The sequence below is a fragment of the Ambystoma mexicanum genome, chromosome 3p (genome assembly GCF_040938575.1).
Source record: "Ambystoma mexicanum isolate Mex_15411 chromosome 3p, UKY_AmexF1_1, whole genome shotgun sequence".
NCBI classification, from domain to species: domain Eukaryota; kingdom Metazoa; phylum Chordata; class Amphibia; order Caudata; family Ambystomatidae; genus Ambystoma; species Ambystoma mexicanum.
In genome coordinates, this window is record NC_090925.1 from 798955005 (window position 1) to 799027093 (window position 72089).

The 72089-nt window shown below is 45.7% G+C and overlaps 2 protein-coding genes across 2 annotated transcripts; both read left to right on the plus strand.

Moving 5' to 3' along the window:
• The first annotated feature begins 12870 nt into the window (after positions 1–12870).
• LOC138579976 (ribosomal protein S6 kinase alpha-2-like) lies at positions 12871–18105 on the plus strand. The gene is made up of 4 exons (XM_069650202.1): positions 12871–13033; positions 13879–14081; positions 14998–15879; positions 17209–18105. The coding sequence occupies exons 1-4, from the start codon at positions 12871–12873 to the stop codon at positions 18103–18105; spliced, it is 2145 nt and encodes a 714-aa protein (XP_069506303.1).
• Positions 18106–39671: 21566 nt separating this feature from the next.
• On the plus strand, positions 39672–44263 carry LOC138579977 (serine/threonine-protein kinase SBK1-like). The gene is made up of 3 exons (XM_069650203.1): positions 39672–39834; positions 40663–40865; positions 43367–44263. The coding sequence occupies exons 1-3, from the start codon at positions 39672–39674 to the stop codon at positions 44261–44263; spliced, it is 1263 nt and encodes a 420-aa protein (XP_069506304.1).
• Positions 44264–72089: the final 27826 nt, after the last annotated feature.

The following is a 72089-nucleotide window of genomic DNA, read 5'->3' on the forward strand; positions in this document are numbered from 1 at the left end:
ATTCACATTCGCACATGCCCTATCACTTTCATTGCAAAGGATACAGTCTCGAATGACTCTCTCGATTTGTAGGTCGTATCCTGGCCACCAAAAGTCATCATGTATCCTTTGTTTCGTCTTCATTATCCCTTGATGGCCCTCGTGACCCAATTCAACAATTCTTTGTCGTAAACTTGTAGGCGGAATCATCCGATCACCTCTCATGACTCTGTCATTCTCCACGTTGAGTTCATCAGCAACTCTCCAAAAATCCATGAGATTAAGCTTTTCAAATTTTGTTTTCTTCAGAGATTCCTTGCTTTGGACAATTTCTTTCAAAAGCACCATAGAAGCATCCTGTCTTTCTGCTTCTTCCCATTCTGTCTTGGATATGGACATTGTCTTTATATTTAGAACAAATTCTGAACTAATATTTTATCCCTCATCCATCTCAGAAATATTGGTGAGACGTGATAAGCAATCAGCAGCACAATTTCTTATCCCAGGCACGTATCGTACTGTGCAATTGTACCCCTGTAAAAGTATGACCCATCTTTTTATGCGGTTGGAAACATTATTTAATCCTTTATTCATTATGACATGTATTAACAGTTTGTGGTCAGTGCGAATTTCCATCTCCACTCCCCAAATGAAATTTCTAAATTTTTCTGTCGCCCATTTCATGGCTAATATCTTCTTCTCAAACGCAGCATACAATTTCTCTGCATCTTTTAGCAATCTCGACACAAAAGCAATCAGAAGTTCTTTCCCATCAACCTCCTGGGTGACAACAGCTCCCAGACCTAAATTACTAGCATCTGTACTAATGATAGTTTTCTTGATGCTTCTAAAAATTGTTTATGCTGGCGTTCTTCTCAGTTCTAATTTGATCATTTCAAATTCTTCTTCGCATTCTACATTCCACTCAAAGGTTTTCTTCTTTAAAAGATCACAGAGCAGAATAGTATGAAGAGCAAAATCTTTTATGAACTTTGAATAGTATTCCGCCATCCCAATAAAAGTGCACACCTATTCCTTCGACTTGGGTATTGGCATATCTTTTATAGCATTGGTCAACTGTTTCTTCGGTCGTATACCTTCAGCAGATATAGTATGTTCAAGATATTCAATTTCATGTTGGTTGATATTGCATTTTTATCTACTGAGAGTCATGCCTGCCTCATATAATTTCTTGTAAACATGTTGTAGCCTTTCATCATGTACCTCCTGATCAATAGCATGCACCAAAATGTCATCTTGAAAGCAGATAATGCCTTGATCACCTTCGAAAAGTTTGTGCATGATCCTTTGAAAGACTGAAGCTGCCAATATCAGCTCAAAAGGTAATCTCTTGTATTGGTACAACCCATCTGGCGTAATAAACACTGTAATTTTCTTAGAGTCTTTATGTAGTTTCACTTGGTGGTATGCAGATTTTAGGTCAAGAGTGGAAAAATATCTCAACGGGCCAATGGTGGACACAATCTCTTGTATGTTAGGGAGTGGATGCCTATCAGGGACCACGCACTTATTAAGTTCTCTCATGTCCGCACATATTCTCAGCTTTCCAGATTTTTTTCTGAGGAAGACTAATGGCGAAACCCACTCACTGGCATGTATTCTTTCAATGATTCCCTGGTCTTCTAGCATCTTAATCTCCAGCTTAACCTCTTCTCTCATGGAAAGTGGAATGTTTCGCAACTTTTGCGCCACAGGAGTATGATCTGGTTTCATCTTGATTTCATGGGCAAATCCACGAAGACACCCAATTTCATTTCTGAAAACACCTTTTATTACTTCATCATTATTTGTGATCTTTCTGGCCTCTCTGGATTTCACTGTGCCATTTTCAATCGAAAACACAGATTCACTGGATGCAGCATCTAATTTCACTTTGAGTTTGCTCTGATGAGTCCAACTCAACAAAGGCGTTCTTCCTGCTTTGGTAATGTATATTTGTCCATTCACTTTCCTCTCTTTGAACTTTGAGCGAGCCCCAGAACCACCCAATGACATCTATTTTAACTCCCCCATAGGCTCTGGGTCTGAAGTCTGGCTCATGTAAATATTCATGTTTCTGCCTGTTCCACAGATTCTGTGGTATGAGAGAATATTTAGCTCCAGAATCAATCATCATGTGCATGTTTATCCCATCAACACACACTGTGGCCATGGGACTTTCCATCTCCTCTTCATTTTCTTCGCTCGTTATGACAAATACACATTCTTCTCCATCATCATCACTGTAGTTATCGCTCCCTATCCAATTCGTAGATGTATTTTGCATCCTACAACATCGGGCATCGTGACCTTTGCCCTTGCATTTTCCGCAAACGATTTTGAGAGCAGGACACGCCGGGTTATCTGCCCAATGACCTGTGTCATCGCATCTAAAACACCTGCCCGTGTTCATTCTCTTAGATTCATTCCTTCGCCTGCGTGGACTCTTCCTTCTCACACTATTACTTGTCGTCTTGTCTTGTCTACTTGTCTTTTATTTCTCCTGTCTTCACTCCAGTTTGGTCTGCAAAACCTCTCTGGCTTGCTTTTCCTGCTTGCAATTTCTGCCACATGAGCTATGGATTTGCTGTTTTTATTACCATTGGACATTGTGATGTTATCTTTAGGGATGTCATGCTTTATTTCAACTGTGTGTTATCTGTTTTCTAATTCCTTGACAGATTTCTCAGTGTGTTCAACTTCCTTGGCTACACGTAAGACAGTGTCTAAAGTTGGGTTGTCTTCTGCCCATAACCTTTCTCGTACTTTACTGCTCCTACACTCTAACATGAATTGATCCCTTAGTCGTTCATCCAACTGTGTATTAAAATTGCATGTCTTAGCTAACTTCCTAAGACTGGTTATGTATTGCTCCACGCTTTCACCCTCCTCTTGCACTCTCTTCCCGAACTTGTAGCGTTCTAAAATTGTACTTAACTTTTTTTCATAGTGTTTGCTCATTTTCTTTACTGAGCGTTCATATTCATTTAAACTAACATCTTCATCAGGAGGTAGTTCTGGTAAATCTTCAAACTTGTCTTGCCCGGCCGGGCCTACACAGTGTAGTAACAATGATTTCCGGTTGTCCACACTGCAATTTTGACCACACATGACCCTAGTAGTCGAATGATTTGATCCATCTTTTCCACGGTATCACTGGTTCCCCAACCTCTGACAGGAAAAACATGGGTGGATGCACACTATTGAAAAAAATGTTTCCGCGTCTCGACTCTATTATCAGGACAGAATCCCAAGAATAAGAGAGAATTGAAGTCACCGGTATATGTGTCCAAGTTTTCTACACAAAGTAACAAAATCAAGAAAACCATTATGAAACACTGGGAGATCTTCAAGAATGACATCCGAGTACAAGATTTATTTAGTGAAAAACCAGTCTTTGCATACCAACGCAGTAGGAACCTAAGAGACGAACTGGTGCAGACAAAGGAACTTACGACACAGCGAACTGGGACTTTTCCTTGTTTACATTGTGTCAACTGTAACTTTGTTATGAAAGGGAACTCCATTAACCATCCAAGGACAGGGCAGAAGATTATGCTTAAGACTTTTGGCACATGTGACAGCAGTAATATCATCTATGGCATTAAATGCCCTTGTGGGAAATTCTATGTGGGACAGTCAACCCGAACAGCCAAGTTGAGGTGGGGTGAACACCGATCCTGTATTCGCAATGCGAACACCAATTCAGCCGTGGCACGTCATTGGACGGCCAATGGACATAATGTGTCACAAATAAGATTTGTGATTTTGGAAGTTCTAACCAAGAATAGCCCTCATGAGGATTTATGCCAACGTTTGAATCGCAGAGAGACATACTGAATTGACAAACTTGGCAGTTTGGTACCTAATGGACTAAATGAGGAGATCAATTTTCACTGTTTTCTCTAATTGTATGTTGCATCTTTTTGTTTGGATTGACACCATTACACACATGACCTGAATGTTGATGGTCACTTGGAATTGATTTAATTTGATACATTTATATGAATAGAAATTGTTCCCCATGTAGTGACCTGCATGCTGCGCATCCTGGAGCTTCATCCAGGACCCAAGGTGCCGTCTGCCTGGACGACACCACTAGCGGCATTAAGGCACACACTAATAGTGCATGATACAGCCACAAGGTTTGTTCCCTAGGATCTATTTATTATATAATCGCATTAAGGCACACATTAGTTATAACATAGCCTCATGATTGGTGTTCATGAAACAGCCATTGCTGCCATCCATTTGAGTCATTTCGATCGTTTACTTCTAGTATTCGATTATTTACTTTTAGTATTTTTTTCTATGTCCTTGGGCGACGGATTTTCTATCCTTTTTGATTTTTATGCGATGACTTTACCTATAACTAACCCATGAGGTCCTAGAATTAGTTATTTTCATCATACTCAAGCCCATTGGCTTGTTTACAGACACGGACCGTGGCTCGCGCCCTCCTCCTGAAGCCGCGATCATGTGTCCTATAAAACCAGGTTGCTCGGCAACGCGCCGCTGCAACGAGGACAGTCTGCTTTCAGCAGACGCGGAGAAAACTGCTCCGCTCCATTCTATACAAACGGTAAGCTACTATCCACGTTTGCTTTTACTTGAGGCGATTAGCCACACTTTGGATAGGCCCTTTATACATACCTTCTTATTCACAGCAACTGCTCGCCGAGCGCGGTGTAGCAGTCCGGTTTCTGAAACACAGAATTCGCCATTATTCACCAACACCAAGTAATGGACCCAATTCCCTCCTTTTTAGTTATATGACATCCTGATTTGTTTCTTTTATTTCCAACCTGCCTACTGATTCTGCACACTACGTTGCCGTGTTCATATGTGTTTTCTTTCACATTTTACTCAACTGTTTGGATGATGACTGTTCATGTTTATATTGACATACTTATGTCCTTTTGAATATGGGATTGATTATATATGGAAATTAACCATGATATGACTGGCACAATTACATGTAAATATTATGGATCAGACTTGCCCTGATGAAGGAATTGTTGTATTCCGAAATGCATTGGCACAATATAAGTCTACGGATATAGTGACTTGTGGCAAACTCTTCCTCACTAAGAACATTATTAGTGACTACTTGTTACTTTTTTCATTAAAAAAACTTTGGTTTGATGGATAAAAACAACATTGAAAAACCATTACAACTTTGAATTTTTCCTTGAATGGTTCACAGGAATTGCACACAGCAAATTGCAACTATCACAAAACCAGGTTTGGGATTCCAGAGAGCGGCTGTATGATTGGGTATTTTACCTAATCTTTTGCTCTTACTGTTTTTTTGGGTTTGGGTGTCTCCAGACATTTTCAGCCAGCTCCGGTACATAGGATCTAACTTCTAAAAAGAGACTCATCTCATCAGAGACCTTTAAGAGCACCATAAAGTTTAATACCCCTGTGGTGCCCACTCAAATTTGCTTCCTGTCTACCAGACACCTTCACATTCACGGTTGCAAGAAACTCCTTCCCCGTTTCATTGGCCCTTACAGAGTGGCAAAGGTAATGAACCTGCTCGCCTGTCGTCTGACTCCACCTGTCTCTTGGAGGGTTCACCCGGTGTTCCACACCTCCCTTTTGAAGCCATGTCCCTCCACCACCCATGTTATCCTGCCACCTGCTCCTGTGCTTAGGGATGCCCCTGATGAGTACAAGGTCAATGAGATCCTAGGGTCTCATCTCGTCAGAGGTTGCCTTTATTACTTGCTGGATAAGGTGGGTTTTGGGCATCAGGAGAGGTTATGGGAACTGGCTGAGAATGTGCATGCCCCAGCCTTGGTTTCTCGTTTCCATCGGGCTCAGCCACTTTGCCCACACGGTCGTGGACCTTTGAGGGGGGCTCTGTCACGCCCCACATGACTTCTCCTTCCATGTCCCATGTCCTATCCTCCCCTAGGCATACTCCTTCCAGGCACACACAGTATGCTGATGCTCCCTGCACAAGGCTTATTACACACAACGCATACCCGTTACGCCAGAGGATCAGTATGCTGCATTCTCAGGGTAGGAACGCTTGGCAACTAAGGATGCGCTGGCTGTTGCTGTAGCGTTTCCGGAGTCACGTGCTGCAGTCCCGCCTACGTGCTACCTGCCGCAACGATGCAGCCCTGCCTGCGCTACGTGGTTCCCTACCAACCGCATAAAAAGAACGTCCTGCTGGGCGCTCGTCGCTTCTCAGCTGTGTGCTTTACTGGCGAGTGGCGTTCTGGAATCTTCTTTCTTGGATCAACGAACATTTGCTCACGCTTCCTGGACTGCTTCCTCTTTACCCTCTGGCTACGGTGCATCAAGGCTCCCGGATTACACGACCTCGGTCATCTGCTATGGACTGTCTCTGCCTGCTCCATTTGTCTTCAGTGCACTCGCTCATACGGAATGCAGACCCCAGCAACGTTAACTGATTTGAGAATGTTTTTTCCCATTACCACGTGTTATCTCGGATGGTCTACAAAACGTGCAAGCTGTTTTGTGGACCTTCTGGTATCCCTGCCCTCTTCACAGAATGCTCACAGCTACTCCAGCCTTATCTATAGTTTCAATTTCAAGTGGTGACACCCTGAGAGTTTTTAGGGGCTGGTTGACCTCTGGCTCCTTCCTACATCCATACACCCACGCAGGGGGAACTGGGCCACCACCATACAGAGGGAACAACACGATCTACTCCCTCAGGTATACACTTTCACGAGGGCCATTGGTAGGTGTTGTTTTCTTACTCCATCCTATTGTATATCCAGTCCTTGTTGTTGCCTGTCTAACCCAGTACATCACCTGTTTTCTTTGCAGCCACGTGGAGCCCTGGTGCTCCTGTTCCAGTCACCTGTGGCCCCAATAGCCGGTCAGCAAGTTCATTATATCTTTCTGACTGGTACTTAGGGACGGAGGTATTCCTTGTCTGTGCGGATCTCAAGTCCTGACAACGGATTGACTGAAATCATATGAATGAAACTGTTAACCACCAGGAAAGAGACAGAGGTTGGTAGCTTTGCAAGGGGAGCCAAACAGAGAGATGAATTCTGATGGCTATTGTGAGGGGTCAGAAATGACAGCCAGACACAAAGATGTTATGTTTTTAGTTATAGACATATTCAAATAAAAAGGCTTGGGAAATGCCTATGACCCTATTCTAAAGAGGAGTTTCCCCCACCTAAAAACAAAGGCTTTTTGTTAGGATGTCATAAATCAAAAAGCCTTCCTTGTGTCCAAACCATTCTATCCTGACCCTCACACTAAAACAAAACAACTAAGTGACAAGGAAAATGTGTATAACATGGTATTAACTAAAAGTAGATTGGCTAGAACGTAAATGTTCTCCAAAATGGAAGAGACCTTAATTCCAGAGGGTGACTTCCTTCTCTTGGATTCTTCACAGGTATCACAAATGTCTCTGAGATGAACATTTCTTTATCCCATCCTTGGCCCACAAGAATCTTGTTAGTTTAACAGAATTCACTTTTGTACGTTCTCCTGCAACGAAAGTTCTTTCTTGTAACACAAGTTCCTCCTTTTAACACAAACGCTGTTTCTGCTTGAAACACCTTGCTGGTTTGCACTTTGCCTGGTATACTCCCCTGCCAGGAAACTTTATGCACTCTCAAATGCCTGGTGTACTCTCCTGCAAGGACTTCTCTTTGCACTCTCAGGTGCCTCGTGAACTCACCTGTGAGGACTTCTCTTTGCACCTTGAAATGCCTTCGAGTTCATTTTCACTATTCAAGTATCATATACCCTTCTTCTTGGCTTGGTGTATCTACTTGATAAACAATCCTCATTTTTACTTTGGTTTCCGCAATTTCACAATGTTAAAACAATTTCTACACCTTTTATTTATATAAACAATCTTCCTGCTGTTTCACTTTTGTCACTACCCAATGTTCTAATTGTCTACAGCGCAGTTTCCAAAACACCCTGTGGTTCCCACTGTGTTCTGGAAGACTCGCTGGCTTGCTGTAGCATTTCCATGCTCCTTTGCACTTACGTGGCGTACATTCACTGCCAGTTTCACACTTTGTGTGGCCCCAGCCTCTCTGCATTCTCTCTCAAGGCTCTGCTCCTGCATGCTGGCTTCTCTCCGGCTCCCGGTAAGGATGATATTGTATCTCTTGGCTGCAGGATGCTCCATGGCCCGCCTTGCATACACCATTCTTCTTACCTTCTTGTCATGAACCAGATCTCAGAACACATGGACAAGTCCAGTACACAGACACCACACCAAGATGGCCGCTGGATTTGCTGCAGGAAGACTATCAAGATGGAACCAGAGCCTGCCACTCAAGGAAACAATAAGGGCTGTGGAGCATTCCTGTGCCTGTAAAAGCCCCACCCAACTAGCAGCCCGTGCTTAGCGTTATTTGCAAGTTTTCCAGCTGGCCACACGCTTACCGTGCTCCAGCTAACCTTTTGTCTCATTCGAGTACATCTGTGAAAGAAAGACACTAGAAAAGAACGATGAGCCAAGAAGTGCATTGTGTTGTGGATGAAAGACATGAGAAACCACACTATGCCAAGAAACACTTAATATTTCGCTGTATTTGTCCTCTGGTATTACGTGCGTGCAGTGCAAGCTCATTGACATTAAGATGGTTTCGTAAAGGAACGGACAGCCTCCTATTGCGCAGCAGTGGCTCCATGAAGGAACGACCAGCCTCCTATTACGCAGCAACCCCTAACACCCCAACTAGATCCGTGAGTTTGACAGGTCTGTAAAACGCTGCGCAGCCTCTCGGCTGGTATCCATGTGATCCCGTTCACTGTTTAGCAGCATCAGAGCCATAAACCTGCGAGCAAAGCTTTACAGACATCACGGACATAAGCAGAATAGTCAAACTCCATATCCAAAGAACACAATAGTAAAACACACATCAAAATACATGAAAGAGTGGGAAAAAAGGCTCACACTCTTTCCATGTAAAAATTACAATCCTAGAAATCCAGCAAAGTTGCTGGGGGTCTCAAAAGGTAAGGGAAATTAGCACATTCTTGAGAATTGTCTATAATATATTGAGCTGTGTGGGTAGGGGTTGGTGCAGGGCAACGATTGCACGGAAGCTGGCGGGCATTGGTTTTTATGGAAAGTGGTTCTGGGGCTTTCAGCCTGGGTGGGGGGGGAAATAGCAGGTAAGATGGTGGAAGGATGAGCAAGGGAAAAGGGGAGGGGGGATGACGGTGAAGAGACCAGTATCAGTGGGCCTGTTAAGGATGCTGTGCTAGGTTCTTGAGGGCATATGCTGGTCGCCGTGGGAAAGAGACATGTTTACAATATGTTTTATGTGGGTGTTTTTTGGGGGGATTTCGGTTGTCAGAGTTGGTACAGAGGGGGCGAGGGGGTGGAGGTCTGAGGTGGAGGGATGTCTGTCAGAGAACAGCGTGGTTATCAAAATTTAGTGTTGGGCAATGCTTATGTTAACTGGTTCACGTTGTTGCTGATGTGGCATGACCGCCTGGCTGTGTGACCATAGAGTAGGTTGGAGGGAGAATGGTGTTGAGAGGAGCATGACGGGGGAGGTTGGCAAGGGGCAAGTGGTTGCCAGTGATATGGCCCTTTGGAAGATGGGTGGGGAGGCAAAAAGGGGTAGTAGCACGGTAAAGGAGGCGGGGGCGCTGTTTGCACAAGCTGGCTAGCCTGGGGGGTACAAAGAGGGGGACAAGATATTGAAGGAGGGGCGTGGCCTTGGAAAATAGGATGAGAAAGGGGAATTAATTTTGAGAGGAATTAAGGGGAAGGCGATGGAATAAGGGGCAGGAAGTGATGAATTGTGTAATTATTTAATTAATTGTTTTGGTGATTGTTATTTGATCTGTAGTCTGTCAGGCCAGGGGCCAGTGAGCCAGGCTAGCGTGTATTTGTAAGTTATGGCCTCTCACATGAAAGCAACCTTTTGCGCTTCAAGTGAATCTGGGATTTATGTGCAGTTAGCCCAAAATAAACGTTCTCACACATTACACATTTAAGGAAAAATAAATGTATCATTTTGATGATATTGTTGCAGTGCCGTCAAAGATGCCTTTAGTAAGTTGTGGATTTCGAGAGAAACTGCAGGGAAGGGCGTGACCCGCATTACTGTTGATGTGCAGAAAAGACGCAGGTGTTATTTTGCCGAGGGTGGGGAACAGGGTCCTCGTTGGCTGTGTGTGCGCCCCCACGCCGGATCCTCTGTATTCCTGACGCAATCCTGGGTGGGACTGGGCTAGGCCCGGGCACCAATGAGAAAGTGGCCCACAGCCGCCTCTTGTGACAGACTGTTCTGTTAGTAGGGCGTGGGGGCGCTTTTGGTAAATGGTGTTGTAAATTGTGTATCTAACACTGGTCAAAACTACTCGCTGACGAGTGCAGTAACTCATCAGGTTGGCCAACTTTGCCCCAAAACCGGGCCCACCCTAAGAGGCTTGCCCTCCACTTCCGGCATTGACCTATAGGCCAGTCCTAGCCTGTAAGAGGGTCCTGGGTGCGAATGCCTCTTCGCCAGGAGAAAGGACGCCTCGGAAGCTGCGGGCAGCATGCCTGCGTGTTTCCTCATAATCCTTGGCACCCCTCATGCCCACGGCCGTGGCACTGTGGTTGTTCCCTCGCTGCCTTTTGCAGAGCGGGAAAGCGCGATATATGGCCATTATGGGGGTTCGGCCACTGTGACGCTACTGAGTCGGATGGAGTCTGTGGAATTTAACGATTGCCCATGTGTTAAAATTAGGTTTCGTTCCAAAGTGGCGTATATATAATATACATATCACATGACATCCTATTATCTATAGAGACGGGTGACTGAGTGTTCATGAGATGAAATAATAAGAATGATTATTGATTTCAATTTGCAGCGTTATAGAGGATTAGTTAGACTCATGTATGTGACTGGATAAGAATCTCAGTACAGAACACAAACTTTACGTTTCTTTTACTTTGGGGTACTTTTCCCGCCGCAGCACCCGGGTACAGGTGGCGCCTCAGATCTGCCGGGGCCACCGCCCCATTGTTATGGCAGCACCTCCAGCAGGTGTGACCCAGAATGCACCGGGGCCCGCCCCATCCTCACATAAAGCCCCGCTCTCTGGACAGGGAACCCCACACTGTGTCGGATGCTGTCTCGGTTGGACCCTTCCTCTCTGCAGCTGGAAGCTGGGGGTGCAGGACTGCTGGGCAGTGGGCACAGGAGACCACCGCGGATTCACATCGGAGACCCCGAGAGCTGGGCGAGGGGACACCCCATAACTTGCGCCCCACAGAGAGAGCTCGGAGTTTTGGCACGAGCTGACTGAAGGTCTCGGGGCTCGCCAGAGCAGTCCAGGTAATTAGATTAGATTATTAATTAGATTATTTATTGGACCGAATGATTCACTATCAGCGTTCGTTATACACTTTAACGCACACTGACTGGACTAATATCTGCGAAAGGGTTGAGCGCACAAAAAACACGGGTCGTCCAAAATATGGTATCGCCGCGCCGTGTGTAAGGGATACACTGTCATTTTAGCGCACACTTGTTTAGTATGCTGTGACACTGCTAGCGTTACCACACGCCTAAACATCCAAGTAGTGTTAATGTGTGTCGCTAGATTTAACGGCTGCCCCTGGCATTGAAAAGGTGGCGCAGTTTAAACGCAACAGGCCGAGAAGCCCCGGATGAACGGGGGCTGCAAGAGGCGCCTCTATAATATTTGCTCGCAATGTAAACCTTTTCGTTCATGTGATATGATTTAAAAGAGCGCCCAGTGTTGGCCTTCACATATGACAGGCCAGGCACCGTGTGGGGGCGGGGGGTGCTCATGCTCGCACCCCATTTTCCCATGCCACGCGATGCCGTGCAGCCGTTGGCTGAGGGCCGAAGGTTGTCCCAGGCCTGGTTTCTTTTCTTTTTGGTCCTGCGCAGCGGCTATCGCTTACTTTTGCCTTTTCATCTGAAAGTTACGACCCAACGATTGAGATCAGTTTGTTGTTATGAACCACCTCGTTAAAAGACCAAAATTACATAAACATTTCTTTTGCAGAAATATTTTGTTCACCAATGTGTCTCATTTTCTGGGGTGCATTTTCTTGCACTGTTTTTTTTCTCCCGTTACGGCTATTTTTGATGGTGTTGTGTGCACGTGGTGCAATTGGACAAACAGCACAATATGTTAACAAAGTAGGTTCTATTTTCATTGTCAGAAATACCCATGTGCGATTTGTTGGTGTCGGAATAAAGTCAACAAGCTCGGTTTATCAGGCAGTGGGACATACAACGCTTAACAGAAACGGAAGTGACGTCACAAACCCGGATCCGCTACATGCAAAACGGCGGCTATTCTAAACACCTAGCAGGCATGTTGTAGCAGCATGCCCTTCAAAAGACGGTATCGAACGATTTTGCCACCTCTCTTCCGTCTGTGCGCCGCCTTTTGCTCTCCCTTTTTGCACTCTGCCATGCAAATGATGGCCATTTCGCGGTGGAGGCCTGGTCACGCTTGAGTGCACATGTTCCCCAGTCACTGCCGTTAAATTACAAGGATCTATAAAATGGACTCCATAGACACCCACGTGGAGGAGGCAGGGCTGTTTTGTGTATGGGTTCTTGCGTTTGTGTGCTGTGCGCTCAAGTTATGCTGAGGGTCAGTGGGATTGTGTAGTTACACTGCATCCAGTGAAATTCTGCAGTGATCCTATTAGCCTCTCGTTACTGTATGGCCACTGGAGCCCCTTTCAAGCGGAGAATGTTATATTGTTGCCAAGCACTGTCTGCGGGGCATGGCATCAGAATGAGCCAAGTGCAGTGAAAGAGTCTTGCCAAGGTTTTCTATGGGCCATTTGCATGTCTGCGGCTTTTCTAAGTTACTGCACGTTTGCTGACCAATAGCTCCTTTTTTCCAGCATTTCAGTGTGAGGAGAAAAACTGCACCATGAATTCCAGCGCAACAGAGACTGAACTTATCCTGCAGGATCAGGTTTCCCAAATGTCAAGGGACCTGGTGGAGGTGGTCCTGGAGGATGACTTTGAGGTTCTGGAGGCGCTTGGCGCTGGGGCCTATGGCTCTGTGCTGAGGGCACAAAACAGGGGAACTGGTAAGGAACCAACCAAAGCATCTAAGTGCAAAGGCATGCAGTGGCCGATACACACGTTACTCTTAAGGGTAATGGGTATTCAGTAAAACACATAACACACACCTTTCAGTCGTGCTCTCTAAAGTATTCTTTATCTACTTAACCCTGGATTGACTTTGCTCCATTATTCTGTGAATCGATGCATTTTCGGGCTTCCCACCCCTCTAGCGTGGGAATTAGACAGCCTGTGCTTGACCCCCTATTGCATTAGCTCTCTACTGACCCAAAGTCTGATTGAAACGGTGCCTCTTTGGCCCTTATGGCAATGATCCAGAGTATACGATACAATATGATATGGCATTTATAACGCGCCTGTACACAAGAGTTTCAAGGCGCGACAAGACAAGGGAGGGAAGACAGAGGAAGGTGAAGACAAGTGCTCTTACTAGGCCTTGTGTCATTCAGATCGTGCAAGTGCGACAACACAAAGTGCAGGGGGATTTATTTCAAACTACCCTCACCCCCCACGCAGACACACTCAGTCAATCGGTCATTTTGAGTTCTAGGGTTAATATTTATGCATATAAGTATTCCTGTGCCTTTAAAAAAAAACATGGCCGTAGATCAAACCACCCAAGAGACGTCAAACCTCGACCCGGTGGTCCAGTGGGCAACAAGCACCACTTTCTTGCCTTCAGCTGGAAATAGTAGGCCACGCCACAGTGATTCACAGGCCCAATAGCTACTTCCTGTTCTCTAGGCGTGACTGCTGGATCTTAGAACAGATGCAGGCGTCAAATACACACATTGCATATAATGCAGACTTTGCTTAATTAACCATTAACTCCTGCACGCTTTCTTTGCAGACCAGACCATGGCCCTGAAGCTCCTCAAGAAAACCCGTACATCCTTGAGTGGCTTTTTGGTGGAGTACTGCACAGCCTTCCTCCTCTCCTCGCACCCATCTATCATCGGCTGCTATGAACTTGCTTTTCAGACACCAGAGCACTATGTTTTCGCCCAGGAGCTGTCACCTGTTGGTGATCTCTTCTCCCTGATTGAGGATCAGGTATGTACACACTTACCTGCCCAATAGGCATTCCATCACTGCCTCCATAACACTGTCCACCTTCTCTCTTTGTAACTAATCGCAATCATGAGCTAGTGATGCTTTCCTCTAGATAATGGCTAAGCAGTACGCATTCTTTCACATATGCAAATATGCAGGCATTTTTGGGATTGGTTATGTATGGGGTGCAGACTATGAGAAATTCTCCCATGGGTACTATTCAAACAATTGGCACAAAAGGAATGAATTGCCATTTGCAACCGTAGACCACATTTTCATTGGTTTCCAAGACAATGTTATGCCCCATTCCAACCCTGTCTATCCATCAGGGTTAGTTTGGGAGGTACACTTGTGAAGATAGTGGGAGGATCGGTAACTCGATGTGCCACGGTGTAACCAGGAAACTCTGACGCCCATTTTAGCAATTTCAGTTATATTGAGAGTGTTGCGCAGTGGCAGCTGGTGAATTTTTTCACTGGAGAGGCATACATACTTCCCATGAATGTACTCAAGGAACCAAACATAGGGAACAAGCCCCGAAGTAACCATGCCTCAGTACCCCCAGACAATGTGTTCATTAATGGGCTAACATTGCCACTCAATTTCAGTGAAAAATGTGGTTAAACGATACCGTTTTTTCGGGTAATGCATAAAACAATGCATTCGTTTCCAATTTACCAACTGTACACAGGAGAATTCCATCAAATCCAGTTCCCTTGGCAGAGAAGTTGAAAGGGCACTTAGCCCTGTTGCCAGACCACATGTTCTAGGGGGCCCACCATGCTCAGTTTCTGAGTGAATTGTTTAGTTTACCAGTGGTACAAGTGTTTAGCATTCCAGGAGGAGAGCAGGAGATTAGCTGGATGTGGCATTTGCTTGTTGGATTCCTAAAAAGTCCTGTTATTTGGCTTTTCAGGTTGGAATTCCGGAGGAGAAAGTGAAGCGCTGCGCTGTTCAGATATCCAGTGCCTTGGATTTCATGCACAAGAAAGGATATGTGCATCGTGACATTAAACCAGAGAATGTGCTCCTGATGGATAGGGAATGTCACAGCATCAAAGTGACTGACTTTGGGTTCACTCGCCTGAAGGGGACTGCCATCTCTGCAAGGTCTGGAACCATCTCGTACATGTCTCCTGAGCTTTACCAACCCGACACAGGCTGTCTGGAAGCAGAAGCTAGTCTAGATGTGTGGGCCTTTGGTGTGCTTCTGTTCTGTGTGTTGACTGGCACCTTTCCTTGGGAGATGGCGGCACTTTCAGATATCAACTATAATGCATTTGTTGAGTGGATAACTGGAGGTGTTGACGTGATTCCTTTCCGCTGGAATCGCTTCACTGTTGAGGCCCTCAAAATGTTTAGCAAGTTCTTGGCTCACAATCCCACGACGAGGTGCCGTGCTGTTGAAGTCCTGCATTTAATAGATCGTCCTTGGACAGTGGATCTGTACTTGACTGATGGCACTGAGGAGATCAACAGCACAGAGGAAGAATACAGCACCGAGCCATCCGCTAGTGACTCCATGTCATCTTGCATTGATGGGAGCCAGGCTGAGAGCTCCAGCCCCAACAGCACATCTTCCACAAGCTGCTCTCACTCTGAAAGTCACGAAGAAGCAGGAAACAACAAGAGCATCAGCGCAAGCTTCCTGATGTCATCCAGTGGGGGGTCTTATTCTTCCGCAGAAGGAGCATGTGTGGATGGTTTTGAGATGTTGATGCCAGGTCTATGGGGAGGGCACACAGCTGGCCACATGAACCTCCTCACAGATGGGTCATCTCTCTTCCTGGGAGCAGAAGTAGAGGTCTCCTGACTTGGTGTCCCAACGGACCCTAAATAAGCCTGACAGTACACAGTACACACACTGTATGAACAGTGGAAAGAGCTGGCCGAGCCAATGGGCATAGGAGGAATACGCCGAGGTGGCTGCTGTACTTGTCCAGCGTTATCTATGTGGGAGGCACCACAGGTAAAGCTGATGGGAGCCAGAAGTAAGGTAATGTACTGACCTAATGGTTGATTCCACATGTTATTTTATTCTTTAAAGCAACTATAACCAGTTATAGTACCACATCACGCCGCCAAATGCCTCAATTTTCACCATGTTCATTCTTGTCCGAATTCCAGACTTGTTTATCATTTCTGCACTTAACTTTAGGTGACCCATCCTTTCAAACGATAGCGTAAATTTTCCATGGCTTATCACTAGAGTACCACTGGGTACTGATCCCCAGTTGCACCCAGTACTTCTCACCATGTGGTATCACTAATCTAATGTGCATGTAACTAATCGCAATCATGAGCTAGTGATGCTTTCCTCTAGATAATGGCTAAGCAGTACGCATTCTTTCACATATGCAAATATGCAGGCATTTTTGGGATTGGTTATGTATGGGGTGCAGACTATGAGAAATTCTCCCATGGGTACTATTCAAACAATTGGCACAAAAGGAATGAATTGCCATTTGCAACCGTAGACCACATTTTCATTGGTTTCCAAGACAATGTTATGCCCCATTCCAACCCTGTCTATCCATCAGGGTTAGTTTGGGAGGTACACTTGTGAAGATAGTGGGAGGATCGGTAACTCGATGTGCCACGGTGTAATCAGGAAACTCTGACGCCCATTTTAGCAATTTCAGTTATATTGAGAGTGTTGCGCAGTGGCAGCTGGTGAATTTTTTCACTGGAGAGGCATACATACTTCCCATGAATGTACTCAAGGAACCAAACATAGGGAACAAGCCCCGAAGTAACCATGCCTCAGTACCCCCAGACAATGTGTTAATTAATGGGCTAACATTGCCACTCAATTTCAGTGAAAAATGTGGTTAAACGATACCGTTTTTTCGGGTAATGCATAAAACAATGCATTCGTTTCCAATTTACCAACTGTACACAGGAGAATTCCATCAAATCCAGTTCCCTTGGCAGAGAAGTTGAAAGGGCACTTAGCCCTGTTGCCAGACCACATGTTCTAGGGGGCCCACCATGCTCAGTTTCTGAGTGAATTGTTTAGTTTACCAGTGGTACAAGTGTTTAGCATTCCAGGAGGAGAGCAGGAGATTAGCTGGATGTGGCATTTGCTTGTTGGATTCCTAAAAAGTCCTGTTATTTGGCTTTTCAGGTTGGAATTCCGGAGGAGAAAGTGAAGCGCTGCGCTGTTCAGATATCCAGTGCCTTGGATTTCATGCATAAGAAAGGATATGTGCATCGTGACATTAAACCAGAGAATGTGCTCCTGATGGATAGGGAATGTCACTGCATCAAAGTGACTGACTTTGGGTTCACTCGCCTGAAGGGGACTGCCATCTCTGCAAGGTCTGGAACCATCTCGTACATGTCTCCTGAGCTTTACCAACCCGACACAGGCTGTCTGGAAGCAGAAGCTAGTCTAGATGTGTGGGCCTTTGGTGTGCTTCTGTTCTGTGTGTTGACTGGCACCTTTCCTTGGGAGATGGCGGCACTTTCAGATATCAACTATAATGCATTTGTTGAGTGGATAACTGGAGGTGTTGACGTGATTCCTTTCCGCTGGAATCGCTTCACTGTTGAGGCCCTCAAAATGTTTAGCAAGTTCTTGGCTCACAATCCCACGCAGAGGTGCCGTGCTGTTGAAGTCCTGCATTTAATAGATCGTCCTTGGACAGTGGATCTGTACTTGACTGATGGCACTGAGGAGATCAACAGCACAGAGGAAGAATACAGCACCGAGCCATCCGCTAGTGACTCCATGTCATCTTGCATTGATGGGAGCCAGGCTGAGAGCTCCAGCCCCAACAGCACATCTTCCACAAGCTGCTCTCACTCTGAAAGTCACGAAGAAGCAGGAAACAACAAGAGCATCAGCGCAAGCTTCCTGATGTCATCCAGTGGGGGGTCTTATTCTTCCGCAGAAGGAGCATGTGTGGATGGTTTTGAGATGTTGATGCCAGGTCTATGGGGAGGGCACACAGCTGGCCACATGAACCTCCTCACAGATGGGTCATCTCTCTTCCTGGGAGCAGAAGTAGAGGTCTCCTGACTTGGTGTCCCAACGGACCCTAAATAAGCCTGACAGTACACAGTACACACACTGTATGAACAGTGGAAAGAGCTGGCCGAGCCAATGGGCATAGGAGGAATACGCCGAGGTGGCTGCTGTACTTGTCCAGCGTTATCTATGTGGGAGGCACCACAGGTAAAGCTGATGGGAGCCAGAAGTAAGGTAATGTACTGACCTAATGGTTGATTCCACATGTTATTTTATTCTTTAAAGCAACTATAACCAGTTATAGTACCACATCACGCCGCCAAATGCCTCAATTTTCACCATGTTCATTCTTGTCCGAATTCCAGACTTGTTTATCATTTCTGCACTTAACTTTAGGTGACCCATCCTTTCAAACGATAGCGTAAATTTTCCATGGCTTATCACTAGAGTACCACTGGGTACTGATCCCCAGTTGCACCCAGTACTTCTCACCATGTGGTATCACTAATCTAATGTGCATGTAACTAATCGCAATCATGAGCTAGTGATGCTTTCCTCTAGATAATGGCTAAGCAGTACGCATTCTTTCACATATGCAAATATGCAGGCATTTTTGGGATTGGTTATGTATGGGGTGCAGACTATGAGAAATTCTCCCATGGGTACTATTCAAACAATTGGCACAAAAGGAATGAATTGCCATTTGCAACCGTAGACCACATTTTCATTGGTTTCCAAGACAATGTTATGCCCCATTCCAACCCTGTCTATCCATCAGGGTTAGTTTGGGAGGTACACTTGTGAAGATAGTGGGAGGATCGGTAACTCGATGTGCCACGGTGTAACCAGGAAACTCTGACGCCCATTTTAGCAATTTCAGTTATATTGAGAGTGTTGCGCAGTGGCAGCTGGTGAATTTTTTCACTGGAGAGGCATACATACTTCCCATGAATGTACTCAAGGAACCAAACATAGGGAACAAGCCCCGAAGTAACCATGCCTCAGTACCCCCAGACAATGTGTTAATTAATGGGCTAACATTGCCACTCAATTTCAGTGAAAAATGTGGTTAAACGATACCGTTTTTTCGGGTAATGCATAAAACAATGCATTCGTTTCCAATTTACCAACTGTACACAGGAGAATTCCATCAAATCCAGTTCCCTTGGCAGAGAAGTTGAAAGGGCACTTAGCCCTGTTGCCAGACCACATGTTCTAGGGGGCCCACCATGCTCAGTTTCTGAGTGAATTGTTTAGTTTACCAGTGGTACAAGTGTTTAGCATTCCAGGAGGAGAGCAGGAGATTAGCTGGATGTGGCATTTGCTTGTTGGATTCCTAAAAAGTCCTGTTATTTGGCTTTTCAGGTTGGAATTCCGGAGGAGAAAGTGAAGCGCTGCGCTGTTCAGATATCCAGTGCCTTGGATTTCATGCACAAGAAAGGATATGTGCATCGTGACATTAAACCAGAGAATGCTCCTGATGGATAGGGAATGTCACAGCATCAAAGTGACTGACTTTGGGTTCACTCGCCTGAAGGGGACTGCCATCTCTGCAAGGTCTGGAACCATCTCGTACATGTCTCCTGAGCTTTACCAACCCGACACAGGCTGTCTGGAAGCAGAAGCTAGTCTAGATGTGTGGGCCTTTGGTGTGCTTCTGTTCTGTGTGTTGACTGGCACCTTTCCTTGGGAGATGGCGGCACTTTCAGATATCAACTATAATGCATTTGTTGAGTGGATAACTGGAGGTGTTGACGTGATTCCTTTCCGCTGGAATCGCTTCACTGTTGAGGCCCTCAAAATGTTTAGCAAGTTCTTGGCTCACAATCCCACGCAGAGGTGCCGTGCTGTTGAAGTCCTGCATTTAATAGATCGTCCTTGGACAGTGGATCTGTACTTGACTGATGGCACTGAGGAGATCAACAGCACAGAGGAAGAATACAGCACCGAGCCATCCGCTAGTGACTCCATGTCATCTTGCATTGATGGGAGCCAGGCTGAGAGCTCCAGCCCCAACAGCACATCTTCCACAAGCTGCTCTCACTCTGAAAGTCACGAAGAAGCAGGAAACAACAAGAGCATCAGCGCAAGCTTCCTGATGTCATCCAGTGGGGGGTCTTATTCTTCCGCAGAAGGAGCATGTGTGGATGGTTTTGAGATGTTGATGCCAGGTCTATGGGGAGGGCACACAGCTGGCCACATGAACCTCCTCACAGATGGGTCATCTCTCTTCCTAGGGGCAGAAGTAGAGGTCTCCTGACTTGGTGTCCAAACGGACCCTAAATAAGCTTGACAGTACACAGTACACACACTGTATGAACAGTGGAAAGAGCTGACCGAGCCAATGGGCATAGGAGGAATACGCCGAGGTGGCTGCTGTACCTCTCTAGCGTTATCTGTGTGGGAGGCACCAAAGGTAAAGCTGATGGGAGCCAGAAGTAAGGTAATGTACTGACCTAATGGTTGATTCCACATGTTATTTTATTCTTTAAAGCAACTATAACCAGTTATAGTACCACATCACGCCGCCAAATGCCTCAATTTTCACCATGTTCATTCTTGTCCGAATTCCAGACTTGTTTATCATTTCTGCACTTAACTGTAGGTGACCCATCTTTTCAAACGATAGCGTAAATTCTCCATGGCTTATCACTAGAGTACGACTGGGTACTGATCCCCAATTGCACCCAGTACTTCTCACCATGTGGTATCACTAATCTAATGTGCATGTGCAGTTCTAACAAAGTGCCCTGAAGAGACCACAAGGCGATATACTTGGTACTTTACTAAACACATAAAACAATTCATCTCACAGCCTTACAGCACGCAACTATTTATTCTTCCAATCCCCGCAATGTCTCTACATTCTATTTAAAATCAATCTTTATTCACGTTACATGGTGGGGACTACTTACAGTGTTACTAGAAGAAACAGTTGAGTGTTAACACAAAGGCAATGGTGAAGTCCTCCCATTTCCTGGGACATCTCCTTCTATGTCCATCCCTCCCAGTGTACATCTCCTAACACTTTAAATCCCACAAATGGTTTATGTTGCTTCGTTGGTGGAAGGAGGGAACAGTCTTCTTATTTGTGCATTCCATGGGTATTTCATTAGATTAGATTAGGGATTAAAGAGCATCCTTGACACCTGCTGTTTAGGGACGTGAGTACCATGTGTCGGCTTGATGGGGCAAATGATGTATGCAATTTTTTCAAGTTTAAATGATATTGCATTTTAATAATTACTTTGTTTTTATTGAAGCTGCTGGGAACTAGTGATGCCTTCTTGAACCCCACATCTTCACAGTAGGAAAGCAGGAGGAGCAAAGTCCCGGAAGGTACCTGGCACCAAGTGCATGAGAACGTAGTCATGACAGACACCTGCAGCGACAGCCGATTGTCGGGTTAGGGCTGACATCAAAGGACAATACAGGAAATTAAGTGACACTGATATGGCAAAAACATCAATAGAGACTGAACTACAGGGAGCAGCCCCATGATTGGCCAATCAGAGTCACATGAATGAATCATGAAAGTATTCCAAGAATAACAAAGTAATGACAATACACAAAGGATGGAAAGGAGTCTCACTGAACTTTGCTAAGGTGGCGAGGTGGGTCATTGAACTCTGTGGTGGTCCTTCTTAGAAGAAGGAAAATAATCTTGTGGACATATTCACTGCTGAGTAGAAGAGCCCTGAGTGCCTCTTGCAGGAATCTCTCACAGGTAGACCACCTTGCTGCTTCTGAAGTATTTCTCTGAAAGGAAGGGAAAACAGGGGTACATTAAACTATTCTCAAATCAGAGAAACCCCAAGTCTCAGGTTCTGACAAGGATATGGGGAAACCATTTGTCCCCCATAGGGTGCCTGGGAACGATCAAGCGCAATCACAGGTCTTCGGTTGAGAAACTAAGGTGTACATTTTCTGTGCAGAACATGAGATGGGAAAACCAGGGGGCGCTCCACATAGACACTCTGGTCCTCAATGGGTTAAATTAATGCCAAGCTTTTTGTAAGGTAAACGTGAAATGGTGTAATAAAAAATGCAACCATATGAGAAAAAGGCAAGCCTTGAGGCTGAGATCCAGACTTTTGGAACATATCAGATTTGGAAGAAGCCTGGCCCAGACTCAGATCCCTTCATGCACTTCAGGGCTCTAATTACTGGACAGCGAAGGCTCTGAATAAATAGAAAAAAGACATAGCAAAGCTGTGCACTAAGTAACTGAAGGCCTGGCTGTAAAACCAGCAGTCACTAATCATTTAATAAATATAGCCTTAAATCCTCTGACATGTGTTTCTTTGGTATTTTTGCATTTTCTCTACAGTTGACACGTACAATGTTTATTTTCTCATTTGTGGGGTATTTTCTGCCCAAGACAAAGGAAACTGCATATGGCTGACAAAGGCCTGAAAAGCGTACAGCCGGTAAGACATACTGCGAGTCGACACACTGAAAGGCAGTATTCATTTCCAACTGTCACATCAAAATACTGTTCCATAGAAATACAATTAAATGGCCTAAAAATGCGGAAATCCACTCATTTGAAAGCGCACTGGCAAATATATCAACAGGTTTGTAGAAACAGGAAGATAAAAAAATTACATGTGCCTTGAATGTAAAATTCAAAGACATGACAGTACCTTTCATTACAAGTAACTGAGGCCCAAAGGGTAACTTTGCAAAAATAAAAACAGTTACCATGGAAGGGTGTGAATTTGCAGCCCAAAATAATGAATACATGGAGTAAAACTGTCCCTTGCCAGAGTAATGTGAACATAGCATGATGGAAAAATCGACATTAATGGCAAGACACAATTATATTCAAAATGAACGCAGGACCCCACCTGTAATGTAATTGTGACATTCAAACACCAGTTTTGGTTTCCTGAGAAATGGCTTCAGTTTCTATTCAGAACAGACAGGCAGTGACCAAGAAGAAATTTTATGGAGGCCTGCTCTCAAAGATAAGCCACAAGATTACCGCTGAGCACTGGGAGAAGAAAGACTGATGGGTTATTTGCAGGCCAAAGTCCTCAAAGGCAGCAGATGCGCAGATCTTATGTTCAGAAGGAAAATTAAACTTAAATGTGAAACTTGAGGACTTGTAAGCCTTTAATTATTTTGGCATAGATTTATATTAGATTTATATTAGGAATCACCTTTTTCCCATTAACATTGTAACCATGATAATTACAGAAATAGGACACGTATCATTGGAAAATGTATCACAAGGCCGACCTGGTGATGTCATTCACATTCAAATTCAACCCTGGGAACCTAGAGCTGCAACCTGAAATGTGAGTATGGCTCCCTAGAAAATGTTACAGAGCAGAAATTCAGGGAGATAGTACCTTAGCGAAACATGTAACTTTCTGTAAAATTTGGTTGACCTTACTTTTATAATTTTTGAGTAAAACCATGTGCCAAAAGGGGAGTCACGTTATTAACCTCACCATGATTAGATGAATGTAAATATATGTACCATCTTGCGCTTCTTTGTAAAATAACACTTTTTGTTGTGTAGGACTTTTTGAGAAAAACAGACATGTGTAAAAATGTAAATCCCAGTTGGTGGATGCAGACCTTCCATAATTTAAACTTAATCATGACAGGAGCCTATACAAAGGGAGGGAGCTAGGTTGAATGAGGGGATGGAAGTTAGTTGTACAATCAAAACCTACGACCATGAGCTGGCATATCATAATTTAGACATTTTTGAGGGTGTGTTAATAGATTCATAAGGAGACGCACAAGGGAAGCCAGGAGAACGGCTGGGAAATGAAGGAGACCGATGTGATGCCCCATGTCGTTTTTCCTTCCATGTCCCATGTCCTATCCTCCCCTAGGCATACTCCTCCCAGGCACACACAGTATGCTGATCCTCCCCGTACTACAAGGCTTATTCCACACAACTCATACCCGTTACGCCGAAGGACCAGTATGCTGCATTCTCAGGGTAGGAACCCTTGGCAACTATGGATGTGCTGGCAGTTGCTGTGGTGTTTCCGGGGTCACGTGATGCGGTCCCGCCCACACGCTGCCTGCTGCAATGACATGGCCTTGCCTGTGCTACGTGGTTCCCTACCACCCGCATAAAACAAACGTCCTGCTGGGCGCTCGTCGATTCTCATCTGTGTGCTTTACTGGCAAGTGGCGTTACGGAATCTTGTTTCTTGGATCAACTAACTTTTGCTCATGCTTCCTGGACTGCTTCCTCTTTACCCTCTGGCTATGGCGCATCAAGTCTCCTGGATTACCCAACTTCGGTCTGCTGTTATGGACTGTCTCTGCCTGCTCCTTTTGTCTTCCATGCACTCGCTCATACGGAATCCGGACCCCGGCAACGTTAACAGATCTGAGAACATTTTTTCCCATTGCCACGTATTATCTCGGATGGTCTACGACACGTGCAAGTTGTTTTGTGGACCTTTTGGTATCCCCGGCTACTCCCTTCCCGTTGGCAGCTCCCGAAGCTTCAAGGAGATCCCCGCAAATTCCGTACCTTCCTGAACCAGCGTAAGCTCCATTTCCTCTGTCGTCCTCAAGCCTTTCCCGATTCAACCACCAAAGCAGCGTTTACACTCTCTCATTAAGGCAGTATTGCTGCAGCTCCGACTAATCCGCTCTTCGAAGACAATAGCCCTGTGTTATATGACTTCAACCTCTTGGTAGCAGAAATTACTAGAGTGTTTGACACCCGGCACAAGGCCCAGGCTAGGGATCTAGAACTACTTGATCTAACTCAAGGCAAGTTCTCTCTGGTGGATTACATAACTCGGTTCAATCAATTGGCTATCGAAACCGCATGGCCTGACAACAAAAAGGCGGTTTTATTCTACCGAGGTTTGAGTGCTTGTATGAAGGAGGCTCTTGCTGTGGTACCTTCCCTTCCTGCCCAGTACCCCGATCTGATAGACCTAGCTCTCCAAGTAGACGACCGACGGGCGGAATGCAAATACGAATTAGGAAAGGGTTCTGGGTAGATGATATCTCCTAGCCCACAACAAACTGAAACCTCGGGGGAACCCATGCAGATAACGGGGGTTCGCAGTCCGATCACGTCCAAACAAAGAGAATGACGACGGGCAGGCAACGCCTGTTTCTACTGTTGGCTGAATGGTCATTTTGTAAAGGAATGCCCTGGAAATCCCCAAACCCAAACCAGTGGGTTTTCAGGTACCCACTACCAGCCTCACAAAGCCTATGGCGGTACAGGCTTTCCTTTGCATCCCTGTAGGAATAAGGCACAATGTTCAACTGGTAATCGATTCAGGGGCCACAGGGAACTATATAAACATCTCCCTGGCTGCTACGCTTAACCTACCTCTACAGAACAAGAAGTTCCCTGAGCCTGTGCAGTCTGTAGATGGTTCGTCTCTCTCGTCTGGGCCCATTCGGCAGCAAATCGCGCCTCTCACCCTGACCATGTTTGATACACATACTGAGGTAATTTCCTTTGATCTCATTACCACGCCACAATTTGGTCTTATCCTAGGCATTGCTTGGCTCCGGATAAATAACCCTGTCATAGATCGGGCTCTGGGGCATGTCTTTTTTGAATTTGCTCATTGCCAGAATCAGGGTTTGACTTCCTCAGCGGCGGTCCTCTCACCCTAACAAGTGTTAGGCGGTTGTAGTGGTTGAGGTAAGGAGGAAGAGTCTCTAACTTGCTTCACAAGTACCTTTATTGGTCATATATATAAATGAAGGTACATTAAGGACATAAGTGTAATGCTACATATGAGGCCCCACCAACCGCAGCTCCAACGTTTCTGCTCATGCTCAAAACCCCTTAGTGTTCTCATACATAGACACAGCGTGAGTGTTCTGGACACAGAACACTCATGCTGATGTGCTCACGAGTTACGCTCGTGACAGAGCTTAGCGGCGGTTAGAAGGGTAATGCAATACTACACATCTCCCTTCCTTAGCCTCCTGTCCTCCAAAAGTCCACCACCGGAATCTCCCCGTCCTCTCTGCTCTAACACAAAATCCTTCATGCGTTCTGGTCTGCGAATGATCCTTCCTGTTCTTGACACATGCGAGGAATCTGGTTTTGGCTTTGGCAAGGACATTTTTTTGTAATACATTCCTTTCCATCACTCCTCTGACACACCTTCCATCCTTCTCTGTGATCTTACTACTGCTCATGCTTTCTTGGTACCTACGCACAGACTCCTTAGGTACATTCACTCCACATGGTTTTATTACTCCTACTCTTTCCATGTTCCAAACTCTTCCATCCTCAACTTTTACTGCGTGTTTAAAAACCTCAATTACACCCACCGGTTTGGACCATTTGCAAGGTCCATCTCTCAGTACAGGGGGAAGTTTAATCCTCACATATCCTCCAGCAGTCGGTGCTTCTCTCTCTTTTCTCCCATGCAAAAGGCTGTCATGAGCTAGTTTGTTTTTTAGCTGAGTATTTCTATTGTTCTCCCACGCTTCACCAAAATCCTTCCTTACAACAGTCACTCTCTCCATCCAAGACGGGGTTAACTTAGTGTTTGCTCTGCGTCCTCTACTTAACGGAAATGGAGACAGGCCTGTCGTACAATGCGTGGTGAAACAGTGAGCAATTTTTTTCCTCTTGACTGCATCTTCCTAATTTAGTCCGTTAGCCCAAGCCCACCAAATGGCATCCTTGAGCGTTTTGTTGAAACGCTCAACAACTCCAAACGTCTGTGGGTGGTATATGGCACTTCTTCTGTGCATGATAGAGTTTTCAGCACAAAACATTTTCATCTCCTTAGACCGAAATTGCACACCACTGTCTGTCAATATACTTTTCAGAAAACCCTCCCCTGCACAAATTTCAGATAAGAATTCAATAATCACCTTTGCAGACATGCACGGTTCAATCAAAACTTCCACCCACCTGGTCAGAAGGTCAATGACTACCAGACAGTATTTTTGCTTGCCATCACTATATTTTGGACCTAATATGTCCATTCTTACATCATCCCACACTTTACCTGGGATATTCGTCACCACCATAGGATATTTCACATTCACATTCGCACATGCCCTATCACTTTCATTGCAAAGGATACAGTCTCGAATGACTCTCTCGATTTGTAGGTCGTATCCTGGCCACCAAAAGTCATCATGTATCCTTTGTTTCGTCTTCATTATCCCTTGATGGCCCTCGTGACCCAATTCAACAATTCTTTGTCGTAAACTTGTAGGCGGAATCATCCGATCACCTCTCATGACTCTGTCATTCTCCACGTTGAGTTCATCAGCAACTCTCCAAAAATCCATGAGATTAAGCTTTTCAAATTTTGTTTTCTTCAGAGATTCCTTGCTTTGGACAATTTCTTTCAAAAGCACCATAGAAGCATCCTGTCTTTCTGCTTCTTCCCATTCTGTCTTGGATATGGACATTGTCTTTATATTTAGAACAAATTCTGAACTAATATTTTATCCCTCATCCATCTCAGAAATATTGGTGAGACGTGATAAGCAATCAGCAGCACAATTTCTTATCCCAGGCACGTATCGTACTGTGCAATTGTACCCCTGTAAAAGTATGACCCATCTTTTTATGCGGTTGGAAACATTATTTAATCCTTTATTCATTATGACATGTATTAAAGGTTTGTGGTCAGTGCGAATTTCCATCTCCACTCCCCAAATGAAATTTCTAAATTTTTCTGTCGCCCATTTCATGGCTAATATCTTCTTCTCAAAAGCAGCATACAATTTCTCTGCATCTTTTAGCAATCTCGACACAAAAGCAATCAGAAGTTCTTTCCCATCAACCTCCTGGGTGACAACAGCTCCCAGACCTAAATTACTAGCATCTGTACTAATGATAGTTTTCTTGATGCTTCTAAAAATTGTTTATGCTGGCGCTCTTCTCAGTTCTAATTTGATCATTTCAAATTCTTCTTCGCATTCTACATTCCACTCAAAGGTTTTCTTCTTTAAAAGATCACAGAGCAGAATAGTATGAAGAGCAAAATCTTTTATGAACTTTGAATAGTATTCCGCCATCCCAATAAAAGTGCACACCTATTCCTTCGACTTGGGTATTGGCATATCTTTTATAGCATTGGTCAACTGTTTCTTCGGTCGTATACCTTCAGCAGATATAGTATGTTCAAGATATTCAATTTCATGTTGGTTGATATTGCATTTTTATCTACTGAGAGTCATGCCTGCCTCATATAATTTCTTGTAAACATGTTGTAGCCTTTCATCATGTACCTCCTGATCAATAGCATGCACCAAAATGTCATCTTGAAAGCAGATAATGCCTTGATCACCTTCGAAAAGTTTGTGCATGATCCTTTGAAAGACTGAAGCTGCCAATATCAGCTCAAAAGGTAATCTCTTGTATTGGTACAACCCATCTGGCGTAATAAACACTGTAATTTTCTTAGAGTCTTTATGTAGTTTCACTTGGTGGTATGCAGATTTTAGGTCAAGAGTGGAAAAATATCTCAACGGGCCAATGGTGGACACAATCTCTTGTATGTTAGGGAGTGGATGCCTATCAGGGACCACGCACTTATTAAGTTCTCTCATGTCCGCACATATTCTCAGCTTTCCAGATTTTTTTCTGAGGAAGACTAATGGCGAAACCCACTCACTGGCATGTATTCTTTCAATGATTCCCTGGTCTTCTAGCATCTTAATCTCCAGCTTAACCTCTTCTCTCATGGAAAGTGGAATGTTTCGCAACTTTTGCGCCACAGGAGTATGATCTGGTTTCATCTTGATTTCATGGGCAAATCCACGAAGACACCCAATTTCATTTCTGAAAACACCTTTTATTACTTCATCATTATTTGTGATCTTTCTGGCCTCTCTGGATTTCACTGTGCCATTTTCAATCGAAAACACAGATTCACTGGATGCAGCATCTAATTTCACTTTGAGTTTGCTCTGATGAGTCCAACTCAACAAAGGCGTTCTTCCTGCTTTGGTAATGTATATTTGTCCATTCACTTTCCTCTCTTTGAACTTTGAGCAAGCCCCAGAACCACCCAATGACATCTATTTTAACTCCCCCATAGGCTCTGGGTCTGAAGTCTGGCTCATGTAAATATTCATGTTTCTGCCTGTTCCACAGATTCTGTGGTATGAGAGAATATTTAGCTCCAGAATCAATCATCATGTGCATGTTTATCCCATCAACACACACTGTGGCCATGGGACTTTCCATCTCCTCTTCATTTTCTTCACTCGTTATGACAAATACACATTCTTCTCCATCATCATCACTGTAGTTATCGCTCCCTATCCAATTCGTAGACGTATTTTGCATCCTACAACATCGGGCATCGTGACCTTTGCCCTTGCATTTTCCGCAAATGATTTTGAGAGCAGAACACGCCGGGTTATCTGCCCAATGACCTGTGCCATCGCATCTAAAACACCTGCCCGTGTTCATTCTCTTAGATTCATTCCTTCGCCTGCGTGGACTCTTCCTTCTCACACTATTACTTGTCGTCTTGTCTTGTCTACTTGTCTTTTATTTCTCCTGTCTTCACTCCAGTTTGGTCTGCAAAACCTCTCTGGCTTGCTTTTCCTGCTTGCAATTTCTGCCACATGAGCTATGGATTTGCTGTTTTTATTACCATTGGACATTGTGATGTTATCTTTAGGGATGTCATGCTTTATTTCAACTGTGTGTTATCTGTTTTCTAATTCCTTGACAGATTTCTCAGTGTGTTCAACTTCCTTGGCTACACGTAAGACAGTGTCTAAAGTTGGGTTGTCTTCTGCCCATAACCTTTCTCGTACTTTACTGCTCCTACACTCTAACATGAATTGATCCCTTAGTCTTTCATCCAACTGTGTATTAAAATTGCATGTCTTAGCTAACTTCCTAAGACTGGTTATGTATTGCTCCACGCTTTCACCCTCCTCTTGCACTCTCTTCCCGAACTTGTAGCGTTCTAAAATTGTACTTAACTTTTTTTCATAGTGTTTGCTCATTTTCTTTACTGAGCGTTCATATTCATTTAAACTAACATCTTCATCAGGAGGTAGTTCTGGTAAATATTCAAACTTGTCTTGCCCGGCCGGGCCTACACAGTGTAGTAACAATGATTTCCGGTTCTCCACACTGCAATTTTGACCACACATGACCCTAGTAGTCGAATGATTTGATCCATCTTTTCCACGGTATCACTGGTTCCCCAACCTCTGACAGGAAAAACATGGGTGGATGCACACTATTGAAAAACATGTTTCCGCGTCTCGACTCTATTATCAGGACAGAATCCCAAGAATAAGAGAGAATTGAAGTCACCGGTATATGTGTCCAAGTTTTCTACACAAAGTAACAAAATCAAGAAAACCATTATGAAACACTGGGAGATCTTCAAGAATGACATCCGAGTACAAGATTTATTTAGTGAAAAACCAGTCTTTGCATACCAACGCAGTAGGAACCTAAGAGACGAACTGGTGCAGACAAAGGAACTTACGACACAGCGAACTGGGACTTTTCCTTGTTTACATTGTGTCAACTGTAACTTTGTTATGAAAGGGAACTCCATTAACCATCCAAGGACAGGGCAGAAGATTATGCTTAAGACTTTTGGCACATGTGACAGCAGTAATATCATCTATGGCATTAAATGCCCTTGTGGGAAATTCTATGTGGGACAGTCAACCCGAACAGCCAAGTTGAGGTGGGGTGAACACCGATCCTGTATTCGCAATGCGAACACCAATTTAGCCGTGGCACGTCATTGGACGGCCAATGGACATAATGTGTCACAAATAAGATTTGTGATTTTGGAAGTTCTAACCAAGAATAGCCCTCATGAGGATTTATGCCAACGTTTGAATCGCAGAGAGACATACTGAATTGACAAACTTGGCAGTTTGGTACCCAATGGACTAAATGAGGAGATCAATTTTCACTGTTTTCTCTAATTGTATGTTGCATCTTTTTGTTTGGATTGACACCATTACACACATGACCTGAATGTTGATGGTCACTTGGAATTGATTTAATTTGATACATTTATATGAATAGAAATTGTTCCCCATGTAGTGACCTGCATGCTGCGCATCCTGGAGCTTCATCCAGGACCCAAGGTGCCGTCTGCCTGGACGACACCACTAGCGGCATTAAGGCACACACTAATAGTGCATGATACAGCCACAAGGTTTGTTCCCTAGGATCTATTTATTATATAATCGCATTAAGGCACACATTAGTTATAACATAGCCTCATGATTGGTGTTCATGAAACAGCCATTGCTGCCATCCATTTGAGTCATTTCGATCATTTACTTCTAGTATTCGATTATTTACTTTTAGTATTTTTTTCTATGTCCATGGGCGACGGATTTTCTATCCTTTTTGATTTTTATGCGATGACTTTACCTATAACTAACCCATGAGGTCCTAGAATTAGTTATTTTCATCATACTCAAGCCCATTGGCTTGTTTACAGACACGGACCGTGGCTCGCGCCCTCCTCCTGAAACCGCGATCATGTGTCCTATAAAACCAGGTTGCTCGGCAACGCGCCGCTGCAACGAGGACAGTCTGCTTTCGGCAGACGCGGAGAAAACTGCTCCGCTCCATTCTATACAAACGGTAAGCTACTATCCACGTTTGCTTTTACTTGAGGCGATTAGCCACACTTTGGATAGGCCCTTTATACATACCTTCTTATTCACAGCAACTGCTCGCCGAGCGCGGTGTAGCAGTCCCGTTTCTGAAACACAGAATTCGCCATTATTCACCAACACCAAGTAATGGACCCAATTCCCTCCTTTTTAGTTATATGACATCCTGATTTGTTTCTTTTATTTCCAACCTGCCTACTGATTCTGCACACTACGTTGCCGTGTTCATATGTGTTTTCTTTCACATTTTACTCAACTGTTTGGATGATGACTGTTCATGTTTATATTGACATACTTATGTCCTTTTGAATATGGGATTGATTATATATGGATGTTAACCATGATATGACTGGCACAATTACATTGTAAATATTATGGATCAGACTTGCCCTGATGAAGGAATTGTTGTATTCCGAAATGCATTGGCACAATATAAGTCTACGGATATAGTGACTTGTGGCAAACTCTTCCTCACTAAGAACATTATTAGTGACTACTTGTTACTTTTTTCATTAAAAAAACTTTGGTTTGATGGATAAAAACAACATTGAAAAACCATTACAACTTTGAATTTTTCCTTGAATGGTTCACAGGAATTGCACACAGCAAATTGCAACTATCACAAAACCAGGTTTGGGATTCCAGAGAGCGGCTGTATGATTGGGTATTTTACCTAATCTTTTGCTCTTACTGTTTTTTTGGGTTTGGGTGTCTCCAGACCTTTTTCAGCCAGCTCCGGTACATAGGATCTAACTTCTAAAAAGAGACTCATCTCATCAGAGACCTTTAAGAGCACCATAAAGTTTAATACCCCTGTGGTGCCCACTCAAATTTGCTTCCTGTCTACCAGACACCTTCACATTCACGGTTGCAAGAAACTCCTTCCCCGTTTCATTGGCCCTTACAGAGTGGCAAAGGTAATGAACCTGCTCGCCCCCGGTGTTCCACACCTCCCTTTTGAAGCCATGTCCCTCCACCACCCATGTTATCCTGCCACCTGCTCCTGTGCTTAGGGATGCCCCTGATGAGTACAAGGTCAATGAGATCCTAGGGTCTCATCTCGTCAGAGGTTGCCTTTATTACTTGCTGGATAAGGTGGGTTTTGGGCATCAGGAGAGGTTATGGGAACTGGCTGAGAATGTGCATGCCCCAGCCTTGGTTTCTCGTTTCCATCGGGCTCAGCCACTTTGCCCACATGGTCGTGGACCTTTGAGGGGGGCTCTGTCACGCCCCACATGACTTCTCCTTCCATGTCCCATGTCCTATCCTCCCCTAGGCATACTCCTTCCAGGCACACACAGTATGCTGATGCTCCCTGCACAAGGCTTATTACACACAACGCATACCCGTTACGCCAGAGGATCAGTATGCTGCATTCTCAGGGTAGGAACGCTTGGCAACTAAGGATGCGCTGGCTGTTGCTGTAGCGTTTCCGGAGTCACGTGCTGCAGTCCCGCCTACGTGCTACCTGCCGCAACGATGCAGCCCTGCCTGCGCTACGTGGTTCCCTACCAACCGCATAAAAAGAACGTCCTGCTGGGCGCTCGTCGCTTCTCAGCTGTGTGCTTTACTGGCGAGTGGCGTTCTGGAATCTTCTTTCTTGGATCAACGAACATTTGCTCACGCTTCCTGGACTGCTTCCTCTTTACCCTCTGGCTACGGTGCATCAAGGCTCCCGGATTACCCGACCTCGGTCATCTGCTATGGACTGTCTCTGCATGCTCCATTTGTCTTCAGTGCACTCGCTCATACGGAATGCAGACCCCAGCAACGTTAACTGATTTGAGAATGTTTTTTCCCATTACCACGTGTTATCTCGGATGGTCTACAAAACGTGCAAGCTGTTTTGTGGACCTTCTGGTATCCCTGCCCTCTTCACAGAATACTCACAGCTACTCCAGCCTTATCTATAGTTTCAAGTTCAAGTGGTGACACCCTGAGAGTTTTTAGGGGCTGGTTGACCTCTGGCTCCTTCCTACATCCATACACCCACGCAGGGGGAACTGGGCCACCACCATACAGAGGGAACAACACGATCTACTCCCTCAGGTATACACTTTCACGAGGGCCATTGGTAGGTGTTGTTTTCTTACTCCATCCTATTGTATATCCAGTCCTTGTTGTTGCCTGTCTAACCCAGTACATCACCTGTTTTCTTTGCAGCCACGTGGGGCCCTGGTGCTCCTGTTCCAGTCACCTGTGGCCCCAATAGCCGGTCAGCAAGTTCATTATATCTTTCTGACTGGTACTTAGGGACGGAGGTATTCCTTGTCTGTGCGGATCTCAAGTCCTGACAACGGATTGACTGAAATCATATGAATGAAACTGTTAACCACCAGGAAAGAGACAGAGGTTGGTAGCTTTGCAAGGGGAGCCAAACAGAGAGATGAATTCTGATGGCTATTGTGAGGGGTCAGAAATGACAGCCAGACACAAAGATGTTATGTTTTTAGTTATAGACATATTCAAATAAAAAGGCTTGGGAAATGCCTATGACCCTATTCTAAAGAGGAGTTTCCCCCACCTAAAAACAAAGGCTTTTTGTTAGGATGTAATAAATCAAAAAGCCTTCCTTGTGTCCAAACCATTCTATCCTGACCCTCACACTAAAACAAAACAACTAAGTGACAAGGAAAATGTGTATAACATGGTATTAACTAAAAGTAGATTGGCTAGAACGTAAATGTTCTCCAAAATGGAAGAGACCTTAATTCCAGAGGGTGACTTCCTTCTCTTGGATTCTTCACAGGTATCACAAATGTCTCTGAGATGAACATTTCTTTATCCCATCCTTGGCCCACAAGAATCTTGTTAGTTTAACAGAATTCACTTTTGTACGTTCTCCTGCAACGAAAGTTCTTTCTTGTAACACAAGTTCCTCCTTTTAACACAAACGCTGTTTCTGCTTGAAACACCTTGCTGGTTTGCACTTTGCCTGGTATACTCCCCTGCCAGGAAACTTTATGCACTCTCAAATGCCTGGTGTACTCTCCTGCAAGGACTTCTCTTTGCACTCTCAGGTGCCTCGTGAACTCACCTGTGAGGACTTCTCTTTGCACCTTGAAATGCCTTCGAGTTCATTTTCACTATTCAAGTATCATATACCCTTCTTCTTGGCTTGGTGTATCTACTTGATAAACAATCCTCATTTTTACTTTGGTTTCCGCAATCTCACAATGTTAAAACAATTTCTGCACCTTTTATTTATATAAACAATCTTCCTGCTGTTTCACTTTTGTCACTACCCAATGTTCTAATTGTCTACAGCGCAGTTTCCAAAACACCCTGTGGTTCCCACTGTGTTCTGGAAGACTCGCTGGCTTGCTGTAGCATTTCCATGCTCCTTTGCACTTACGTGGCGTACATTCACTGCCAGTTTCACACTTTGTGTGGCCCCAGCCTCTCTGCATTCTCTCTCAAGGCTCTGCTCCTGCATGCTGGCTTCTCTCCGGCTCCCGGTAAGGATGATATTGTATCTCTTGGCTGCAGGATGCTCCATGGCCCGCCTTGCATACACCATTCTTCTTACCTTCTTGTCATGAACCAGATCTCAGAACACATGGACAAGTCCAGTACACAGACACCACACCAAGATGGCCGCTGGATTTGCTGCAGGAAGACTATCAAGATGGAACCAGAGCCTGCCACTCAAGGAAACAATAAGGGCTGTGGAGCATTCCTGTGCCTGTAAAAGCCCCACCCAACTAGCAGCCCGTGCTTAGCGTTATTTGCAAGTTTTCCAGCTGGCCACACGCTTACCGTGCTCCAGCTAACCTTTTGTCTCATTCGAGTACATCTGTGAAAGAAAGACACTAGAAAAGAACGATGAGCCAAGAAGTGCATTGTGTTGTGGATGAAAGACATGAGAAACCACACTATGCCAAGAAACAGTTAATATTTCGCTGTATTTGTCCTCTGGTATTACGTGCGTGCAGTGCAAGCTCATTGACATTAAGATGGTTTCGTAAAAGAACGGACAGCCTCCTATTGCGCAGCAGTGGCTCCATGAAGGAACGACCAGCCTCCTATTACGCAGCAACCCCTAACACCCCAACTAGATCCGTGAGTTTAACAGGTCTGTAAAACGCTGTGCAGCCTCTCGGCTGGTATCCATGTGATCCCGTTCACTGTTTAGCAGCATCAGAGCCATAAACCTGCGAGCAAAGCTTTACAGACATCACGGACATAAGCAGAATAGTCAAACTCCATATCCAAAGAACACAAAAGTAAAACACACATCAAAATACATGAAAGAGTGGGAAAAAAGGCTCACACTCTTTCCATGTAAAAATTACAATCCTAGAAATCCAGCAAAGTTGCTGGGGGTCTCAAAAGGTAAGGGAAATTAGCACATTCTTGAGAATTGTCTATAATATATTGAGCTGTGTGGGTAGGGGTTGGTGCAGGGCAACGATTGCACGGAAGCTGGCGGGCATTGGTTTTTATGGAAAGTGGTTCTGGGGCTTTCAGCCTGGGTGGGGGGGGAAATAGCAGGTAAGATGGTGGAAGGATGAGCAAGGGAAAAGGGGAGGGGGGATGACGGTGAAGAGACCAGTATCAGTGGGCCTGTTAAGGATGCTGTGCTAGGTTCTTGAGGGCATATGCTGGTCGCCGTGGGAAAGAGACATGTTTACAATATGTTTTATGTGGGTGTTTTTTGGGGGGATTTCTGTTGTCAGAGTTGGTACAGAGGGGGCGAGGGGGTGGAGGTCTGAGGTGGAGGGATGTCTGTCAGAGAACAGCGTGGTTATCAAAATTTAGTGTTGGGCAATGCTTATGTTAACTGGTTCACGTTGTTGCTGATGTGGCATGACCGCCTGGCTGTGTGACCATAGAGTAGGTTGGAGGGAGAATGGTGTTGAGAGGAGCATGACGGGGGAGGTTGGCAAGGGGCAAGTGGTTGCCAGTGATATGGCCCTTTGGAAGATGGGTGGGGAGGCAAAAAGGGGTAGTAGCACGGTAAAGGAGGCGGGGGCGCTGTTTGCACAAGCTGGCTAGCCTGGGGGGTACAAAGAGGGGGACAAGATATTGAAGGAGGGGCGTGGCCTTGGAAAATAGGATGAGAAAGGGGAATTATTTTTGAGAGGAATTAAGGGGAAGGCGATGGAATAAGGGGCAGGAAGTGATGAATTGTGTAATTATTTAATTAATTGTTTTGGTGATTGTTATTTGATCTGTAGTCTGTCAGGCCAGGGGCCAGTGAGCCAGGCTAGCGTGTATTTGTAAGTTATGGCCTCTCACATGAAAGCAACCTTTTGCGCTTCAAGTGAATCTGGGATTTCTGTGCAGTTAGCCCAAAATAAACGTTCTCACACATTACACATTTAAGGAAAAATAAATGTATCATTTTGATGATATTGTTGCAGTGCCGTCAAAGATGCCTTTAGTAAGTTGTGGATTTCGAGAGAAACTGCAGGGAAGGGCGTGACCCGCATTACTGTTGATGTGCAGAAAAGACGCAGGTGTTATTTTGCCGAGGGTGGGGAACAGGGTCCTCTCTAGCTGTGTGTGCGCCCCCACGCCGGATCCTCTGTATTCCTGACGCAATCCTGGGTGGGACTGGGCTAGGCCCGGGCACCAATGAGAAAGTGGCCCACAGCCGCCTCTTGTGACAGACTGTTCTGTTAGTAGGGGGTGGGGGCGCTTTTGGTAAATGGTGTTGTAAATTGTGTATTTAACACTGGTCAAAACTACTCGCTGACGAGTGCAGTAACTCATCAGGTTGGCCAACTTTGCCCCAAAACCCGGCCCACCCTAAGAGGCTTGCCCTCCACTTCCGGCATTGACCTATAGGCCAGTCCTAGCCTGTAAGAGGGTCCTGGGTGCGAATGCCTCTTCGCCAGGAGAAAGGACGCCTCGGAAGCTGCGGGCAGCATGCCTGCGTGTTTCCTCATAATCCTTGGCACCCCTCATGCCCACGGCGGTGGCACTGTGGTTGTTCCCTCCCTGCCTTTTGCAGAGCGGGAAAGCGCGATATATGGCCATTATGGGGGTTCGGCCACTGTGACGCTACTGAGTCGGATGGAGTCTGTGGAATTTAACGATTGCCCATGTGTTAAAATTAGGTTTCGTTCCAAAGTGGCGTATATATAATATACATATCACATGACATCCTATTATCTATAGAGACGGGTGACTGAGTGTTCATGAGATGAAATAATAAGAATGATTATTGATTTCAATTTGCAGCGTTATAGAGGGTTAGTTGGACTCACGTATGACTCATGTATGTGACTGGATAAGAATCTCAGTACAGAACACAAACTTTACGTTTCTTTTACTTTGGGGTACTTTTCCCGCCGCAGCACCCGGGTACAGGTGGCGCCTCAGATCTGCCGGGGCCACCGCCCCATTGTTATGGCAGCACCTCCAGCAGGTGTGACCCAGAATGCACCGGGGCCCGCCCCCATCCTCACATAAAGCCCCGCTCTCTGGACAGGGAACCCCACACTGCGTGGATGCTGTCTCGGTTGGACCCTTCCTCTCTGCAGCTGGAAGCTGGGGGTGCAGGACTGCTGGGCAGTGGGCACAGGAGACCACCGCGGATTCACATCGGAGACCCCGAGAGCTGGGCGAGGGGACACCCCGTAACTTGCGCCCCATAGAGAGAGCTCGGAGTTTTGGCACGAGCTGACTGAAGGTCTCGGGGCTCGCCAGAGCAGTCCAGGTAATTAGATTAGATTATTAATTAGATTATTTATTGGACCGAATGATTCACTATCAGCGTTCGTTATACACTTTAACGCACACTGACTGGACTAATATCTGCGAACGGGTTGAGCGCATAAAAAAACACGGGTCGTCCAAAATATGGTATCGCCGCGCCGTGTGTAAGGGATACACTGTCATTTTAGCGCACACTTGTTTAGTATGCTGTGACACTGCTAGCGTTACCATACGCCTAACATCCAAGTAGTGTTAATGTGTGTCGCTAGATTTAACGGCTGCCCCTGGCATAGAAAAGGTGGCGCAGTTGAAAGCAACAGGCCGACAAGCCCCGGATGAAACGGGGGCTGCAAGAGGCGCCTCTATAATATTTGCTCGCAATGTAAACCTTTTCGTTCATGTGATATGATTTAAAAGAGCGCCCAGTGTTGGCCTTCACATATGACAGGCCAGGCACCGTCTGGGGGCGGGGGGACGGGGGTGCTCATGCCCTTTATAGTCTCACTGAGAGTCACACTTATTGTCACGTGGTGCCTACTAGTAGGAAAAGGGCAAGAAGAGCAGACTATTCTCAGTGAGATGCATTGCACACAGGGGTTTGGGTGGGAAGCCTGTTCTGATTATCGGCCTTCCTTCTGCAGGGGAGATATAGTAATGCTTACCTGCTGAGCAGCGCCATTACTCCATCTATTTACTGGAGGATGGGGCTGTATCATGAAGTAAACACGCTCCGTTTATCAGGCAGCGGGAAAGACACTGTTTAACAGAAGTGATGTCACTGACCCGGAAACACTACCTGTAAAATGGCGACTGTTCTCCAAGCCTCACATGCAGGTTGTGCAAACTACCATGCCCTTCAAAAGATTGTATCGCAGAGGAAATGATGGTCATTTCGCGGTGGAGGCCTGGCTACGCTTGAGCGCATGTTCCCGTCTCTGCCGTCAAATTACAAGGATCTATAAAATGGACTCCATAGTCACCCACGTGGAGGAGGCAGGGCTGTTTTGTGAGTGGGTTCTTGGCTTTGTGTGACGTGCTCTCAAGTTATGCTGAGGGTCAGTGGGATTGTGTAGTTACACTGCATCCAGTGAAATTCTGCAGTGATCTTATTAGCCTCTCGTTAGATGTATGGCCACCGAAGTTCCTCTCAAGCGGAGAATGTTATATTGTCGCCAAGCACTGTCTGCGGGGTATGGCATCAGAATGAGCCAAGTGTAGTGAAAGAGTCTTGGAAAGGTTTTCTATGGGCCATTTGCATGTCTGCGGCTTGTCTAAGTTACTGCATGTTTGCTGACCAATATCTCCTTTTTCCAGCATTTCATTGTGAGGAGAAAAACTGCACCATGAATTCCAGCGCAACAGAGACTGAACTTATCCTGCAGGATCAGGTTTCCCAAATGTCAAGGGACCTGGTGGAGGTGGTCCTGGAGGATTACTTTGAGGTTCTGGAGGCGCTTGGCGCTGGGGCCTATGGCTCTGTGCTGAGGGCACAAAACAGGGGAACTGGTAAGGAACCAACCAAAGCATCTAAGTGTAAAGTCATGCAGTGGCCGATACACACGTTACTCTTAAGGATAATGGGTATTCAGTAAAACACATAACACACACCTTTCAGTCCTGCTCTCTAAAGTACTCTTTATCTACTTAAACCTGGATTGACTTTGCTCCATTATTCTGTGAATCGATGCATTTTCGGGCTTCCCACCCCTCTAGCGTGGGAATTAGACGGCCTGTGCTTGACCCCCCATTGCATTAGCTCTCTACTGACCCAAAGTCTGATTGAAACGTGCCCCTTTGGCCCTTATGGCAATAATGCAGAGTATTTGATATAATATGACATTTATAACGCGTCTGTATACAAGAGTTTCAAGGCGCGACAAGACAAGGGAGGGAAGGCAAGACAAACGCTCTTACTAGGCCTTGCGTAATTTAGATCATGCAAGTGCGACAACGCAAAGTGCAGGGGGGTTCATTTCATACTACCCTCACCCCCACGTAGACACACTCAGTCAATCGGTCATTTTGAGTTCTAGAGTTAATATTTATTCATATAAGTATTCTTGTGTCTTTAAAAAAAACATGGGCATAGATCAAACCACCCAAGAGACGTCAAACCTCGACCCGGTGGTCCAGTGGGCAACAAGCTCCACTTTCTTGCCTTCAACTGGAAATAGTTTGCCACGCCATAGTGACTCACATGCCCAATAGCTACTTCCTGTTCTCTAGGTGTGACTGCTGGATCTTAGAACAGATGCAGGCGTCAAATACACATGTTACATATAATGCAGACTTTGCTTAATTAACCATTAACTCCTGCACGCTCTTTCTTTGCAGACCAGTCCATGGCCCTGAAGCTCCTCAAGAAAAGCCGTACATCGTTGAGTGGCTTTTTGGTGGAGTACTGCACAGCCTTCCGCCTCTCCTCGCACCCGTCTATCATCGGCTGCTATGAAATTGCTTTTCAGACACCAGAGCACTATGTTTTCGCCCAGGAGCTGTCACCTGTTGGTGATCTCTTCTCCCTGATTGAGGATCAGGTATGTACACACTTACCTGCCCAATAGGCATTCCGAACACTGCCTCCATAACACTGTCCACCTTCTCTCTTTGTAACTAATCGCAATCATGAGCTAGTGATGCTTTCCTCTAGATAATGGCTAAGCAGTGCGCATTCTTTCACATATGCAAAATATGCAATCATTTTTGGGATTGCTTATGTATGGGGTGCAGACTATGATACATTATACCCTGAAAACTCCTTTACCAGATTCTTAGGTGAGGGTGACAATATCTGGCCTATACGGCAATGCCCGAACCAAAAACACAAAAAGCTAGTGTGGGCCAGTTTTTGGGATCAAAGTGGGCAATTTCTTTGGCCAATGTGGGCCAGTTTGATGAGTTACTTCACTCTGCGGCTGGTAGTTTTGACCATTGCTGCTGAATAAATGTTCCCTAAATTGCACAATTTGCATTGCATTTTATCCCAAAAAAAACCCCATTGGTACTATTCAAACAGTCTGCCACAAAAGGAACGAATTGCCATTTGCAACTGTGGAACACATTTTCATTGGTGTCCATGACAATTCTAAGCGCCAGTCCGACCCTGTCTATCCTTCAGGCTCAGTTTGGAAAGTAAACTTGTGAAGATAGTGGGAGGATCAGTAACTCGATGTGCCTCGGTGTAACCAGGAAACTATGATGGCTATATAAGCCATTACTTATTTTTATATCGAGAGTGTCACGCGGTGCCGGCTGGTGAATTTTTGCACTGGAGAGGCATACATGTTTCCCATGAATGTACTCAAGGAACCAAACATAGGGAGCAAGCGCCGAACTATCCAAGCCCCTTACCACCAGACAATGTGTTAATTAATGGGCTAAAATTACCTCTCAATTTCAGTGAAAAATGTGGTTAAATGCTACAGTTTTCTCGGGTAAAGCATAAAACAATGCATCAGGTCCCAAGTCACCAACTGTGCACAGGATAATTGTTAATAAACATTTTCATTCTGACAGTGCAACTTCATGTCCATGATAGCTGCACCAACATATGCTAGTATTTCCACATACATCCACACTCATGTTTTCTTTGTACATAACGGCAGTAATTATATTATAAGAAAACGGGTCCATGCTGCGTCTGCAAGTATATGACAATGACCCCACTTAAGAGCATAAACCTGTTGCCTTCAGTCAGAAAACGTGTCCTTGCTGGGAGTATAAATGCCCTTTCCCTTGTAAGAACACTGATCATGTTGGTTTTGTCCTTAGCACCAATAAAAAGGCTAGTATTTCCACATACATCCACACTCATGTTTTCTTTGTACATAACGGCAGTAATTATATTGTAAGAAAACGGGTCCATGCTGACTCTGCAAATATGTGACAGTGACCACACTTAAGAGCATAAACCTGTTGCCTTCAGTCAGAAAACGTGTCCTTGCTGGGAGTACACATGCCGTTTCCCCTGTAAGAAAACTGATCACGTGTAAAAATGCCATGCCCCAGCAAAACATGCCATGCCACGTTAAGAATGCACCAATGCACCCCCCTCATGCATACACATATATTCATATCCATTTATAAATGCAGTCACAAACCCATACATCTTTTCTGTCATTCAATAATTCACTTGCACACCCCGACCATTCACACTATTTTTATTCACATATGCACACCCATTCATATACACCATTCACACTGCATTCTCATTCCTAGGCACGCTTGCACAAACACCCCCTCATATACAAGCATACATAGATGCACACCCTCACAAGCCCATATACAAAAATGCTTTTTTGCCTTACCGCCTCCTCAGATGCTCTCTAGACCTCTGGCACCAGCAATGCACGCATACAGGAACCAGGAATTACAGCGAGCATCCTGGTTCCTGAAATGTATGGTGCAGGCATAGTGCCTCCATCTCATCTCGCTGCCCAAAGAGACATAACAGTACAGGGAGGTGCAACAGCAACCCCAACCCACATTCAGGCATGCAGTTCGCTGTATCCCCAATGGGCCATGCAAGGCTGGGGATGCAAGACACAGCAGCTTTGCTTGGCCTATTTGGCATTCATGCTGTGGAACTGAAAAAGTGAAGTGAAACCACGTTTCCCAGCTTTTGCTTCTTCCTCCAGATGGGTGGCGGGTCAGTGCCCTGTCATCCATTATGGAAAATATTGCCCCCCCCCCAACGTAGCACTGTTTGATTTTCTTTTTGGTGTATATTAAGACATAGCAGACATTTTAAAAGGATTACATTATGAAGACTTTTGTGGGTTAGTGCAGTTTGACAGATAAATTTAAATATTTTGTGAGGTAAAATTCCCTAAAAAATCCAGTTCAGAAGTTGAAAGGGCACTTTGCACTGTTGCCAGACAACATGTTTTAGGGGGCCCACCATGCTCAGTTTCTGAGTGAATTGTTTAGTTTACCAATGATACAAGTGTTTAGCATTCCAGGAAGAGATCGGGAGATTACAGCTGGATGTGGCATTTGCTTGTTGCATTCCTAAAACGTCCTGTTTTATGCTTTTCAGGTTGGAATTCCAGAGGAGAAAGTGAAGCGCTGTGCTGTTCAGATATCCAGTGCCTTGGATTTCATGCATAAGAAAGGATATGTGCATTGTGACATTAAACCAGAGAATGTGCTCCTGATGGATAGGGAATGTCACTGCATCAAAGTGACTGACTTTGGGTTCACTCGCCTGAAGGGGACTGCCATCTCTGCAAGGTCTGGAACCATCTCGTACATGTCTCCTGAGCTTTACCAACCCGACACAGGCTGTCTGGAAGCAGAAGCTAGTCTAGATGTGTGGGCCTTTGGTGTGCTTCTGTTCTGTGTGTTGACTGGCACCTTTCCTTGGGAGATGGCGGCACTTTCAGATATCAACTATAGTGCATTTGTTGATTGGATAACTGGAGGTATTGACGCAATTCCTTCCCGCTGGAATCGCTTCACTGTTGAGGCCCTCAAAATGTTTAGCAAGCTCTTGGCTCACAATCCCACGCAGAGGAGCCATGCTGTTGAAGTCCTGCATTTAATAGATCTTCCTTGGACAGTGGATCTGTTCTTGACTGATGGCATTGAGGAGATAAACAGCAGAGAGGAAGAATACAGCACTGAGCCATCCGCTAGTGACTCCATGTCATCTTGCAGTGATGGGAGCCAGGCTGAGAGCTCCAGCCCCAGCAGCACATCTTCCACAAGCTGCTCTCACTCTGAAAGTCACGAAGAAGCAGGAAACAACAAGAGCATCATTGCAAGCTTCCTAATGTCATCCAGTGGGGGGTCTTATTCTTCCGCAGAAGGAGCATGTGTGGATGGTTTTGAGATGTTGATGCCAGGTCTATGGGGAGGGCACACAGCTGGCCACATGAACCTCCTCACAGATGGGTCATCTCTCTTCCTGGGGGCAGAAGTAGAGGTCTCCTGACGTGGTGTCCAAACTCACCCTGAAAAAGCCTGAGAGCACACACGCTGTATGAACAGTGGAGAGAGCCGGCGGATCCAATGGCCAGAGGTGGAATACGCTGAGGTGGCTGCTGTACCCGTCCAGCGTTATCTGTGTGGGAGGCACCGCAGGTAAAGCTGATGGGAGCCAGAAGTGAGGTAATGTAGTGACCTAATGGTTGATTCCACGTGTTATTCTTTTCTTCAAATCAACTAAAACCAGTTATAGTACCACAGCACGCCGTCAAATGCCCCAATTTTCACCATATTCGTTCTTTTATTTTTATTTTTTATTTATTTTTTGTCTGAATTCCAGACTTGCTTATCATTTCTGCACTAAACTGTAGGGGACCCATCTTTTCAAGCGATAGCATAAAGTCTCCATGGATTATCACTAGAGTACCAATGGGTACTGATCCCGAATTGCACCCAGTACTTCTCACCATGTGGTATCACTAATCGCATGTGCAGTTCTAACAAAGTGTCCTGAAGAGACCACAAACTTGGTACTTTAATAAACACATAAAACACGTCACCTCACAGCCTTACAGCACACAACTATATATTCTTCCAATCCCTGCAATGACTGTACATTCTATTTAAAACCAATCTTCAGTTGAGTGTTAACACAAAGGCAATGCTGAAGTCCTCCCATTTCCTGGGACATCTCCTTCTATGTCCATCCCTCCCAGTGTACATCTCCTAACACCTTAAATCCCACAAATGGTTTATGTTGCTTGGTTGGTGGAAGGAGTGAACAGTCTTCTTATTTGTGCATTGCATGGGTATTTCATTAAATTGGATTAGGGATTAAAGAGCATCATTGACACCTGCTGTTTAGGGACGTGTGTACAATGTGTCGGCTTGATTGGGCAAATTATCTATTTTATGCAGCTCTTTCAAGTTTAAATTATATTGCATTTTAATCATTATTTTGTTTTTATTGAAGCTGCTGGGAACTAGTGATGCGTTCTTGAACCGCTGCATCTTCACAGATAAAAAGCAGGAGGAGCAAAGTCCTGGAAGGTACCTTGCACCAAGTGTATGAGAACATGGTCATGACAGACACCTGCAGCGACAGCCGATTGCCGGGTTAGGGCTGACATAAAAGGACAATACAGAAAATAAAGTGACCCTAATATGGCAAAAACATCAATAGAGACTGGACTACAGGAAGCAGCACCATGATTGGCCAATCAGAGTCATATGATTGAATCATGAAAGTATTCCAAAAATAACTGAGTAATGACAATACACAATGGACATGAACGAGTCTCACTAAACAATGTTAAAGTCACAGGTCTTCTGTTGTGAAACAAATCCATACATTTTCCATCCAGAACATGAGATGGGAAAACCAGGGTCTTCAATAGGTTATATGAATTCCAAGTTTTATGTGGTGGAAGTAAAATAGCATAACAGAAAATACAGAAATATGAGAAAAAGAGCAGCCTTGAGGCAGCGATCCAGACAATTGGAACATATAAGATCCGGAAGAGGCCTGGTCCAGATCCCTTCTCTCGCTTGATGGCTCTATTTACTTGCCAGCGAAGGATCAAGAGGAAAAAAGTCATACCGTAGCTATGCACAAGTACCTGAAGGCCTGGCAATGAAACCAGTGACCACTAATCACTTAAATATGGCCTTAAATCCTCTGACATGTGTTTCTTTGTTATTTTCTACTTTTTTCTACACTTTATAACTACAATGTCTATTTTCTTAATGCTCAAATGTTATTAATGACACAGAGACGAGTATTGCCACCTCTATGTTGAGCTGTTCTGATCACTGAGCACCCACCTCGTCACCTGTCTCGAGTATGCATTCATGAATATCTGATATATAAACGTGACAAATACACTCACCTGCTCTCCGTCCCAGCCTTCAACAGAGCCAAAGCTGGCGGCACCAGTTTCGAAGTTTTAGCGCCAAAAACCTGGAATGCGCTCCCACTCAACCTTCAGGAAAGTGTTAAAAACTAATCTATTCAACTAGACTACTTGACAAAATCTACTGCTTCTAATACCGTTCCTCTGTAACCTCTGAACACCTTTCAACACTGTCTTGTTTTTACCTGTGCCACTGCCTATGAATTATCTGTACTATGTGACTAAGTGAAAATCCTGTAACAGTGCCACGATGCCTCCGGGCCGCTGGGCGCGTTATAAATCCAAATAAATAAATAAAATAAATATTTTGGTTGGAGAAATTATCCCAATCTCCAGGCAAGGCCCACTCTACCTATCAACACGTGCAGAGTCTAGTTTGCCTGTATGCACTGGGTTGGTCTAGCAGTGCTGTCTGGGTCCCGCTGGTCCTGGCAATCAGCTTAGTTTCAGTTTCCACAGACTCTTCAGAGCCTGAGGAAGGTGGCATGCTTTCAGTTACTCTGGTGGTGGGAGGGGGAAGTCCTCCATGCATGAGCTTTTGCCATCATGTAAAACATTTTGCCCAGAGAAAGAAGGCCATGGTCGCAAGTGCAGCAACACAATATGTTACTGCTGCAGAGGTTATTCCAGGTCAGAGGCGGAACGGAGTCCTGCACTGTAGAAGCTTTGAGACCGCTGATGGTGGGGTGAATGTGTTTGTGTGTGGGTCTGTTTCTATGTGTTTGTCCGCCCAGATCCTGTAGACCTGGCCTAAGAAAATATCTGCATTGCACATAAAGCAAGTAAAGAGCATCACACCAGCAGCCTAGTAAAATGACCCTGATATATTATTGATTGTATTTTGAGCACGTGTTGCAGTCATGTGGTCTTTGAAGCGTGCCACCAACATTGTTCCCCATGAATGTCTCCCATGATCTGCCACTTCTGGCCAGGGATAATCTCCAACTCATACAGCCATTGAAGCCCCCAATGTGGGTTATTTCTACCAATGGGAAGGGGTGCAAGAAAAAGAGGGGGAATAGAAGAGGCACATGAAATAATATATATGCACTGTTTTCTTGTGCTCTCTGCTCAAAACGTGAAATGGTGGTGGTGAGGCGTGGTCAGGGCTGGTCTTTGTGTCAGGCAGCTCAGGCGGCAGCCTGAAGTCAGTCAGCCTCTAGGGGCTCCGCACCAGCAACCTGCAACATTCATTTTTTATAATGTTATGATATGAATTGCGAAACGAAACAGACGTGTATTCTAGCAGTACTAGTGCTAGGATACACATTAGTACACTGCTGCAGGCTGCAGCCTCGGCCCGCAGGCAGGACAGGGCAATGGCAATTAGCAACATTTGTTGCTCTATTACTTTCCCCCCTGACCCCGGCCCCAAGTAGCGCTGGCGCACTGAGTAGGATTGATTGGGGGCTGGCGTTGTCGTGTCGCCCCGACATTAAGGAAAGCGAGTGGATGTGCAGCAGCAGGTAATTGTGTCGCCTCCTGTCCTGGGTGCAGGATGCTCCCTCACGTCTCCTGCCCTCGGTGCAGGGTGCTGTTCCCTCATGTCTTCTGCCCCCTGTGCCCTGCTCTGCCCCTTCCCAGTCTCAGCAGGGCTCCCGTGCACTTATATTTGAGAGGCAGAGTACATCATTACATTAAAATCGTGGGCTGAAACAACGAAGTATTGCACATGCTTTTCTGCTACAGCCAACAAAAAAGCCTCCCTTTATTTGGTTGTGACAGCCAGGCCTGGAATCGGATCTCCCATGCTCGCTTGGGTGGTGCAGGGCAGTCCATCAGCATTGGCATAATGGGAGGCCCTGCAGCCCCCACAGGCACTGCTAGCGGCCCCCAAGTCCTGTGTGCTCTCAGAGGTGGAGCACGCCTTTAGCTGCAGCAGGGGGCCCTCCACTGTGCTGGACTTTGACGGCTCCATGCTACGCTTGGTTGGCAGCCTGGGGCTCATTCGGATGGCAGCCTGGGGCTCATTTGGTATATCTCTGACAACACCTGTGACATACCTCTGACAGCCTCTGCGTCCCTTGCACAATATTCAAACCCCTTCCACAACACACACGCCTCATGCATAACAACTGAATTAGTTCCAAATGTCCTGCACTTCTTGTTCTTTCCCTGAAAACCTGTGCAGCACCCACACAACCCCTCCCCTTCAGCCGTACCCTCAGCAACCACTGGAATTATCTAATTCCGATGCTAAAACGCTCATTGGGTTACAGTCCACTCTATTCCCCCCTCCCTCATCTTTGCCAAGACACTGCCTCTCCCACACTGTCCAGGCAGCTGTAGAGGAGTGGGCGCATGAGCCCACCGAGTTTGCTTTCACCACACTCTGCATCTGCCTTATGGAGAGGTTTGCGCATAAACCTCCCACTGACAGTAAACCCCAGAGTTAAGACCTAATGAGATGGTTAACTGTCACTCATAGATAACAAGCCCGAGTTATGCCACCAGCTCAACGTTTCCAGATATTGCTTAAGTACAGGCCGTTAATTGCAAGTGGTGTTCACTCGAGCTTTGATCCTGGCCTTCAGGGCAGACCTTCACCCAGAAAATGCAGGGGATCGGGCTGGTTGTGTAGCCATGTGGAAATGTCCAGTGGTGTTTCCTGGGAATCCGGTGCGGTGTACTAAACATCAACAAATTGCAGATTCAGTTTCGGAACCAATAGCATATGTATTATAAACAATATCTGAGTTTATTATTCAAGTTCTTTTAATACAGATCTTAAATCACTGAAAGTACAGTGGGTTAACTAGATTTTTCAGGTTGGCATTAACTTGCATTCTGGGACTTATAGTTTACCAATTAGGAAGTGAAAATTAAAGCCACAATCTTCCCAGGTATGCAACTTCATATCAGTATTTTAAAGGTTTGGTAATTGAAAGGGTATATTATTATTTGTCTAGCAATGCCTTGACAAGTACGAAATTCACATGATAAATGAACCTGACAATATATACACATTATGGAAACGGGTCAAGCAAAAGAATGTGAATAAACATTTATTTTCCCCATCCTGGACGCCAGGTTTGTCTGTGCAAACCAAGATAATTTTGTGGTATGTAATATATGAATGGACACTATTATTAATATCTAATAATTGTAGTCTCAGGAGGAGAGCTAAGGGGCAACCTGCTCGGCTTGGAAGCAAGACGACGCGGAGCAACACAGGTTCGATCCCGGGTCTGCGCTTAGAAACCTCTCGGTATTAAGCGCATTATAAATAACCAATTATAACACCTCAATAGTTTGGGCATACTCCTTTAATTGCATCTGTGATGTTTAACGATATTTCAAGTGTGTGGGTTAACTACACTGGCGACATGCACAAAATGGATCTGCATGCTATAGGAATTATCCCATGATACTACCACCTTCTGTAATGTCGACTCCCATTGCCCATTGCCTTGAACCCTATCATTTCCAAATTTAGCTTCAGGTCTGATCATTCAATATTACTACCATTGACAGCAAAACCTGGCGAGGATGCCCAACTGTCTCTAGCTAGAGTCAGACCCACAAACACAGAAAATTGTTAAAAAAAAACAACTTTAAAAAAATGAATCAATCATCTATCCCCAAAGTTAAACATTGTGCAACTCTGCCCGCTAGGCTCTGCCTCCATGCCCTACCCACTTGGGGGCCCTCTGTCATTGTTGCCCATATGGCCCTTTGCCTTAAATCTGCTACTGGTGCAGGGTGCTGTTCCCTCACGTCTCAGTCTGCCCCAGCCCTGTCGAATTTGCAGAGGCACTGATTGATACCTGACCAGAAGAATCATGGCATATGTGGTAGGATCGATAGCTCAGCTCAGTAAATCACTTGCAACCTGCAGTCACAGGCACCCGCCTGACGTGCACCTGGCTTCACACTAGCATTTCAGGTTCCAGAGGTGTGACTGACTCTGCACCAGCTCAGCTGGCCTTTGAGGTCCCAGCCTGAGTCCTGCCTTGGGTGCAGGGTGCTCCCTCTCGTCTCCTGTCTTGGGTTCAGGGTGCCCCCTCGTGTCTCCTTTCTTGGGTGCAGGGTGTTCTGTGACTCCTGTCTTGGGTGCAGGGTGCTCTCTCACTCGCCCTGTCCCCAAGGGCAGAGTTCTTGCACACTGTACCCTAAAAGGGGCGGACTGGCCTACAGGTATGTCTGGCGATTTCCCGCGGACAGTGGGTAGGGGTGGTCTGTGAACCATGGGCCGCTTTTCTGAGGGCATGCAGAATGTGTTGCATTGCTGTGTGCAGCACAATCAAGGAGCAATTTCGCTTTCAAAAAAAGGAATGCAGTACTCTTTTGGTTCTTAGTCCACTCCTGTGTACCCAGCACAGAGAGCCCAGTGCATGATTCCAACCCTGCCTCCATACCGAGTTTTCCCTCAATTCCTGGCGAAAATCTCTGCCTATCAGTCTCACTTTAGCAGAAGGTAGAGGGCGATCGTGGGCTGTAACCATGGAAAGGTGGTGCGGGGTGAAAGTAAAACGAGCTGTAATAGGCAAAAGATGAGGGCAGTCAGGGAGGTTGGGGGACAGCAGGTATTGGATCAAGGGGGCTTTCTCAAACATAAGTCTACCTAAAAAAATATTCAATGAGCAGCTGCACCCCTTGTAGGGAGTAAAAGGGAAAAGTCCAAATTGTTTATAAAATAAAGGAGATTGGGTGTGGGGATTGGTTGTCATGTGGCAGGTGTGCGTGTGCTGGCCAAGCCCCCGAGCCCCAGCGTTTTTGTAAGGAATCAGTGACCCGGTGTAAGTGAGGACATCACTGCCATGGGCTCCCATCGGAGTCAATGATGACGCTATTGGGCCACACATAAGCCAAAGATGTTTAAAGCTCAAGTGGTGCAAATTCTAGGCATGTAGACTGGATGCCATCTTTTAAGTCTTTGCCAGATTTACCATGGCCCAAAATTAGAAATCCAAAGACGGTCCACTATCACCCACCTGGTGAGGGAAATGATGGGGCACTAGCCAGTCCATTTACTAAGCGGTCAGGAGTGGGGTGCGGGGGGCAACAATGCTTCCTGCTTGGGGTGCAATCTGGTGTAAGACCGGCCCTGGGCGTGGTAGTTATTTTCCCCAAGATGGCGGTGTCCTGATAATCCGCTCCAGTTTTCAGTGGAAAGTTCCTTTGTAAAATGGATTACGGTGGGCTCCCTTGACTAAAGTTATTATTGTTTGGCCAACTATCACACTGGGATGTCTTGAAACCAATATTATTATAGAAATAGGGTATTGGTTCACCTTACCACCAGTGTGAAAGACAGTAGTCACTGAGACAACCCTACCCCACAGGGATTGCAGATGAGCTACATCTGCAGGCTATGGAGGAGATGAACATGCTGTAACAAAAGTGAACAAAGCAAATGACATCGCTGCCAGGCACTGACACTCACAAGAATACACACAAAGCAGAACAAGACTAAAATGAGTGGTTATGCAAAACAAGATGGACGGCACAGCCACATATGAGTGAATAGGAGACAGGAGAGGAACTTCGAGGCTGCAGCGGGACCTGGCTTGCTGAGTTAGCAGAAAATAACAACATGTGTTTTGCCAAGGCTACCAGTGACATAAAGGTTTGAATCAGCACTCAAAGGTACATACGGTTCCAGTTCCCAGACATGAGATACAATTCTCTTAGATTAGCAAATAAACAAGTTATGCTGGATGCTTAGATTCCCATTAACTTAGATTTAGGGCCCGATTTATGAGCTGCGTGCCGAGAAAAACACTGTGCGAGCCTGCGCACAGAAAGAAAGAAGCACCCCACGTATTCATGGAATTGACAGCGCAAAGTAACTGTATCCGCAAGTCGTGCCCAGAAAGCCCCCCGACACGCCCACATACAAAGCTTAAACAGTCAGAACAGCTACCAATGCGCACTCCCCCCGGACGATAATACATACACCCTTCAAACAGTGCATGGAGTCCCCCATAAACGGGCCTCTGCGCAGGGTCTCCCGTAACTGTATCCGGCACCCGACAACATGCGCATAAAAAAATCATAACTCAGCAATAACACGGGAAATCGTACGTACCCCCGTAAAATGTTCCTGCACCCTGCTGCACTGCTTACACACCCCAAAGTTACATTGGAACCCTGATTGAGTACACGCACCCCAAAATCTGACATGCAACCCCACCTGCATGCTGCAAATCCTACGCGCAAGTGTACTTACACCTGCCTTCGGGTGGTGGATCGTATGAAGGTCTTGCGGTGCCATTTCCCAGCCGAGACGTTGCATGATCAAATCCATGAATACGTGTTGTACTGTGCAATAGTAGGTGTGCAAAGGACTGCCATTCCTCGGAACGCTCACTTTTTCGCAAGTTGTTCCCCATTCTTGCCGTTCCGCCCCCTTCCCAGCCCTCTGCGCAATCCATGCTTGCGCTGCACTAGGAGTCTCACACAAGGCCCTCAACAGCTCACACAGACGTGCCAAGCCAGCGCGAACTCCACGCAAGTCCAGGAAAAGTACTGTGCATTCGGTTACATGAATCGGCGAAGGCAGATGTGGCGGAATTTTGCGCGCAAGTGTCCTATTTTTTGTGCGGAAAATTCCATGAATCAGGCCCTTAATATTAAGAGGAAAGTTGCTTGAACAAATCTCGAGGCCAAAGAAGGTAATAACACTTAAATTGATAGGGGCTAAAATCCTCATAAAAGCTGAGCAGAATAATCTAAAATGTGGTCTCCACACCTGTGACCCACAGATGGAGGATAATGTCTATTAATTAGAGTCAGGCACAGACAAACAGAGACCTTCGTTCCCATCCAAATCTCAGGGCAAAAGATACAACGTAGTGCAACGTTGAAAACTAACTGTCCTGGCTCGTGGCCTAGGAATTCAGAAACGGTAACCATATTGGGACAAGAAGCACCTTGCTGCCGTTCGCACCACCCCCTATTGTGCTCATGTGCTTGTAACCTTCCAAAGCCCCACGGCTGAGAAGGCCACTACTGGCCAATTCCTACTCACCCGTAACGCTCATCTATCATTGTTGCAGCAACCAATCAAATTGCATTGTGATGACATGTTTTAATTTGTAGCATTTTAGCAGGTGCTCCCAGGCTGAGCAACCAGACAAGGTGTAGCCAATAATCACACTAACACATATGCAATGTGTATATAGTTTATTTCCCTAACCAATCCCTTCCCACTTTTGGTTTTTTGAAATGAAACATCAAGTCTATGACAAGACCGGAGGCGAGCATTATGCTTCAACTTCTTTAATTACTGCTAACCACAGCTTTTTAAATCTTTCTTTTGTTTTCATATATATATTTATATATTTTTTTTTTATAATTCGTATAAACAGAGAAAAGAAAAAAAAATGGAACATCATAGCTTCAACATGGCTAAACTACTTTCCCCATGAGGCTCTTCTGTATGGTAGTCCAATAGCCTCTCTTTCACTGTCCAATCTGGTAATCCCTTCTACTATAAGTCCTTGTCTCCCTGGGTCCCTTCCTCTTCTTTTCTGCTGCACCACAGATAGGTGACGTCTATTATTGACAGTGCCTTGTTATGCTGTTTGTCTAATTTAAAAACGTCATAAGAGTATATTTCTAACGTGCGCGCGTATCATATTGTTGCAATAGCGTTCGCGCGAGAATCATATGCGTAAATTTCACGAGTAACACGTTGACTTCCAGAGCGGCTGACTGCCGAACCCACGAGTGATCTAACACTCGCTTTAGGGCTCGGTCAGTCAGCCGCAGTCAGAACGGCAATGTAAACAGAGTTTAATAAAAGCTTGCCTAATACGCGAAGAAAGCCCAACTCGCCTTAGAAACAAGGGAATGCGCGCATGCGCATCAACGAGATTCTCCTCAGTAAACGTTTCTCACACGGAGAAAACTAACAATTTTCACTCCCAGGCGCGCAAACCCGGCTATTTTCTTAGCGGTTCGCCTTAGCACAGCAGAGGCACCACATATACAAAAGACTTAAAAAAAAAATAAAAAGAAATAATATTTTCAGTTGCCATTCAGGAGGAGCTACGACAATCGACCTACTAGCAATCCTCTGTGAGGCACATAAAATTACCATGGCATACAGCATTGAAAATGAGACTTGGACTGAAGGGAGTGAGGGAGAACCAGACCAGGAAGTGGAATACATGGAAGAGGATATAGACCTCTCCCAAAGCTTCAAGAGAGTGCTAGACGACTCGTTAGTTCAAGCCGTAGCACTAGGAGTTAAGCCTCTACAAGACAGGCTATTAGTCTTGGAAGAAATGCTGGGCAAGAAAACTGGCACGCTCGACGACCCCGGAGAGGTAACCTCCACACAAAAGCCTCTGCAGCAAGGTGAGAAGGGGAAGAAAGTGGGCCGGAAGAGGAAACACTCTTCTACTCCCCCGGGCTCAGATACAGGGAAAGATAAATCCCTAGGGGTAGCTGATGCTTTCCATAGGCTTAAAAGCGCCTTCCTTACAAAGACAGCCATGCCCAACCTAATACCCCCTACCCCAGGGGCGAAAAATATAGGGGATGCGTCATCATCCTCAGGACACTCAGACCAGGTACAGGAAGGGGATGATGACCAGAGCATAAGCAAAGTGAGCGTAGTCTCGCAAAAAGGCGAGCCTAAATCCAGAGGTGTGGAGCCCCCTCTAGACGAAGAGGACATGTCAGACATGTTCGAACCGGGCACCATAAGGCACCCTAGATCGACGGACTGGACCCCATCTCCAAGGGTAGCCCTTTATATGTCCCAGAAAATGAGAAAGCCTATGGAGAAAGATATTAGTTTCAGGCTCAGAGCGGAGTGTCCGAGACCAGAGCTGACAGGGAAAGTAGCAGATGTACCCGAGCTCGATGCTAAAATGTTAACTTTCATAACGAAGACGGGGAAAGACACCAGAAAGGGCATGGATAGAGCATGGAAGACATGCCAGGATAAACTGCTTGACCTGGCCGGCTCCATAGCAAAAATAATGGATTTATCCGAGAGAGCTAAAGACACGGGGGAACCAGTCGACCCACTCATATTAGCAGGATGGGCACAAAGGGCAGTCTGCATGTAAGGCAATGCAAACTGCGCAATATCCTCAGAGCGGCGCAGATCAACTTTACTAAAGATTGACAACAAACTAGGAGACCTGGTGTCTTACGAGGCCGGAGAGAGTGCCCAAGGACTCCTGTTCGGGGATACTTGTGTCAAAGAAATGAACAGATTCGTGGGCACATACACAGCGCTGGAAAAAGCACAGGCCTCCATTAGGAATGTATTCCCGGGGAGAGTTTTTTCAGGGGCCGGTCGATATAGAGGCTGCTCGACCGGCCGATTCAATACCAGAAGATCTCAAGGCCCCAGAGCCCAGTATTGGGAATCCAGACAACAAGACATGTTTTTCCCCAACAGAGGACGAGGGTCTCGGGGACGTCGGGAACACAGATATTATCGACACCAGAACAACAACACAGGTGAGAGAACGCGCAGCGATTTATCCCCCAGTAGGAGGCAGGACAATGCTTTATTTGCACAGCTGGCGCGATTTATCATCAGATGCATGGGTCCTTCAAACCGTGCAAGGTTTCATCCTAGAGTTCCTAGATCATCCAGTGCAGCTTCGTCCCCCACACAGAATTCAAATGACGCAAGCAGAAGAAGCTTTATTAGATTCAGAAATCCAAGATCTTGCGTGAAAGAATGCGATAGAGAGAGTTACGAGGGGTGGCCAATCCTTCCTGAGCAATATGTTCCTAGTCCATCGCAAGGACAAGGTTCGGCCAGTGATCAATCTGAAAGAGCTCAACAGCTGATTAGTATACAAAAACTTCAAGATGGAAGGTATCCATCTGCTAGGGGACTTACTCAGAAAAGGAGATTGGCTCGCAAGCCTAGATCTGAAAGATGCTTATCTCACAGTACCGATAGCAGACCACTGCCGACCCTTCCTAAGATTCAGATGGAGAGACGAACTCTGGCAATTCAGATGCCTACAGTTCGGGTTAGCGTCAGCACCATGGGCCTTCACCAAACTTATGAGGCCCATTGCGACAGCACTTCGGGAACAAGGGTGTCGGATGATTGTCTACCTAGACGACATCCTATTTATGGCCGAAGACAAGGATCGCTTACAGAAGCAGATTTAATGGGCAATAGAACTGATTTCCAGTCTAGGATTTCTAGTGAACAAAGAGAAATCAGAACTGACGCCGACCAGGCGACTAGAGTTCTTGGGCTTCACTATAGATACAAAGAAAGCTACCTTGGAATTACCGACGTCGAAGATGAGAGCTATCAAGAAAGATCTGAGGACAGCACTCAAGAAACCGCTGATCTCTCTTCGTTATCTAGCCAGAATAGTAGGCCTTTTAGCAGCGTCCATACAAGCAATATTTCCTGGCCCATTACACTATCGAGCTCTTCAGAGGCTGAAGATCAAATACCTAAAGAAAGGCTGGAGATACCATCGACTAGTTCCCCTAGACAAAGAAAGCAAATCAGAGCTCACCTGGTGGCTCCACAATATGGAAGCCTGGAACGGCCGCGCCATTCCAGGCTTTTCGGAGACGTACCAGAGTTAGTTATAGAGTCAGACGCCAGCAGGTCCGGCTGGGGAGCGCGATGCGGCGTGATAGAAACAGGCGGAAAATGGTCAAAAGAGGAGTTGGAACTACATATCAATTGTCTAGAACTGCTTGCAGGGTCCTTCGCAGTAAAGGCGTTTACCAGAGACAAAGCGCACTGCAGCATCCTTCTCAAGATGGACAATATATCTGCAGTAAGGTATATAAACAAACTGGGAGGAACCAGGTCCAAAATGCTAGTGGAACTAGTGAAGGATTTCTGGCACGACTGCCTGCAGAAGAAAATTACAGTCAAAGCGGAGTATCTCCCAGGGGCCCTGAATTCAGTGGCGGACTGGAACTCCCGATACCTAGTAGATTACAGCGACTGGAAACTCCACAGAGACATATTCAAGAAATTGGAGGAGAAATGGGGTCCCCTACACATAGACCTGTTCACCTCGCGGCTCAACACGCAGCTGACGAAGTACTTCAGCTGGAAGCTGGACACGGAAGCCCTAGGAACAGATGCATTTTTGCATCATTGGGGGTTGCAGAGACACTATGCGTTTCCCCCCTTCGTGATGCTGGCGAGGGTACTAGCAAAAGTGCGCAGAGACAAGGCTTAAATAGTGATAGTGACGCCAGAGTGGAAGTCGCAAGCCTGGTTTCCAGTTCTGATGGAACTTTCTATGGATTTTCCACAGAAGATTGCATACAGACAAGGCATGCTGCTCAACCCAGCACGAGCCCCTCACCCTCTGATAGAGGATCAGTCCTTAACACTGATAGCGTGCATGCAAAGTTTCAGGCATAGATGGCGCTTGCCAGGCCTTTCAGAAGACGCTACAAGGCTTATCAATTTATCATGGGCCCCATCTAAGATCAGGAGCTATAATTCCGTGTGGCAAGCCTGGGACTTATGGTGCAGGGGGAGGGGTATATCTCCCATTTCAGCATCTGTAGTGCAAGTAGTGAATTTTCTAGCCAGCCTCCCTTCTACAGGGAGAGCTTTCAGGACCATAGAAGTATATAGATCAGCGATATCCGCTGGACATGAGCTAGTGGACGGTGTGCCAGTGGGAGAACACCCCGCTGTGTCAAGATTGCTGAAGGGTATAAAGATGAGCAAACCTCCTACGCCTAAGTACTCATCACTGTGGGACGTCCAGAAAGTCCTACATCTATTCGAACAATGGCCGACTAACAGCCTGCTGTCAGATAAACAACTCTCAGGCAAATTAGCTAGACTCCTCTGTCTAGTGTCTTGTAGAAGAGTTTCAGATGTAAAAGCCCTGGAGATAGACAGGAAAATATACGACCCGGAAGGGATAGCCTTTACCATAGCGCAGCGTACAAAAACCAATTCTAAAGTAATCTCATACCCATATTGGCCGAGTAACGAGAAATTATGTGTGGCGAAATGTATAAAGTGTTATGAAGCAGTGACAACGGTTAGACCGAATGGGGTTAGCCAGTTGTTCATAGCGCGTATAAAACCTTACAAAGCAGTTGCGTCAGCTACCATTGCTAGATGGGTGAAAGAAGTGATGGAATTGGCAGGCATAGACACAGCTAAATTTGGAGCGCACTCTACCAGAGGTGCAATGGCTTCATGAGCCTTTGCAGTCGGAGTTCCGCTTCAGGAGATCATGAAGGCAGCAGACTGGTCGAGCGACTCAATCTTTAAAACTTTTTACTTCAAACCAGTATCCAATATAGCAGCTGCAGTTGTAGAAAGCTTTGAACAAGCATAATGCTCACCTCCGGTCTTGTTATAGAATAAAGATTGCCCACACGACTAGCGCAGGAAGTCTTGATTCTATTAAAGACACGGAGGCGAGCCTTATCCCACCCTATGAGAATACGGCAATAAGAGTCATGTTATGAACTGTAATATTCTCAGAGCAATTCATGTAAATGCTTGGTTATGATATGTGATGAACCGTATTCCCCTACCCTAACATGCGCATTTCTCTTTTTGCATAGGAGAGGAGCAAAAGAATCACAGAGATTAGAGTATACGAAGGCAGCAGACCTGCGGAATTAGAGTACGGAGAAGCTATCAAGGATAGAAAAGACAGATTCAGTTGGATTTTACGAGAGTGCAGTTGGATTTTAGACTTTGTTCAGTTGATGTGTGAGCTGCAAAAGAAGAGGAAGGGACCCAGGGAGACAGGGACTTATAGTAGAAGGGATTACCGTATTGGACAGTGAAAGAGAGGCTATTGGACTCCCATACAGAAGAGCCTCATGGGGAAAGTAGTTTAGCCATGTTAAGGCTATGATGTTTCATTTTTTTCTTTTCTCTGTTTATACGAGTTATATATATATATATGAAAACAAAAGAAAGATTTAAAAAGCTGTGGTTAGCAGTAATTCAAGAAGTTGAAGCATAATGCTCGCCTCCGTGTCTTTAATAGAATCAAGACTTCCTGCGCTAGTCGCATGGGCAATCTTTATTGTGATATCACATCTGTTATTAAGACATTGTGAAGCCAGGAATTATCTGATAGACAGTGGAAAATGAAGTTCATTTCCATAGCTGCCTCCGTTTTATATGTATTTTGTTAAATGAAACAGTTCTTTGTAAGATTTTTGTACTCTTCTGTTTTTTGGGTGTGGGTTTTCCCCTGGCCTGTCCTCTTGCTTATCCATAGGGGTCTTCTTCCCTATTTTGATATGTGGTAGCAGAGGATGATTGGCCAATGCCCTCAGTGCTTTACTGCTTTTTCCTGCCATGAGCCCGAAGGGCTGCTCCATGATCCATGAAGACCGGTTACTTGATCACACGTGAACTGAGAGGGTCATCAGGAGCCCCCATGGTGAAATTCCTGCCTGCGGGACACCTGACATGCCGGAAAGTGGAGTGGCAGATTGTGGGAGGAGCCGTTCCGAAGGCTTCGACTGACCAACGGATGTAAGTATGAGTGCATTGATCTGGCAAACCGAAGTGGGAGGGGGCTGCTTGTGTATTTTGAAGATTTGTTTGTGTAAACTGCAGGAAAAGAGATAAAGAGTTTATTTATGAGAGGTTACCTGTAGTCAGGGTTACAAAAGGGACTCTTTAAACTCTGAGGAGTATTGAATTTTGGAAGAAAGAAAAAATTAAAGGAATACAAAATAACAGAGAAATAAATGAGTTATCCTGTGTACAAGGGCATAGAAGAAGGCGTTTTGCCTGGAGGGGCAGTCTATTAAGAGATGACAGATCCCTTGTCGAAAGTAAGACAGGAAGACGGCCGTGGAGTTTTGGTTTTTGTGTTGTCTTGAGAGTGCACACAAATGTCCTATATGTATAGAGGTTACTGGTGCCAGTGAGAAGGTGGAAAGGGGTGGAAATGGTGTCTGTCAGTAGGAGTTTGTGACTAGCATTTGGAGGAGTGGCGGGAGAAGTTTTGTTTGCCACGATAGGGGGCATGAAGACTATGGTGAAGTCAGCTTGAGGAGGTATTTAGGGAGAGAGAGTTGGAAGTAGCATAGTCCCAGGCCCCAGAAAGCCTTGTGGATGATGTAGAGGGTCTTGAATTTGATTCTCGCAGCAGCCAAGAGCCAGTGGAGAGATGTATGGACTGGAGAGATGCAGTACCTATGATTGAGGCCAGTCCTATTCTGGATTAGTTGGAGGGGGCAAAGGGAAGGGTTAGGCAGATTGAGGAAGAAGCTGTTGCATTAGGCCAGCCTAGAGAGAACCAGAGCACTGGAGACATTGAGTTTCTGGGGGAAGGGGAGAATGCCTGTGAGGAGGTGTAGATGAAAGTGGGCCTTCTTGGCCAGGTCTATGATGTGATGAGAGAAGGAGAGGGAAGAATTGAAAATGATTCCAAGGTTTTCTTCTTCAGATGAGGGTGAGGGGAGGGGGCCCAAGGAGGGTGGCCAGAGTTCAGAAGGGAAGGAGGGAGCAGGGGTCTGAATGAGAAGGATCTCTGTCTTACTGGGCTTAAGGCAGAGATCATTAGTATTGCACCATACCCGAATAGCAGACAGGCAGTCAGGAATGAAAAAGGAATAAGAGGAGGTAGAGGAAGGTAGCTTGAAAAAGAGCTGCATGTCATCAGCATAACACGGAAAATGAGGAGGGACGGTGGAGATCAGATGTGCTAGGGGGCCATGTAGATATTGACGAGCCAGGGGTAGAGGATAGAGCCCTGAGGGTTGTCCTTGATAGTTCCGGAGGAGTAGGGGAGCACCTGTTTGGAGGAGACTTTCATAGAACAGACTTGTCTAGAAACCTCATCAGGTGTTATTGGAGAAAAAGAGGGTAATAGAAAGGCAAGGGAGAGGGGGGCTAGGGAGACCCAGAAGAAGGGGAGGGAGAAGGATGTGGAGGAGAGGTGAGTGAGGAGCAAATGTCCTGAGTTTTAGAGATGAAGTGAGAGGCCAGAAAAGTGCAGAGTGCCAGGGGGAGGGCATAGGAGAAGTGGAGGCTGCAGATAAGCATGCGCCAGAAGGCTCCATTGCCTTCCCTTAGCGCTATTTGCATTACGCAGCCAACCCGGCTCAGACCACCACTTAACTCCTCCTGAGCTGGTGACAGGATACTGTATGTGTATACCCCTTGCTCCTCCCACTAGAGTGCTAACTGATGCCCAGAATGCATCTGCTGTTTTAGGAGCTGAAAAGCATGATTACCTGGCGGTGATGATGGCTGGTGTTTCTTTTATTTCCCAACAAATTAAAGCATGGCAGGGAAGGTCGAAGAAGAATGATGAAGACGACACACCAACAGACTTGCAAGACCTTCTCAAACCTCATCCATTATATCCAGGCAACGCAGTACCCCTAAGTAACTTCACTAGGTCATGGCACAAGCCACACATTGAAGGGCCATGCATAATTGGGGATATCACTCTGTAAAGGAGGAAACAGGCAGCCAGAAGTGTGGAACTTAAAAGAGCCTTTATTCAGGTTAAATAAAAATATTAAATCTATATCAGAGTTCCAAGATAGATTTCTTCTTCTTCTTTCTGTAGTAAGGGTGAGCCTTCAAAAATTGACAGCTAGTCCTTGTATGCCCAGAGCGTCTCGGGTGCAGCTCTCTCTCTCTCCATGTCCTGCAAAAGATTGGAAAAGACACACACAGTCCGTCAATTGTTTCACCCTTATATAGGGGCTGGAGTTGGGTGGACCAATCAGTGAGGTCTTGTACTGGTTCTCTATAAATATCCCCATAAGCCCGACCCCTTCCTCTTTGATCGAAGGTTGCCATATTGCCTCGGCCATCAGGGCCAGAAAACTACAGGGAATCCCGGCTTCCAAGCGAGCCGACACCACCGAGGTACTTGGAACGCTGTTACTCAATACGGAAGGTGAGCGATGGGTGAGTACCCGGGGAAGGTTTTCTGCTTCGTGTTTGTCTGCTATGTATTCCTGCTGTACTGGGAACCGAACCGCGTGGAAGGTATCCGACAGTTGTCTGGGATTGTGTCCGACCCAGTTATCCTGGGTCTTGTCATTCCTACCCTGGGAAAAATATTCCCAGGGTAGGTAGAAGGCAGGGGAGCGGGTACGGCCGGGACACTTTCAGTCGGGTCTCCTGTGACTCCGCCTGCAGAGGTCTCACAGCTGTCAGCCGCATGGTTGTAGAACCCAGGATGCCACAGACATCGTTGTTTCACTCTTTCTCGTTGGGTTGCACCGAGTGGGCTCTCACATTGTCTTCCTTTTATATCGCAGCGTTCCGATTCTGACATCCCGTCCATTGGGCCTTTTCCCCTGCATTCCTCCATGTTCAGTTCACACACTCCCACTGCAGTGAAGGTGGTGGGCAGGAAAGCCTGAATCCACATTTGCAATGTGATGCCCTGTAAAGGTAAAACCCTCCCACCCCTCATCCCAGAAGGTGCAGCTCAAGAAGAAGAAGAAGAAGAAGAAGAAACAAGAGTGCAGACTAGAGCAATGACAAGAAGCATACAGAGGTCCACAGAGAATGAGCAAATGCACACTGTCTTTTTTTTATACACAGAAAATGAATCTGCTTGCAGGAACTCTGGTCTTAAAGAGACTTTTACCTGCAACGTAAAAGAAGAGGGGCCCTTTTGATAAAGCAAGATAGATTTTCCAGATGTTGCCTTTCCAGACATTCCTTTATGCTATTCTCTCATTTGCAATAAATAGTTATAGCGTGTTCAAGAGAAGTAGTCAATTATTGCCTTACTAACCCAGGTGAAAACACAGTTTATTTTTTAACGCATACTTCCAGCAGTACTCATACTGTTCTTTTTGTGAGTATCAGGGTTTGTAAATAGAAGTGAAAGCATCAACAACATATATATATATAATGAGCATGCCCATTGAACAGGTTATCAAGCCTTGTTCTATCGAGAGAGGGGCGCCCGCTACCTTTGCAAACCAAATTTCAAGGAACCTGGGATTGGTAACCCTAGGTCTCCTGGGGGCAACCAGCAGTACTCATACTGTTCTTTTTGTGAGTATCAGGGTTTGAAAATAGAAGTGAAAGCATCAACAACATGTATATATATAATGAGCATGCCCATTGAACAGGTTATCAAGCCTTGTTCTATCGAGAGAGGGGCGCCCGCTACCTTTGCAAACCAAATTTCAAGGAACCTGGGATTGGTAACCCTAGGTCTCCTGGGGGCAACCAGACGTGGTCTCCCTCTCACTGTGCTTAGAGAGGCATCAGCTTCACCTCACTGATGATCCCCAACAAGGGTGAAACACGTGTATGGGGTTGCTGGTGGTACTCTCGTTCAGGTTGGAATTGCCATTGCATTTCGGTGCTGGACTGCCCAGGGGCAGGACAGAGACTGATATGCAAATGGTTATTTCCCATCTGTGAAAGGCACAGTGAGAAAAAGCAGTGGCTGCGAACTCTCAAGTGGTTAATAACCACTGAACAGGTTATCAAGCCTGGTTCTATCGAGAGAGGGGTGCCCGCTACCTTTGCAAACCAAATTTCAAGGAACCTGAAATTGGTAACCCTAGGTCTCCTGGGGGCAACCAGATGTGGTCTCCCTCTCACTGTGCTTAGAGAGGCATCAGCTTCACCTCACTGATGATCCCCAACAAGGGTGAAACACGTGTATGGGGTTGCTGGTGGTACTCTCGTTCAGGTTGGAATTGCCATTGCATTTGGGTGCTGGACTGCCCAGGGGCAGGACAAAGACTGATATGCAAATGGATATTTCCCATCTGTGAAAGGCACAGTGAGAAAAAGCAGTGGCTGCGAACTCTCAAGTGGTTAATAACCACTGAACAGGTTATCAAGCCTTGTTCTATCGAGAGAGGGGCGCCCGCTACCTTTGCAAACCAAATTTCAAGGAACCTGGGATTGGTAACCCTAGGTCTCCTGGGGGCAACCAGACGTGGTCTCCCTCTCACTGTGCTTAGAGAGGCATCAGCTTCACCTCACTGATGATCCCCAACAAGGGTGAAACACGTGTATGGGGTTGCTGGTGGTACTCTCGTTCAGGTTGGAATTGCCATTGCATTTCAGTGCTGGACTGCCCAGGGGCAGGACAGAGACTGATATGCAAATGGATATTTCCCATCTGTGAAAGGCACAGTGAGAAAAAGCAGTGGCTGCGAATTCTCAAGTGGTTAATAACCACTGAACAGGTTATCAAGCCTTGTTCTATCGAGAGAGGGGCACCCGCTACCTTTGCAAACCAAATTTCAAGGAACCTGGGATTGGTAACCCTAGGTCTCCTGGGGGCAACCAGACGTGGTCTCCCTCTCACTGTGCTTAGAGAGGCATCAGCTTCACCTCACTGATGATCCCCAACAAGGGTGAAACACGTGTATGGGGTTGCTGGTGGTACTCTCGTTCAGGTTGGACTTGCCATTGCATTTCGGTGCTGGACTGCCCAGGGGCAGGACAAAGACTGATATGCAAATGGATATTTCCCATCTGTGAAAGGCACAGTGAGAAAAAGCAGTGGCTGCAAACTCTCAAGTGGTTAATAACTACTGAACAGGTTATCAAGCCTTGTTCTATCGAGAGAGGGGAGCCCGCTACCTTTACAAACCATTTGCAACACATGGACTCCACAGTGAAAACAATTGTAGCTATATTTTTTCCAAGCACAAAAAACTTTTTGTTACTTCAAAATGGTAGTCATGCGCCCTTGTATTGCGAGAAAATGCAGACAATTTACCCTTCTTCTCCGTATTCTATGAAAATTCGACTTTTATTTATACACACTGAGTGTATCTTATGGTGCCCTTTATGATAACACGTGTTTCGACGTTCTCAACGTCCTTCTCAAATCAGGGCTATTGTTGTTGATTCAAAATTCCTCCCAGGACTTCGGCACGTGACGTGCTACACAAGGGATTTACCCCATGACTTGTGATAAACTAAAAACTTTTAAATGTTTTTTTTTAACGTTGATGTTAGAATACGGAAAAGAAGGGTCAATTGTCTGCTTTTTCTCGCAATACAAGGGCGCATGACTACCATTTTGAAGTAACAAAAAGTTTTTTGTGCACACAAACAAAACGGAGTTGAGGAGCCAATTGAACTCCGTTGTTACAGAACTTCATGCAACCATAAAAGCCAACATTCAGTAATCGAGAAGGGCGCTTAGATCCGCGTGAGGGATACCCAACCCAAATAGGCCCCTCAAATAGATACTATATTTTTTCCATTCTGCTGTCTCTAACTATTTACCCTCCTAACATTACAGAAAGCAGCTCTTTACCATATAAATGAGCAAGCATATGCTAATGTGACCCCTGTTCGTCTAGTATATGAATTAGTGAGCCAACCCTTCACCAGTGTCACTAAAGAGATAAAAATGCTCAAAAGGTGCGTTAGCAATAATCTCAAGCATGTATATGCCTACATGACTAATTCAGCCCAAGTCATCAAAAACATGTGGTACCAGCACATGACCTGTGTGGTGAGAGAGACATCAAGAGAGAGCTGCTATGTGTGTTCTTTCATTCCATATGCCATGAGCACTTCGATGACCTTTGTGGCCACTGAAATCCCGGCGACTATGTCACAGTGCCTAATGCACTTGCCACTCTGCACGACTAGAAGCCAGTTCAAAGGGAAGAGGGTCACAGTACGATGGATGTCACAAAAGTCGTTCCCCTACGAGGATAGCTACATAAAGACACAAAAAATTATATAGAATTATTGGAGCAACGATAAAATGATACAATACACGTTAGATGGCCCAAATGGAGGTGAGGCCAAAATAGTAACTCAAAAGGAGTTGCCATGCTAAAGAAATTGGAAATGTGAGATAGGAGCATGCCTGGACGTTGGGAAAGGCCTCAAATACTAGTATATGGACAAGTGTTCACAGAAGACAAATGGGTCGAAGGGCTGATGGGATGCAAAGTACAAGCACATCTGACATTGGAGGTGGTGCAGAAAGTGAATGATTAATGCCTCAGTGAGTGGGAAGAATACTTCAAGTTGCTCACATGGGTGGAACATTAAGCGGGCCCAGTACCCCCATAATACCACTCAATAATGCATCACTATGTTTCCAGAATGATAGCCCAATAAAGGCTGGAGCAAATGAAGCGTGCAAACGCATATCAAAGATGCCTGCATGATGACTGTGTTAGGCAGAATCCTGTGCAGTGCCCTTAGGGACCACTACACACAATTAAGACTACAGGTTTTACCTCTGGTACAAGCCTGTACTACTATGTTAAAGTGGTAGCAGTAGCGGAGCAGCCAAGCTTATCTCAAGAGTATATGAGCAATAGCAGAGATTACACAAAGGGACCACAATTACTGTGACTCAAGCAAACACTGACTCAAGGTTTCAGGTAAAAAATATAAGTACATTTATTTTTAAACCATTTGTTATAAACACAGCACTTGTATTAATTCAAAACCACACATAAAATATACTACAACTAACCAATTCACTTTGTACGGTATAACTTCAAGGTAAGTACCCTGTGTTTTAATGGACCGGTGTTGTGAAACAAAAGATGTTACCGGGAATAAACTTGCGATCACTTTTTGACAGTAATGACAGTTCGGTCTTACTAAAGAAATGCGTATCCGCGGCAAGAAATGTTACCGGGGCAAAAACACACTTAGCTCCTGAGATACCCAGAGAGAGTTGGGGGAAAAAATCATAGGCAATACTTTTGTCAAGGCAGACAGAACCAGAGAACACTCGGAGACAGAAATTCAAGAGTCAATAGGCCGGAGCCACTGTCAAATGGAATCGGGTTCCTGTTGCTGAGGATCACACAGTCGGACAGTTCACAATTCAACGTAGCCAGGAGTACTTAGATATTGTCAACAGAGGAAGCAAAAGTTATAAGAAGGAGGGAAGACAAGGGCAAGCCTAGGAGGTGAAGAAAAGGGATTCACCCTAATTCCTCGAGCAGAACACAGTACCGTATTCAATGAAGAAGCTGGTGCCATAGCAGCTGTTCCTGGTAGTTTCCTGCAGACCCACGGTTCCTGGAGCTTCGATACGAAGGAGGACGTCTGGAGGGGTCTGTACCACACAGGGCTGAAGCCGGCAGCAGCGACAGTGAATAAAAGGTGCGCTCCTTAAAAACAGGAGAGGCTCTTCAGATGGCTATCCGGACCACTACAGCAGTGTGCAGCGATATCGACCACGCAGAGGATCCTCTGGCTGTAGAAGATGAGCTGGTTATCCCCACCAGGCTCAAGGGAAGAAGACTCTGGACTGGATCTTCTCTGGTCATCGAAGGGTAGATAGCTTAGGACTGCAGCAGGGCTTCACCGGGACGGGTTAGTTGCAGCAGCCGACTTCTTCTCCGCTTCTCTTCGTTTCCTTGTAGTTCCAGTGGCGACTCTGACTTCTAGCCCAAGAGTCCTGCCTTTTATGCAAAAATCCCCCATTCACACAGCCTGGCTGTCAATCACGCAGCAGGGGGGTTGTCCAGCCTGGACAACCACCTCAGCCAATCATGGCAAAGTGTGACTTGGGTTTCCTAGGATACCCTGTGCATGGGGTGACTACACCCCTCCCTCACATTCAGCCCACCTAGACACCCAGGCGCCTAGAGGAGGGCTTCTTGGCAGAAGTCCGCCAAAAGACAGTGAACAAAGAAGGCAAACACAAGAAGGACTTTAACAAAAAGAATTTGGTGAATAAACCCGACCGGAGCCAAAAGAAAAAGTATTTGGTCAAGCAGGTTTAAGTTTGAGGCTAATATAATAGCCTAAAACAATACCACGTTTATATAGTATAATCGCGGTAGAAAAGTTAGGGTAGATACCACTGCCGTAGAAAAGCCAAACTCGAACAGCTCAGACAATAAGGGCATATGTTTTGCCAGGGTACCAGAAAAATAAAGGTTTGAATCTGCACCCAAAGGTGCAGGTAGCACCAGCCCCATATGTGAGACACAATTTTCTTAGATTATCAAAGAAACAACTAAACCTGGAAGGTCAGATTCCCATCAACTCTGAGTTAAAATTGACAGGAAAGTAGCACAAACAAGTCTCCAGAGGCCAAAGAAGGCAATGACACTCGCATTGACAGGGGCTAAAATCCTCATAAATGCTGAGCAGAATAATTTAAAATGTGGTCTCTACACCCTGATCCACAGCTGGAGGATGATGTCTATTCATTAGAATCAGACACAAACAGAGATATTTGTTCCCATCTAGTTCTCGGGGCAAAAGATATAAGGTAGTGCAACGTTGAAAGCCAACTGTCCTGGCTCGTGCCCTAGGGAATCCGAAATGGTAGCATTATTGGTTAAAGTATCACTGTGAAATGAACCGAAGCTTGCTCCTTGAGGTTAATTACATACTCTTTGTTGTCCTTGGTCAGTGGTCATTCAGGGTTCATGGAACAGTAGGATAGGTAGGTACACAGAGACACAAGTACTAACATAGGACACTAGGTTCCCCACACCCATCCAGGAAGCCTCTCTCATCCAAGTCCCAACCGTCCCACCAGAACTCGGGAACCTCACATTCCAAACACCAGCAACTATGACATCACCCCCTGAATACACACGTGCCATTCAAACACTTCCCCCTCTGTTACAGATTACATAAACCAAACTACAAAACTTGAAATTAAGTGATGACCCGCACAGCTACATTTCGTAAGCACATAGGACATACACTCCAAGCTTTCCCACAAAGGGGCCAACTATATGGGCAAAAGCCAAAGTACAAAGGAAAACAAAAAGGCACATCCTTTCACCAAACAAACCTCCGGACCCTACGAAAAATGCCAGGAAACTGCACCTAAAGGCTATCACTCTGTTAACACTCCACTCCACTCCGTCCTTACCAATTACAAAATCTGAAAAAAGAAACAACCACCAACATGGAAAAAGGGCATCAATGCTTCCCACCAAAACAAATCGAGAACCGACAAGCAACCACTGAGAACAAAAATTAAATAAAATGCACAGCCACCTGCACTGAGCTGCCCCTCAGAACCTCAGGCCTGCCACACCCGAGCGTACCATTGCCCGTAACGAGCAAAACTTCAACTAACCAAGATGTCTGCCAATGCACCAATACCTTCCACCTTGGGGTGCCCCCTAGAGCCTACGGCCTGCCATGCCCGACCACAAACTGTTCAACTGCGAGCAGAACACACAGCACAAAACTACTCATCTGCCAACCCTTAAAACCTCACCAGCTGACAGCGAAAAACACCACAAGCAAAGTTCAAAATTTCCTAACGCTCACTCGCACCTCGCATACCGCACAACTAAACCAGAAACCACCCCACACATGAAAAGCCCGATCACATTACTTGCCTTACATTCCCTAAAAGGAAGCACTCGGTAAAATCACTGCACAAGACAAACTTATCCAAAATACAAAATGCTATTTTGCTAAACCAAAAACATGGCAGAACTGCTCAAAACAAAACTTACCACAATAGATTTGCTGTACCTGCCGACCCCAGCACACCCATATCGGTAACACCCCGGTCTCGCTAACTCTAGTAATTAAATTGTTCAAACCACTAGCCAACACACAACGTGACAACACTTGCAACACTCACCCACATAAAGTGAAAACGTTGCACACTCCTCACCGCCAATAAACGTAAACTCTCCAGTTCTGCAACTCCATATCTAGCAGAACCTTACTCATAGAAACTCAACTGCAAGGGTCCCGCTTACACACCAGAGACATTGCCACTAGGTAAATGCGTAAACTCATGGAAAACAACAACAAACGCTAGAACAAAACGCACCATAACTACATGCAAATTGTAACACCTTGCTCTCACACTGCACCAATCCCCATGTAGAAGAAAACAATTTGTAGTGTAGAGTTAATACCTTTCAGGATTGACCTTTCCAACAAACAAGACATAATGATGGCAATAACAAAACTAAAAAAATCAAGATCACCGGGCCCGGACGGTCTCTGCAATATAGACCTCAAGCAGAACGTAGACGAATGGACAAATTTTATCAGCACCCTCTTTGACGACTGCTGAGAAAAAAGAGCCATCCCAGCATCGTGGGCCAAAGCGGTAATTGTACCAATATTCAAACAAGGGGACAGAGAAGAACCGGGCAATTACCGACCGATTGCACTTCTCGACATAATAGGGAACATTTTCGCAACCTTACTTCTAGGCCACTTCCGCACTTGGGCAAAAATGTCACCTACCAATGACCGTTTTCAAATGGGGTTCTTAAAAAATTGAAGCACGACAGTCAACATCTTAATGCTAAGCCTCATAAAAGCAAAGGTAAAGCAAGGAGCGCCCCCAGTGTTTTTGGCCTTCGTAGACTTGTCACAGGCGTTCGACAGAGTGGACAGGCAAAGATTATGGACAAAACTGAAAAAATGGAGATGCCCGAAAGAAGTGCTTGACCCTGTGATGGCCCTTCACAGGAACACAAACTTAAGAGTGCGCCTTAACATCCAAGGTGGGCTATCTCGCGAAAGAAGCAGGGATGTCCCCTTGCGCCGGCTCTGTTTATCACTTATCTAAGGGACTTCAAAGAAACTGAACAATCCATCAGAGCCTTCCCGCCAAAACTAGGAAATGTGAATATTTCACGCCTATTATACGCAGATGACCTCATTCTGTTAGATCAGATGCAAATAGGCCTTCAGCGCCAACTCTCCAACTTGGCTGCATATATGGAACTAAACAACCTGCAAATTGTAACGCTCACCTGATTCCCGCAGAGGCGCCGGTCTTGACTGGGCGAATACCGTATCTTCAAAGGTGATGTGTAACACACGGTTGGCTCTTTGGGCTGGACCTCTGTGCACTGTATGTCTGACTCGAAGAGTAAGACGTCTGCAGATAGAAAATATGGGATTAATGAACTGGGGTTATTGGGTGTCTCTCTCTTCTTCCCCTTCTCTTCTCCTGTAGAACCCCTAAGGTTAACGCTCTCACCTTAGGTAAGTGAACGCCGAGCTCTCCATCTGCCTCGGGGCAGGGTGCCGTAACCAGTTTCTTCACTGGATAAGGGTCCAGGCCTCTTGACCTCAGAGGACTGCTGTCCGTCGTTTACTGCACGAACGGTAAGTTCCGAGTATTTCAAATGTCTTTAAAAGTCTTTTGTAATGATGTCTCTTGTTTTGCAGGGTTCCGGCGATGGCGGATGACGGGCTGAAGTGAGTTGAGGATGGAACCCGTGTGAGGAATAGAAGCACCTGGAAGCACGTAAGTAAGCGCTTGTTGCCTGCTTCACGATGCGCACTAACTGTCCTTTTATCTTGCAGGTACAAGTTCGGAGCTGCTGAAGGGTGCCGGAATACCCACTGGGTTCGGCGTGGGAAGGAGTACTGGCACGTGAGTAATAAAGTTACCCAATGTCTTTAAACGCACCTTCTTTTGTCTTTCAGATGCGGGATGCAGCGCTGAAGGCCTCCGGAGCGTGCGAAGAGTTGGTAAGCTTTTGTCTTTCAGATGCCGGAATGCAGTGCGAAGACCTCCGGAGCACGTGAAGAGTAGGTAAGCCTTTGTATCAGATGCCGGAATGCAGCGCGAGGCGTTGATGACAGCCGATGGACAAGGTAAGAGAAGCGCTGTCACTGAAGACCGTAATGCTAACCTGTTCTTTCTTGTCTTTATAGGTGTTGCTGAAGACTGGATTCAGGATGGTAAGCTTTTTTCCCTTAGGCCCAGGATCAGATGCAGAAGACACGATGAGCATTCTGCTGCAGAGGATGCAGAATAACGCAAAGCAAGATTCATCCATCGGGTGTGGTTTAAATAGCCTCCTGTAGTGCTTAGGTGTCTCCTTCCACAGCCTTGCCTAGGTAAGAAAAGAGTTCCTGCTTTCCAGAATAGTTCCAGTGTACTGAACCTAGGGAGTGGCTCCTGCCCCACCCAACAGGAAAAGTAGTTCCAAACAGAAGAGGATTAGAGGCTCAACTGGCAGGTAAGTAAGCAGCATGGTCTGCTGCAGGTAAGTCCACCCAAGCATTATGAGCCCGGCGCTTCCAGCGCTGGGACTGGGCATATTTATGAGCCT

Coding starts and splice junctions, on each gene's coding strand:
- LOC138579976 (XM_069650202.1), top strand. CDS start 12,871: ATGAATTCCAGCGCAACAGAGACTGAACTTATCCTGCAGGATCAGGTT. Junction 13,034..13,878: donor GGCACAAAACAGGGGAACTG/GTAAGGAACCAA, acceptor CTTTCTTTGCAG/ACCAGACCATGGCCCTGAAG. Junction 14,082..14,997: donor TCTCCCTGATTGAGGATCAG/GTATGTACACAC, acceptor TTGGCTTTTCAG/GTTGGAATTCCGGAGGAGAA.
- LOC138579977 (XM_069650203.1), top strand. CDS start 39,672: ATGAATTCCAGCGCAACAGAGACTGAACTTATCCTGCAGGATCAGGTT. Junction 39,835..40,662: donor GGCACAAAACAGGGGAACTG/GTAAGGAACCAA, acceptor CTTTCTTTGCAG/ACCAGTCCATGGCCCTGAAG. Junction 40,866..43,366: donor TCTCCCTGATTGAGGATCAG/GTATGTACACAC, acceptor TATGCTTTTCAG/GTTGGAATTCCAGAGGAGAA.